This window comes from Aotus nancymaae, unplaced genomic scaffold (genome assembly GCF_030222135.1).
Source record: "Aotus nancymaae isolate 86718 unplaced genomic scaffold, 86718_ANA_hifiasm-v0.15.2.pri h1tg000051l, whole genome shotgun sequence".
NCBI lineage: Eukaryota > Metazoa > Chordata > Mammalia > Primates > Aotidae > Aotus > Aotus nancymaae.
In genome coordinates, this window is record NW_026988465.1 from 25,281,051 (window position 1) to 25,353,139 (window position 72,089).

Below are 72,089 nucleotides of genomic sequence, written 5' to 3' on the forward strand. Positions count from 1 at the left end.
GCCTGCATCCAATTACTGGTCCTTAAGAGGCATGAAGGCCAAACCCTAACTGTTCAACTTAGCATGACTTTGAAGGGCCATACTAGCTCTAGACATGCACAAGGAGTAGGCCTTTTGCATGCACCCCAATTTTTTTGTGCTCACACTGCACCCCAATTGTTCCCTCTGACAAATCCTGCTTCTCTTCTTTGCCACTCCCAAACCCTCCACATGGATCCTCCGTTAATGCCCTAGTAAAGTTCCTGAATGCAAATATCCATCTTAGAGTCTACTTTCTAGGGAATCCAACCAGTAACTGTTGGTACCAAATATGATCTGAGAAAGAAGATGCAAAGAAGAGATATTGAAGCTGAATTATTCACCATCTGGTTTATGATGAAGAGATGGCTGAAGCACACATGACCACTGGCACAAGGAGCAGTGTGGTTGTCAAACTTTCGGCAGACTTGAACTGGTATGGTAAACCGGAGGAAGGGTATGCACCAGTAGACATGAAGTATTAGGTGCTTGAGAAACATGAGGGGAACAGATATTATAATGTAATACAATTGGATAGCCGTTGCCAGAGGAAACTGATGCTCTGGAGAGAGACAGTTAAAGACTGAGGATGATATATTATTAAATTAAGGCTAAGCGTGAAAGTGTGCCTCCATAGGATGTATAAAGGACCTCTCCTATCTGCAACTTCAGAGCACAAAAATCTAAACTTCAGGCCCAAGACTTAATCACAGGAATAGTATGTAAAACTTTAAAGAAGTTAACTTCCAGCTGGGCACAGTGGTTCATGCCTTTAATCTCAGCACTTTGGGAGGCAGAGGCGGGAGCATCACTTGGGTCTAGGAGTTCAAGATCAGCCTGGGTAACATACGGAAACCCCATCTCTCCAAATTAAAAGACCTAGCCAGGCATAGTGGCACACACCTATGGTCGCAGCTGCTAGGAAGGTGAGGTAGGAGGCTCACTTGGGCCCGTAAGTCACGGCTGCTGCAGTGAGCTGAGATCTCAGCACTGCACCCCACCTCAGTAACAGAGAGAGACATTGTCATAAAAAAAAAAAGTTCCCAACCTAGATCGTTTTCTATGTCAAAGTCCTGGCCTTTATTGAAAAAGAATAGAACTATGAGATACTGGATGGAGACTTCTGTTTGATGTATTACAATATCCAAATCCCCAAATTTTCCAGGAACCTAAAAACTTTTAGAAGTGGCCCACCCCTTCTTATTGAGGGTTAACATATCCTTCTTGCTTGAAAACAATGCAGATGACTGTCCTACCAAATATTATGTGCCTCGGCTCCCACTCAGCATCTGCCTCATATCAAACTAGATTCTCAGAGTTCCTGAAGAAGGGGAGGGCAACCTGAAGTTAGATAAGGAGACTTCATTGATATGGGAGTGCTCTCCCTGAATACAGATGGCTCCCACTCGGAAAAAAAGAAAAATGTCTCTCACTGGATGTAGTAGAAACACCACAACTGTTTCAGCAGGTGGTAGAAATAGGGGATCAAGCTGGGCGTGGTGGCTCATGCCTGTAATCCCAGCATTTTGGGAGGCCGAGGTGAGTGGATTGTCTGAGGTCAGGAGTTTGAGACCAGCCTGGCCAACGTGGTGAAACGCCACTTCTACTAAAAATATGAAAGAGCCAGGCGTTGAGGCAGGCGCCTATAATCCCAGCTCCTTGGGAGGCTGAGGCAGGAGAATCACTTGAACCTGGGAGGCAGAGGTTGCAGTGAGCCAAGATTGTGCCATTGCACTCCAGCCTGGGCAACAACAGTGAAACTCGTCAAAAAAAAAAAAAAAAAAAAAAAAAAAAAATAGGGGATCAAAAGTTCATAAAAGTGGGCAGTTCAAGTGGTTCCCACGCAGTGCTGGGAAGTCCACTAGATAACTGTATATCACAGGAGGCCAAAGGACATTCAGTCTGAAAAAATAAAAAAGGAATGTGCTGTTGAGAGGGGCTGTTTGTTATGTAGTTCAATAACTTTAACAAAAATTTTAAAAATATTTAATCTGTCTTTGTTAAATCTTCATAGAAAAAGCCTGACATTTAATGCAACAAAGGTAAACAATGAATTTCTCGAGATATGAGACTTTAGCAAATTTTCAAATAATGATATTACTATTTTTCTGCATTTACTTAGCCTGCGTTGCATCTATATATCGCAAACAGTGATTTTTGTAAAGGAAATACTCGCTCTCTGAGTGTTTCCGAGTAGCAAAGTAGTTTAACATTATTAGATTTAAAATCAGCGAGTGTCTGGGTACGGGTAGAGGTTGGCATTTCATTTAAAGCAGCAAATAGTGCAGCCGAGCGCAGAGTGGGGAGACAGGAAGTGGAACGGCGGGGATGTGAAGCCCGCGGGATTCCGAAACGGTGGATGGAAAACGCGCGGGTTTTGTGCAGGCGGTGGACACTTCGCCCGGAATGCGGTGACTGACACGTCTATTCTACATGCAGCCGTCTCGGCCTCCTGCTTTTGGTGAACCGATATGACTTTCTTTCATTCAAATGCTTTTAAATGACTGTCTGATTTGACAGAAGCCGTGGGAAGATCTGAGCAGAAAATCGAGGTACCGGTGACGGCAACCGCGAGTCCCCGCGCATCTCTGAGACGGGAGGAAAAGGGCTCTGGGTCAGCTAATTCCGGGGTTCCCTTCATTTTTGCTTTCAGTCCTATTCGTGGAAGTCCCGTATTAGAAGGTGCCTAAAGTTCATATGATTAATACCTTTAAAAAAAAGTTTGAAAAGAGTTCATCTTTAATCTGTATGATGAGCATCTTATACCTTTCCAAATCCCCATCACCTCCACCGCTCCAGTGGCGCAATCGGTTAGCGCGCGGTACTTATAAGACGGTGCACCTGTGAGCGATGCCGAGGTTGTGAGTTCGAGCCTCACCTGGAGCAGTTTTACTATTCTCCGACCTGTAGGAATTCAAAAATGAGGAGAGTTTACTGAGTTTGAGATCCCTTTCAGCGACGTGTACGTACCGTTCTCGTTGACTGTACTGAGAAACCTCACGTGATTTGACTTAGAATTCCCAGCTTAAGGCAATGGATGACAGATGTAATCTTATGGTCCTTTTTGATGTCTGCCTTTGTCCAATACCTTAGCAACAGTCGCTAAAACAGCTCTTGACAGTATTCATTTCAATAAGAAACTGACCGGGTGTGGTGTGGCTCACGCCTGTAATCACAGTTCTTTGAGAGGCCGAGGCGAGCTGGTCTCTTGAGTCCAGGAGTTCAAGATGAGGCATGGGCAATGTGATGAAACCCTGTCTCTACAAAACATTACAATTTAGCTAGGCGTGGTGGTGTGCACCTGTAGTTCCTGGGTGACAGAGTGAGACCCTGTCTCAAAGAAACCCGACCTTCACAGTCTCAGGCCCAGATAGATCAGGACTATATGTAAAAATTAATGACAAGTACTCCTCTGTGACTTTTCAACTCTGTGAAATAAGGACGATCTTGGGTTTTTTAAATCATTATATTGTGGGAATTTTCTTGTCTGAATATGCTTTCCCTACCTCAGTTTCTTCACTCCTCTGGAATTCTTAATAAGCCCATGATGTCTATAGTTATAACAGAGACACAGGTATTGAGTATCAAAAAATAAACCAACGCATTACAGCCTCGGAGCGGAGCAGAAAGCCTACGTGTGGGCCACCAACCTCACCCTCTGAATCTTAAACATCTGAGACATCCGGAGACACAGCAGCACTCCCTCTTCACAGATTCATGACGCGCATGTGCAGATGCTCAGCACTACCCGCTCTTTTCCAGCTGCTGCTGCATTTTGAAGTGTTTACATTCTCCCCGATCTCATCTTGAGCTGCCCACCAGGTAAAGGTGGGTTCAAAACAAGACCTACAGACCAACTTTAATTAATACTTGGTTAAAAAAAAAAAGTGAGAGTGGATAATTTACTTAACCAAGATGTACAATGAACATATCAATAGGAGGGCTATTCACCATGTTGTTTGATAATAAATTTTAACAATTGATTAATGGCCACAAATTCCTGCCATCCCTGTATGCATATCCGTCTGCAGTGTTTGTGTATGTGTGTTTGTTTTGTTTTTTTTGAGACAGGGTTTCTATCTGTTCCCCAGACTGGAGTGCAGTGGTACAATTTTGGCTCACGGCAACCTCTGCCTCTTGGGTTCAAGCGATTCTCATGCCTCAGCTGCTAGAGTAGCTGGGATTACAAGTGTGCTCCACCATGCCTGGCTAATGTTTGTATTCTTTAATAGTAGAATCGGGGTTTTGCCATATTGCCCAGGCTGGTCTCGAACTCCTGAGCTCAAGCCGTCCGCCCGTTTCAGCCTCCCAAAGTGCTGCAATTACAGGTGTGAGCCACCACACCAGGTCTGTCTTGTGATTCTTGCAGCAGCTTTCATCAAGAGGCCGAGTCTGTTTCCCTCCCTGTTGTATGTAAGTTGACTTTATGATTTGCTTTGACCAACAGAATGCTATGAAATGGTGTAGAAATGGTGGTGTGGGAGTTCTAAGATTAGGCCTCAAGAAACCTTGTCACTTACCTCTTAGAATCTTGTTACCACCGTGTATGGAAACCTCATCAAGCATCTCGGTTGGAAGACCGCAGGGAGAGAGTCTCAGCCATCTCAGCCATGCTAGGCGGTTCAGCTGACACACCACACATGTTAGCGGGACTGTCTTGGACCACCCAGTCTCAGTCAAGCTGCCAGATGACCACAATCACATGAGCGACCCAAGATAAAACCAACAAAAGAATTGCCCAGCTAAACACAGCTCAAATCCTTGACCTGAAGAACTGTAAACAGAAGAAACAGTTGTTGCTTTAAGCCACTGCATTTGAGTGAGGCTTGTTCCATAGATATAAATGATGGGTTGAGCCATTAGCACAGTGCTGAGTACAAAGTAAGAGCCTAGCTGAGTACAAAGTAAGTGCTGAGTACAAGTTAGGAGTTTATTACTTTTGGGGATCTTCTCATTGCCCCAAGAAGTGGGTCCTCTCTGCTCTCGCCACAGCACAGAAACTCCAGAATCATTTGGAATCCTGGGCTTTTCAAATTTACCCTTGGAGTAAAAGCTTCTGACTCCTTGTGTCCTTGCACCAGGCTCAGAGTTCCTGCTCTGAAAAGAGTTTCCAGATCTCTAGAGTGAGCTGAGGTGTGAATGGATAGATATGTCTCTCAGTCCTTGCCTGGTTTTGCAAACTAAACTGCAGAGTCCGCAGTCCTTCCTACCTGCATTTTCCTAGTGCTGGCTGTCCCTTTGGTAGGTGTGCTGATTTGCCTTGTCACCTGTGACAAGGAGAAAAGGGTTTGGTATCCATATTGAGAAACCTTTGTATATTTAATTTTAAATAATTGAGGTAGTTTAGAGATGCCAGACAGTTACACTTGGTAGCTCATTTCATTTGCCTAATATTTTTTCAAGAAAATTCTATAACAGACAATTCTAACATGTTGCATACTTGTCATGGTGGTTAGAAGCTGGATGCACAGTCCTCTTTTCCAGGTACTCCTGAGTACCTTCCCACCAGACAGATACCAGGATCAGGCCAAACTTTTGGGTTTTTTTTTTTTGCTTTGGATTTTAAACTAAATCTGAACAGAAAGAAGCATCTGTGTGTTTTCTTTAGAAATGTTTCATTTAATAGAAAAAAGAGTCGAAAATGACAATTGAACAATGCCATAAATTATGACAGAAAGAATTTCTTGTCTAATTTCTTAGTCAAACTATCAATCAAAAGTGAGTATGTTATAAAGCCATTTATAGACAGAGTCCCGCTCTCAGAAAATCCTAGAGGCTTTTCTCCATCAAAATGATACAACACTGAAAAAAGGAAAATACAGGGATCCAAAACAGGAAGAAGGCAGAGTATATCCCAGGTCGGTGGAAGAAAAGCCCCAGAAAGACACCTGTGCGACATGCCTAGAGAACAACCCGTCCAGATAGAAGCAGGGGGACGAAGAAAAATATTAAAAATGATAGGTTCCTTGAGGTATTTCTCCATACTGAGAGTTGCTTAAATTCCAGGAAAATAAATTGAGAATGAATTGGTTACATGGTCATAAAAGATAAAGAAAAAGTAAAAGGCAGTTAATAACTCTGCAGAAAACTAAAAGTCACATAAGATAAGAAATATATTCATAGTACTACATGATACAGCTGTGAACAGTTTTTATAACCAATAAACTCGGAAATTTCAGGTATCTCCAGAGACTGACTTTCAACATGGAGTGAAAAGAGCCTGGAGACCTACTCTCAAGTGAAACTGGTGAAAATTCTTTTTTTTCAAATCAACCACTTAAAAGTCTCTGGCAAAGTGCCTGGCACCGTGGCTCATGCCTGTAATTTCAGCACTTTGGGAGGCCAAGGCAGGTGGATCACCTGAGGTCAGGAGTTCGAAACCAGCCTGGCTAACTTGGCAAAACCCCGTCTCTACTAAAAATACAAAAATTAGCTGGGTATGGTGGCAGGTGCCTGTAGTCCCAGTTTCTTGGGAAGCTGAGGCAAGAGAATCGCTTGAACCCGGGAAGTAGAGGTTGCAGTGAAGCAGTTGCACCACTGGACTCCAGCCTGGATAACAGAGCAAGACTCCATCTGAAAAAAAAAAAAAAAAAAAAGTCTCTGGCAAAGGTCCTCAGGGCTTACAGCAAATAAAGAAATATCTATTCAAGAAAATCTACTAAAATTAGTCTGCAGTATTTGAACTAGTGTTATGGTCTGATTGTGTCCCCTCAAAATGTGTATGTTAAAACTGAGTCACCAGTATGACAGTGTTAAGAGGTCTTTAGGCGATGACTAAATCCTGATGGCTAGGATTAGTGACCTTATAAAAGAGGAGTGAGGGAGCTCTTTACCCCTTCCACCCTTCTGCCATGTGAGGATGCAGCAAGAGGCCATATTTGAAGCAGAGAACAAGCTCTCACCAGTCACTAAATCTGCTGGCAACTTAATCTTAGATTTCCCAGTCATCTGAACTATAAGAAATAAATTTATGTTGTTTATAAATTTCCCAGTCTACAGTATTTTTGTTATAGCAGCCCAAACTGACTAAGACAGAGAGGATTGCTTCCTCCCTCTTTCCCTCCCAGTTCATTGAAATGAAAACTCCACCGCAGACCAGTGCAATGAAGAACACAGGGCTCCCTCACTCCCTGGCTCTCATTCTGAGGGCCGCTATCCTGGGAGGGCCAGGGCATCAGCATTTTTCATCTTCCCTCCAGCTACTGATTGTGGAGTTTCCAGTGATGGCATCTTAGAAGTGGCAGCATCCCGATCCTCTCTTATGGGATGGATGGAGGCTCTATCTTGGGTATGTTGCCACTGTAAATATTAGGACCCCAACCACCCTTCTCCCAGCTAGTAAGGCAATGGTTCCATGCTGGCAGTGCAGTTTCAAGCTAAGAAGACCTGAAGACCTCATTCCACCAACCTACTAAAGCAGAGGTATTACTCAGAGAAAAGCATGGATGTTCCCACCTTCAGCTTCAGAGCACTAGCTCAGAGATTTTGCCTCATGGGAGAAGGCCATAAAACATATAATTCCTAATCTCTTTGGGAAGAGACTTTTTTTTTTTTGAGATGGAGTCTTGCTCTGTTGCCCAGGCTACAGTGCAGTGGTGCGATCTCGGCTCATTGCAACCTCTGCCTCCCGGGTTCAATCGATTCTCCTGACACAGCCTCCCGAGTAGCTGGAATTACAGGCATGGGCCACCATGCCTAGCTATTTTTTTGTATTTTTAGTAGAGATGGGGTTTTTCCATATTGGTCAGGCTGGTCTTGAACCCCCGACCTCAGGTGATCTGCCCGCCTCAGCCTCCCAAAGTGCTGGGATTATAGGCGTGAGCCACTGTGCCTGACCTAGAGTGTGTTTTTAAATGCTTCTGTACATTCTTTCACACCACATTTTTTGGGGGTGTGTCTATGTTCATTATTGTACTGGTCATTTCATGATTACAATGTTGTGTGTAAAACTTACACAGAGTTTAAACTTGTGCAGTTTCTTGCACGGCAATTATGCCTCAGTAAAACTGTTTAGAGTACGTCGTCTGGAAAAATATCATTATGGCATTCTGCAAGTGTAGTTGTGAGTCTTTTCCCTCTCTTTTCTGTACTGTGGAAGAGATCACATCTCATTGGATTTATTTCTTCCTTTTTGTTTTGAGATGGAGTCCAGCTCTGTCGCCAGGCTGGAGTGCAGTGGCACGATCTCGGCTCACTGCAACCTCCACTTCCCGGGTTCAAATGATTCTCCTGCCTCAGCCTCCCAAGTTGCTGGGATTACAGGTGTGCGCCACCACGCCCGGCTAATTTTTTGTATTTTTAGGAGAGACGGGGTTTCATCATGTTGGCCAGGCCAGTCTCGATCTCCTAGCTCATAATCCCCGGATAAGTGATGGGACATGAGGTTCTCAGTAGGAAGATGTTTGACAACTAATTCAATTTATTTCATAGTTTGACTATTCATTATTGCTATTCTTTCTTGAATCTTAATGAGTCATGTTGTCCTAATAATTTTTCCATTTCATATAAATATTCAAATGTATTTGGCCAGATTCTTTCCCCTTTTGTTGTGTTTTGACGTTTACTGGTTTAATTTTTTTGTTCTATCTTTTATATCTTCCTGCTCAGACGATTGTTTTGACTTTTACTGGTTTATTACAAAGGGCCTTCGCCTTTTGAAGAGGCCGCTCCATCTTCTTCAAGATCTCTTCCTGGCTCGCCTCTTCTCCTGTTTCCAGGTCTTGTTAGCACCTTGGTTCCTGAGATATTTTGGACAGTCTAACTCGCCCCGCCACGTGAGGGACAACCCGGGAGCCGGCCTGGGCGGAGAAAGAAAGCGTCCGGCCGCCGACCACACCCACCTCAATCACGAGCGGGTTTTATGGCGAGTGTTCCTTCAGCGCCTCTAACATGCGGAAAGTTTTCCTTTCGAAAGGGGACGATATTTAAACTGACCTCAAAAAGAGAAGGCTCTCAAGATACACTTTTTTGTGTGCCTGCGAGTCAAACTTGTCACCGAGCGCCCAAAGGGGACCAGGTGAACAGAACTTCTTAACCTGCACTCACCTGAGTTCAGAGCCCACCCAGCCGGCAGGCAGAGGGTCCGCCTGGCCCAGGGCGCGCGGACCCGAGCGCCCATCCCGCCCCGAGCTCCGGGCACCTGCGTGCCAGCCTGGCCAAGCGCTTCTTCCGAACTACAAACAGCTGAAAGCTGGTGCGCGGGCCCCACCTGCATCACTCGCAACTCAGACGCCATCAGTGATGCCACTTTACATTTACACAAGAGAGAATTGTAGAGACTTGACGTTTGGTTCCCGAAAGTGATTGCATGTTATAATTTTGGGGTATAGAAGATGTGCAGTGTTGCTCGAGAGTTGGGAGTGGGAGAGTGAAAAAGGTACAACCAACCACGAAGGGATTCGAACCCTCAATCTTCTGATCCGAAGTCAGACGCCTTATCCATTAGGCCACGTGGTCCCACGACTCAATATTTGCAAAAAATGCAACAAATGTTGTAAGTCTTGGCTATTAGTCTGGATTATATATATACATTGCATGATTCTACTTATATGACATGATTTCTGTTACTACCCTCATTTCAAAGATAGTGTAAATAATACAAAAGCTAAATAACTTTCCAGTGTCACACAATAACAGCTTGATGCAAAGTGAGTATTTCAATTTTCTCCAAATTCCTACCCTTAACGACACCGAAAGTTACACCAAATGTTGAGCATGCGCCACGGTGCTTCTCTCAGCCGGTAACAAAAGCTGTAAAGAAAGGGAAAAAGGATCGAGTGTCCCTCTATAATCCCCACTGCACGTGGTCAGTTTGCAGTCCGCGTTGAGACCCTCTGGAAGTCAATGAAAATCAGCAGGTGAACGAGACAGACCCTCCGGCGACTTCTCAGCGTGGCCTCCAATTCAGCCGCAACAGCTGCAGTCATCGTCAAAACGTGGCCTCGCCCTCGCCTGGCCCCGCAGCTGAATCCCGTCTAGTGAGACGTTAGTTAAAAGCCCCCGTTTAGCGGGCACCGAGAGAAGAAATAACGTAGAAAACGCCTGTGATCCGCGCAGCCACCGGGTGGGGGCGCCGCGCGGCTCGGGGCGGGAGCTGCGCTTCAGGCCGGGTAAGTCGGCGTTCAGCCCCTTCGGAGCGGTCGTGTGTTTTCAGCTCCTCATTTCACCCAGCCACCCTTGACTCGCAGGATTCCGACCTCCCACTAGTAGCGTGTCGATAGGAAAAACACGGGGAGGAAAGGCGCGCGCGAGGCCTGGCCCGGAACGAACGCGGCCGCGTGGGCCCTCTCCCGTGGGTGCCGGGGCGGGGGTGGGGGCGAAAGCCACGGGGCTGAAATCCCAGGGATACGGGGGTCTCCTTCGCGCCGGAACGAACGCCGACTGTGTGGACCCTCTCCCGTGGGTGCCGGGGCGCGGGGAGGCCACGGGGCGGGAATCCCAGGTCTCTGGAGTGTCCTCCGGCGTGCGGGCTCTCCTCAGGCGTGCGGGCTCTCCTCAGGCGTGCGGGCTCTCCTCAGGCATGCGGGCTCTCCTCAGGCGTGCGGGCTCTCCTGGCATGCGGGGTCTCCTCCGGCGTGCGGGGTCTCCTGGCATGCGGGGTCTCCTCCGGCGTGCGGGGTCTCCTCCGGCGTGTCTCCTGGCGTGCGGGCTCTCCTCAGGCGTGCGGGGTCTCCTGGCATGCGGGGTCTCCTGGCATGCGGGGTCTCCTCCGGCGTGCGGGCTCTCCTCCGGCCCGTGGGGTCTCCTCCGGCGTGCGGGCTCTCCTCCGGCGTGCGGGCTCTCCTCAGGCGTGCGGGCTCTCCTCCGGACCGTGGGGTCTCCTCCGGCGTGCGGGGTTTCCTCCTGCCTGTGGGGTCTCCTCCCCCATTCCTGGGAACTCTTGGAAAGCCGGATTTGAGTCTCTGTGGAACCCGCCTCTTCACTCCGTTCTGGCTTTCGGCTCTCCCAAAGGCGGCTACACAGATTCTTCCTGTTCCAGAACGGCTGGAGAAACGCTATTCACTGAAAAGCTCTTCCGTTCAGCAACTGCCCCCCGAGGAGCCCGCGCTCTTTCTCGTGCCCTGAGGGAAGGCACCGCCCGGACTCTATCGCCCACCAGGTCACAGCGTCGGCCTGCAGGGGTCCGTCCTTAACCAGCCGGAAGGGGTTCAGTGAACACCTAGGAATCAAACTTATTCTGAGGCCTAAAAGATGAGAAAGAACTAGTTTTAAAAGAAAAAAGTGCAGGAAGAGGCCGAGCGTTGTGGCTCAAGTCTGTAATCCCAACACTTTGGGATGCCAAGGCGCGGGGGGTCGGGGGGTGGGGATTGCTTAAGGCCAGTAGTTTGAGACCATCTTGGGCAACATAGCGAAACCTCTCTTTCTTCTCTCTTTAAAAAAAAAGACAAATAGGTGATCCAGAAGATGGATCAGTATGTGCAATGGTATAAAGAATTTTGCCCAATTAATTTGAAAATTAAAACAGCAAATTCTGCGAAAATTATCTATTATGAAATTCGATTCAAGACGAAATAGCAAATAACTGTTACATAAGTTGAATACATAGTCAAAAATTGTCCTACAGAGAAAGTCCTAAACGCAGATATTTTCACCTGGAAGTTCTTCAAAACAATCCAAGGAGAATAATTTCAAATGGACACAAACTTTTTCCAAACATAGTGACAGAGGGAAGAATTTTCACCTCATTTTCACCTTCATCCTATTACCAAACCAGACAAAGAAAGTGAGAGAAAGAAAAATTACAGGTCAGTCTCATTCATGAACATAAAGGTAGAAATCCTTAAAAAAAAAAAAAAACTGAATCCACCAGTGTTTAAAAATTATAACCCAGATTTATACCAAAAGTAGGAGGTCAAGTTAACATGAGAAAAAGTGTTATGATTCACTACATTAAGAAATTAGAGGGAAAAAAATACATGTTCACCTCAAAATAGGCAGAAAAAGCATTTGATAAATTTCAAGAAATTAAAGGAAAAAAATATATGTTCACCTCAAAAGAGAAGAAGCATTTGATAAATTTCAGTGTCCACTCATGATGCAACTATTAACAATCTAGAAATAGAAGGAAATTTATTTTATATATTTTAAAAATAAAAATCTGCAAAACACAGTTCTTAAAGGTAAAAAGTTTAAAACACTTTACTTGAGATTGAGGATACAAACAGTATACTAGGAATTGCCACTTCTCTCCTTCCCAGACAAAAGGAAGGTAAAAAAGGTATAATGCTTAGAAAGAAAGAAACAGAACTATCTTTTCTTTTTGTTTTTTCTTTAACAGATTGTTTGTGTACAAAATTAACACATTTTAAACTATTATTAAGAATCTTAACACATTTTCCTGATAGCTGTAACAGTTTACGAAAGCAATGACATGCAATGCAGAAAAAACTAAAAGTCACAGGAAATGAGATATTTTGATATTTCAATGCCAAAAAATCACAAAAATATGGCATAATTTCGTTTATAGAAACTACAAACTAAGCATCCTAAAATAGCTATTGTTTATGGCTATGAATATAATTAGTAAAGCTAACAAATAAGAGCAAGAGAATGATTATTTCAAACATTATTATAGTGGTCATCTCAGCATGAGGATGAGAGAGGTATACTGTAGAGTGGAGTAAATGGAATTTCTAAAATAATGGCAGTGCTGTCTTTCTCAATTGGATTCATATTTTTAAAGTAAATTTTTAAATGGAAGCATAAGAAACATGCAGAAAAGTGCTCAAATACAAGTATATATAGATCACTGAATGTATATGAAGAGGATATATCTTTGAACTCCCACCCAGATCTTCTGTTTCAGTGTATTGCCACTGTTTCCATCAAATAAGATCCTAGAACTAAGTTTTGTCACTTGAGCTGTCAAGAAATAGAAAATTATCAGTACCTCCAGAAGCCACACTCATGCCCTCTCTTAAATCACATTCTCCATAAGGATAACCACTTTTGTTGACATCTAATATCATCTTTGAACTTTGCATATTTTCATACTCCATATAAATAGGATTATACAATAAATACCCTCTTGTGCCTGGCTTCTTTTGTGCAGGAATATGTGAAATTCATCCATGTTGTTGCATTTAACAATTGTTCTTTCTCATTGCTGTGTATATATTCCACTATATGAATATACCAATTTTTTTATGCACCTCTAGGAAAAGTCTTGGATTTTTTTTTTTTTTTTAAAGCAGATATATACACAACTTATACTGGGTATTAAAATAAAGAGAGTAAATCTATTTTTAATGTTTGCTGCAGCTTTCAAGACCCATTATTTTTTTTTATCCATCTGCCTCACACTTAAGCCAGCCTATAAGAAAGTGCATTTAATCTATGGATCACTTTTGGTAGTGTGGACATGTTAACATTATTAATTCTTCCAGTCCATGAACGTGAAATATTTTTTCATGTATATGTGTCTTTGCCAAGTTCCTCAGTTTCAATAGTTGGTTAAATTAATCCTAAGCACTTGCTCTTTTGGATGCTATTGCAAATGGTATTCTTAATTTCCTTTTTGGATAGTGTTCGTTGTTGGTGTGTAGAAATGCAACTGATTTTTGTATGTTGATTTTGTACTCAGCAACTTTACTGAATTGATTTATTCTAAAATTTTTTGGTGGAATCTTTAGGGTTTTCTATATATAAGATCATATATACAAAAATCAACTTAAGATGAATTAAAAACTTAAGTCTAAGACCTGAAACCGTTAAAATGGTACAAGACAGCATTGGAAAAACACTTCTAGACATTGCCTTAGGCAAAGAGTTCATGACCAAGAACCCAAAAGCAAATGCAACAAAAACAAAGATAAATAAACTAAAAAGCTTCTGCACAGCAAAAATAATAATCAGCAGAGTAAACCAACAACTCACAGAGTGGGAGAAAATCTTTACAAAGTATACATCTGACAAAGGACAAATATCCAGAATCTACAAGGAACTCATCAGCAAGAAAAAACATACTTCCATCAAAAAGTGGGCTAAGGAAATGTATAGGCTTAGTTTTCAAAAGAAGATATACAAATGGCCAAAACACATGAAAAAATGCTCGACATCACTAATGATCAGGGAAATGCAAATCAAAACCACAATGTGATACCACTTTACTGCTACAAGAATGGCCATAATCAAAAAATTAAAAAATAATATATCTTGGCATGGATGTGGTTTTAAAAAAAGGAATACTTTTATACTGCTGGTGGGAATGTAAACTAGTATCATGACTTTGGAAAACTGCAAATTCCTTAAAGAACTGAAAGTAGGTCTGTCATTTGATCCAATAATCCCACTACTGGGTGTCTACTCAGAGGAAAGCAAGTCATGATATGAAAAAGACACTTGCATATGCATGTTTATAGTCGCCCAATCTGCAATTGCAAAAATATGGAACCAGTCCAAATGCCCATCAATCAACAAGTGGATGAAGAAAACGTGCTATGTATTAAACATACACCATGGAATACTACTAAACGATAAAAAGGAATGAAATAATGGCATTCACAGCAACCTGGATGGAGTTGGAGACCATTTTTCTAAGTGAAGTAACTCAGGAATGGAAAACCAAACATTGTGTGTTCTCACTTACAAGTGGGAGCTGAGTGAAGAGGCAAAAGCATAAGAATGGACTTTGGGGATTTGGGGAGGTGTGGGAGTGGGTAAGGGATAAAAGTCAACACATTGGCTACAGTGTACACAGCTTGGGTGATGGATGTGCCAAAATCTCAGAAATCGTCATAAAGAACTTATCCATGTATCCAAAGACCACCTATTCCCCAATAACCTATTGAAATTAAAAAAAAAAATACTAAGATCATGTCATCTGCAGAGACAATTAACTTCTTTCTTTCAGATTTGGATACCTTTTATTTATTTTTTCTTGCCCAGTTGTGTTGGCTAAGACTTCCAGTACTATGCTGAATAGAAATGGTGAGAGTGGGCCTCCTCAGCTTGTTCCTGATGTTAGAAGAAAAGCGGGTTTTCACCGTTGAGTTTGTTAGCTTTGGCTAACAAATATGTATATTTATAGCCTGTGTTATGGTGAGGTGCATTTCTTCTATGTCTAATTTACTGAGAGTTTTTATCATGCAAGTTGTTGAATTTTGTGAAATACTTTTTCTACATTTATTGAAATGATCATATTATTTTATCTGTTATTCCATGAATGTGATATATCACATTCATTGATTTGTATATGTTGAACTACCTTTGCACTCCAGGGGTAAATTCCACTTGATCATGGTGCATGATCCTTTTAATGTACTGTTGGATTCAGTTTGCTAGTATTTTGTGGAGGATTTTGGCATCTATTTTCATCAGGGATATTGGCCTATAATTATCTTGTAATGTCCTTGTCTGGCTTTGGTATCAGGGCAATGCTGATCTCGTAGAAACAGTGTGGAAGTATTTCTTCCTCTTTGAGTTTTTGCAAGTGTTTGAGAAGGATTGGTACTAGTTCTTTAAATGTTTGGTAGGATTCAGCTGTGCAGCCATAAGGGATTTTCTGTGTTGGGAGGTTTTGATTGCTGCTTCAATCTCTTTACTTGTTATTGGTCTGTTTGAATTTTCTATTTTTTCATGATTCAGTCTTGGTAGGTTGTATAATCCTATGAATTATCCATTTCTTCTAAGTTATCCAATTTGTTGGCATATAATTATTGATAGTAGTGTATTACAATCCTTTGTATTCGTTAGTGGAAAAAAACACTCTCAAAGCGTGTTTTTTTCCTACACGCTTTCAACAGCCTTAACACCAGTGTCTTTTGTGACCAATGTGTGTGTGTGTGTAGAGGGGTGTTCCCCACTCACCAAACAAGCAAGCAATTTTGTAGCAGAAACCAACTCAGCGTCCTTCAACCCAGTTCAATTCTGACATTATCCACCTGGAAATAGTTTCGGATCCCACAGGTTGAGAGCTCAGTTTCAAAAAGCTGACCCCACTTCAGACACAAGCCACAAGTCTGGGCCTCCAGAACTTCTCACCAACCAGGTTCAAGTTAGGGTTCTCATGACCCCCTCTTTGAGTTTGATTAATTTGCTAGAGCAGCTCACAGAACTCAAGGAAACACTTATGTTTACTGGTTTATTATAAAGGATATATTAAAGGATAGAAACAAACAGCCAGACGAAGAGATACACAGGGTGTGATCTCAAAGAGTCCAGAGCACAAGAGCTTTACTTCCCATCAAGTTATGATGTGCTATCTTCTCATGATGTGGAAGAGTCCTTGTTTATATTCCTCTAAGCCTCATGAGTTCAACTGTCCAGAAGTTCTCTGAACCCAGTCCTTTTGGTTTTTTATGGAAGCTTCAGTATATAGACATGACTGATTACCATTTTGGCCATTGGTGCTGGGTTTAACCTTCAGCCTCTTTTCTCTTTTGAGAGGTCAGAGGATGGGGCTGAAAGTGCCAACACTAATCATGCCTTAGTCTTTCAGGTGGCTATCTTCTATGCTGTCTTTTAACTTTTATACTAGATTGATTTATATGTCATCATTACAGCATTAATTTGATTTTGACTACATATTTACCTTTATCAGTGAGTTTTATACTTTCATATGTTTTTATGCTGTTATTCAACATCCTTTCATTTCAATTTGAAGAACTCTAATAGCATTTCTTGCAAGGCAGGCCTAGTGGTGATGAACTTTCTCAGATTTTGTTTATCTGGGAATGTCTTTGTATGTTCTTCATTTCTGAAGAATAGCTTTGCAGAGTATAGTATTCTTCAACAGCAGTTTTTTCTTCTTCAACATTTTAATATCTATTACTCATTCCCTTCTGACCTGGAAGTTGTATTCCTAGTAATCTGTTGATAGCTGCATGGAGGTTCCCTTGTATATTATAAATCTCCTTTCTCTTGCTGTTTTCAAGAGTCTCTCTTTCTCTTTGACTTTTGACAATATGCTCATATGTGTCTCAGAATACTATTCTTTGAGTTGAACTTGTTTTAGATCCTTTGAGCTTCATAAATGTGAATGTCCATATCTCTCCCAAGATTTGAGAAGCTTGTTATTGTTTTGTTTTTTTGAGACAGGCTCTGACTCTGTGGCCCAGGCTGGAGTACAGTGCTCTGATCTTGGGTCACTGAAGCCTCAGACCTCTGGAGCTCAGGCAGTCCTCTCACCTCAGTGTCCCAAGTAGCTGGGACTACAGTGCACTGCCATGTCTGGAAAATTTTGTTTTTTTCTCGAGACAGTGTCTCCCCAGGCTGGTCTCAGACTCCTGAGCTCAAGCACTCCTTTTGCCTTGGCCTCCCAAAGTGTTGAATTACAGGCATGAGCCACCATGCCTGGCCCGTTATTTTATTAGAGAAAGTTTCTGCCCATTTCTTTCTTCTTCTCCTTCTTAGACTCCCATAATTTGTATATTCATGCACTTGGTGTCCCCTAAGTCTCATGTTTTCTTCATTCTTTTTCATTCTTCTCTTCTTTTTGTTTCCTGCTATGGTTTTAACATATCTCCCAAAGTTTATGAAAAAATAAAAAAAGAAGTAGAAGTATGTTTATTATTGCAAGAGTGAGTTCATTATGATGAGAGTGAATTTGTTATAAAAGTGAGTTTGACTCTCTGTTATTTATGTGCATACTCTTTTGCTCTTCTGCCTTCTGCAATGAGATAATGCAACAAAAAGGGCCATACCAGATGTGGCACCCTCAGTCTTGGATTTGCCAGTTGCTAGAATTGTAAGAAATAAATTTATTTTCTTTATACAATACCCAGTCTGTGATATTCTTTTATAGCAACACAAAATGGACCAAGACATTCCTCTAATTGGCAAATTTCAAATAATCTGTCTTCAAGTTCACAGATTCTTTCTTCTGCATGATTGAGTTTGCTGTTGAAATCCTTGATTTAATTTTTCTGTTCTGTCACTGTATTCTTCAGCTGCAGAATTTCTGTTAGGTTCCTTTTCATGGTTTCTAGTTATTAAAATTCTCGTTTTGTTCATGCATTGTTTTTCGCATTTTTATTTAGCAGTCTATATACATTCTCTTAAAGCTTATTGAGCTTATTTCAGATGATTATTTTGAATTCTTTGTCAGGCAATGTGTAGATCTTTATTTCTTAGAGTTCAGTTACTAAAGCATTAATAGTTTTCTTCAGTGAGATGATGTTTGACTAATTCATGATCTGTGTAGCGTTGCATTGGTGTCTGAGCATTCGAATAAAGAAAAACTTCTTCAGGTCTTATAGACTGGTTTTAGCAGGTACAGACATTCTCCTGTTGAGTTGTCTAGAACAGAAGATACATTCCTCTCAAGTACACATGAAACATTCCTCATAAATACCACATTTCAGGCCATAAAACACACCTCAAAAAAATTAAAAGGATAAAAATGATGTGATGTATTTTCTCCGACCATAATGTAATGGAATTAGAAATCAGTGGCAGGAAAAACATGTGCAAAACACAAAAATATGTGAAAATTAAGCAACACTCTTATATAACCCATGGGTCAAATAAAAAATAGCAAGGGAAACCTGAAAATGCTCTGAGATGAATAAAAATGAAGACATAACATACTAAAACTTATAGTATGCAGATAAAGCAATGATTAGAAGAAAATTTATAGCTGTAAATGCCTGTATCAAAAAGGAAGAAGTCAAATCAAGTGAACTAACTTTCTACCTGTAGCTTTATATGTTTTGAAGTCAGGTAGAGTGAGTCCTTCTACTTTTATCTTCTTAAGCAATGAGCAGAATATTTTAGGAGCGTGTACATATATATATATATATATATATATATGTACACGCTCCTAAAAAATATATATATATATGTAATCTCCACATAATATTTAATGTATAAATTAAAAATCTCAGAAAGGAAAACCAAGGAACTGCTGAACATGATTACCTCTAAAAGAGTGACCCTAGAGAGACAAGCTGTGGATTTAGGGAAGAATAAGCAGTTGTCACTTATGTAATACACACACACACACACACACACACACACACACACACAATATTCTTTTGAGTGGTATATTCCATTTAATATGACAAGAGATGAAACCATGAGCAGCTAACATTATCTCTGTTTTATCAATTATGCAATGATGATATTAAAATAACTGGTTTATAAGTCATCTTCCAGCTCTAGCAATAAATGAATTGATGATAAACAAAGTTATAAAGATGGATCTGGGTTCAGGAGAAAAGAGATGAGGTTTCAAACTGAAATGTTTTAAAGAACTTTGGTATGGGAACATTTGTTTCTCTTGTATAAACTAGCTTTGTCATCTTTGTTAAGCTGTCACAATTTGAGGAAATGGTAGTGGGCAGAAAGAAAACGTTCTGACACAAGGAGCTAACACAAAGAGAAGGAAGAGGAGGAACAGGTCGGTAACAGTGCTGCGTGTGGTGGGGCTGCGGGACACCCAGGGTGATCATCCCCAGCGAGTTTGTGAAACTCCTGGCAGACGACTTTCCAACAAGCCTTACACAAGCTGTAGCAGGTGGCTCCCCAGAGAGCTTATTCCAAAGCTAATGAGTGATTGCCTGCATGCCAGCTCCAGCCTATGGCACCTCAGAGAACTTTACAGCCAATGGCAGTGGGAAGTGCTTTTCCCACTTTGTTCTGTCTGGGATGCTCTGCCTCATGCCTAGAGGCAGTGGCTGCTCCAGAGAGTTCTCTACTCTTACTAGACTGTGCCCTGCTACTAGTTAATAATTCTTTAAGTCGAACATTCCTTGTCCCAATTGCCATGCGGTTTCTGTCTTCTGACTAGATCTTAACTGATAAAATTAAGTAGTGGATAGCAGAGAAGAAAGCTGAGAGAGAAGGAGAAATGAAAGGGAGAGCAAAAGAAATAGGGTAGAAAGTTGAAGTGAGCAGTATGGGTCTATACAGCTTGGTGGAAAATGTTCTGACTTTGGATCAGAGTCAAGTCTCTAGAAGGAGTTTTTCAGCCTCTTTCTAAGAATAGAGCCACAGTGTGTGAATCTGAGTTATCTTAGTTCAGCTCCCTAACTCTACAAAGGGTAGGACCATTTTCTCTTTTATTTGATGCCCATGGAGATGAAGTCCTCTTCTTGTGTGTAATAGGTGATCAGTAATTTTGGAGTGAAATGAAAGAAAGTGGCTTATGAAAGAGAATTGTCTTGCTGAAGTCAGTTGATATGCCACCCCCTTTTCAGATGAAACACAGAGGAGCTAGCAAAAACCACTTCTGAATCACCTGGCCTGCCCTGTGAGGATAATGTGCTGTTCTTTCCTCCACCTGAGCAAGCATGACCCTAGTTCTCCCACACTCTGGGGGTTAACAAACAGGACTGTCAAAAAGGTCCTCACCACAGCCTTCAGCCAATGTCTCGGGAACCGAGGCTTACCTGAGACATAGAAGGTGAGCTGACGTGGTTGCTTAGATGTTTCTTCTGGTTTGTGCTGGTCCTGGCACTCTTATTGCTATGAGATTACTAAAAAGTTTCCTGGAACATATTTTATAACATAATTAGCTGATACACTGATTTGATCTCTACCAATTATATGTATAGTAGCAAATTATTACATGTATCCTGAAAGCAGATGCATCTATTATGTGTAAATTTTAAACATTCAGAGTAAAAAAAAGTAAAGGGGAAATAATGTATTACAATCTCTTCCTCTCTTACGTATGAAAGGGTATTATACTGAGTCCAAAGGAAAATAATTTTCTTTCTATTTTTTTTGAGACGTGTCTCCCAGGCAGGAGTGCAGTGGAGATCCTTCCATCTCAGGCTCCTGAGTAGGTGGAACCACAGACACTCATCACCACACTGGGCTAATTTCTTTTTTAAGACAGTGTCTTGCTCCATCACCCAGGCTGGAGTGCAGTGGCACGATCTCAGCTCACTGCAACCTCCACCTCCCAGGTTCAAGTGATTCTTCTGCCTCAGCCTCCCAAGTACTTGGGATTAACCACCCATGCCTGGCTCTGGCTAATTTTTGTATTTTTAGTAGAGATGGGGTTTCACCATGTTGGTCAGGCTCATCTTGAACTCCTGACCTCAAGCAATCCACCTGCCTTGGCCTCCCAAAGTGCTGGGATTACATACGCTGGGCTAATTTTTAAATTTTTTGTTGAGACAGAGTCTCACTATATTGCGTAGGCTGCTCTTGAACTCCTGCGCTCAAGTGATCCTCCTGCTTCCGCCTCCCAAAGTGCTGGAATTACAGGCACCACACCTGGCCAGGGAAATTATTTTCTTTCTTACTGCTTTTAACTGTAATGTTTTGAATAGGTAATATGACATAGTTTATAATTATTTTAGTGTAGAACAATAGTAAAATGTCTTCATCTCACCCCCACCACAGTGCCCGTGCCAGTCCCGGGTTCTTGAGCCCTCAGATAGCTAGTATCAGGTTCAGGTGTTTCCTTATAGGCCAATTTTTGGCATATATATTCAAATGTGTGTATTATCTTCCCCACGTTTACATAAATAATAGAGTGCTATTTACACTTGTCTGTACCTTGCTTTTTCATTTAACGTATTCATTCAGTAGTACATGTTACTGAGCACCAACTACGTGCTGGGCATTTTCTAGACATGAAAGATACAATAGTAGGGTGAAGTGAATGATATATTTCCTGCCTTCATGGAACTGATTCTAGTGGAGAAGACACAGCAAGTCAGATAAAAATGAAATATGCTAAATAGCAATACATTCTAAGGAGAAAAGGCAGAAAAGAGGGACAAGACATGTTGAGAGGTTTGCAATTTTACCTAGTGTGGTTGAGGAAAAGCCTCTTTTAGATGATTTTTGAATAAAAACTGAAAAAAATAGAGGAGCCAGCCATGAAGATATCTAAGAAAAGAGCATTCTAGGCAGAAGGAAGAAAAGTGAGGATGCTCTGAAGCAGGAATGAGCCTGGAGTGTCCAGGGAACCCAAAGGGACAATGGGGTTGGAATGGAGTGAAGGAGGGTAGGATAGAAGATGAAATCAGAGAAATAAAGGAAGGGGCCCAGATCCTACAGGGGGTTTAGAATTTTCTTTACAAAGACTCTTCTTGACTCAGATCTTTGTGTAATACTCTAGAGTCACAGATGCCAGTAGAAATGGTAGCAGCATTGTGGTTCCTATTTTTATTAATAGTTTAGGGCAGGACATGGAAGATTTGGGGGGAAATGCTAAAGTCTGATTGGACAACAGATACCCAAATGAGGTATAGGTATGAGTGAATATTATCAATGGCCTATCTTAGAAGACAATTTAAAAATACTAGTGGCCAGAGGCGGTGGCTCATGCGTGTAATGCCAGCACTTTGGGAGGCTGAGGTGGGTGGATCATGAGGTCAGGAGTTTGAGACCAGCCTGGCCAATATAGTGAAAGCCCATCTCTACTAAAAATACAAAAAATTAGCCAGGCGTGGTGCTAGGCCCCTGTAATCCCAGCTACTTGGGAAGCTGAGGCAGGAGAATCGATTGAACCTGGGAAGCAGAGATTGCAGTGAGCCGAGATTGCGCCACTGCACTCCAGCCAGGGAGACAGTGTGAGACTGTCTCAAAAATGAAATAAAATAAAATAAAAATACTACTAAACAGTAGTTGTTCTGAGAAGTGCAGCAGCTGGTCAAAGCCATGCGAACACACTGAGCTCAGAGATGCTCAAATAAATCTAAATCCATTTTTGAAATAGGATTTGGGGCTCTTTCCCAACACTATAGTTTGTCACTGGAGAAACAAGTCCTGAATAGCAACACAACTCGATTTATCAAAATCGAGTTCTAGGAAATTTCTCTTCAGGCAGTTCTCAAACTAATTAATTCTTACCATCATACACCAGGGGAAAATGTCTGAAAAGGAATTATGGCATTGTAATTAGTGAGTGGAGCCTTGGTTACAGGCATGAGCCACTGCACCCAGCCTCTGTTTACCTTTTTCCATCTCCCTGTGTTTAAAAATGTTCAATTTTGTGTCTTTTAAGCTTGTAGTTTAGAAAACACGAGCATCAGTTTTATAAATTGATAAACTGAGCTGGTGCAGGCACTGTGGAAATTCAGTCAGCATAATCTATTGTTGATACGTGTCTGCGATGAGGAGGAGAAGGAAGGATGATACATGGGACTGCAGTTAAGCAAGAGGAATGAAAACGAGCTTGTTTGGCAGCTGCCCCTGTACACCCAGGTGCGTCCGCATCTGAGACCTTGCTTGGCAACTTTGCATAAAGCCACTGGGTACCTCAGGGGCTGCCGGGCAGCGGCCTTGTCACTACTTCTGGCTCTGAACTGCCCTCCCCACCTCGGGATCCTCAAGTCTTGCTACTCAATGCATGGTTTGCAGAAAAGAAATGTTGACACCCTTTGAGAACTTGTTAGAAATGCACAATCTTGAATTCCATCCAGACCAAAAGAATCAGAATGTGCATTTCAGCAACCCTCAGGTGATTCATACACTCCTTAGAGTTGAGAATCATTGCCCTAAAACAGTGGTGCTCAAACTTTCGTATGTGCTATGATCTGAATGTTGGCTTTCCCGCAAAGGTCATATATTGAAATCTCATGCCCAGTGTGGCAGCATTATGAGATGTGGCTTCTGGGAAGTGATTAGGTCATGATGGCTCCACCCTCATGAATGGGATTTGTGCCCTTATAAAAGAGGCCTGAGGGAGCTTGTTTGCTTCTTCCATCATGTGAGGACACAGAGGAAGTGCCATTTATGAGGAACAGGCACTCACCAATCATCAATCTGCTGGCCCTTTGATCTTAGACTTCCCGGCCTCCAGAATATGAGCAATAAATTCCTGTTGCTCATGAATTACTCAAAGATACTTTGTTATACCAGCCAGAACACACAAGGCAGTGTGCTGAAGAATTACCTGAAGGGCTTTTAAAAGTAGATGTTGGGCTGGGCGTGGTGGTGCACGCCTGTAATCCCAGCACTTTGCGAGGCGAGGCGGGTGGATCACCTGAGGTCAGGAGTTCAAAAACAACCTGGCCAACATGGTGCAGCCCTGTCTCTACTAAAACTACAACAATTAGCCAGGCATGGTGGTGGGAACCTGTAATCCCAGCTACTAGGGCAACTGAGGCAGGAGAATTGCTTGAACCTGGGAGATGGAGGTTCCGGTGAGCTGAGATTGCACCATGCACTCCAGACTGGGTGATAGAGTGAGACCCTGTCTCAAAAGAACCACAACCACAACAAAACGAGATGTTGCAGTTTCTGATTGATTAGGTCCTGGAGTGGGGCCCAAGAATTTGTATCTATAACAAATTTCCAAGTGTGCTGATCTGGGATCGCCCTTTGAGATTCATGTTCCTATTGCAAACTGTTTTGGGACCCTCTTCACCCCATTCCCTGGTCTCTACCCATTTCCACACAGATAACTGAGCTCTAACACTGGATAGGAAGTTGGCAGCAAAGACAAGGATTTCTGAGAACGGGCATTCATTCCACAGAATTATTTAAATTTTTTTAAAGCACAAGGTATCACTGGATTAAAAGTTTGTTGAGTGCTTACTGAATGGTATTGGTACTAACGTGATAGATGGTATAGAGGAAAGGATGAGAGGCTGCTCTTGCTGACAGTATATCATTATGTGCGTATGAAAAAGTTATTCCTGATTTTCAGTATTGGAATATTAGGAGATAGTTGTTTTTGGCTCTCTCCTTCCCTTTGCATATAAGGAGGCAAGGTACATGGGGCTCACAGGAATGAGAACAGTCTATTTAGGAAGAGGAACAGACGTTTCATAAGACATAAAAGTGGGATTAATTACCACAGCAACTTATGCAGAGCATGTGGTCTCTAAAGTGATCCTCAGTGGATTCCAAGTATCCTTCCCTCCTTATTCTTCTTTCCTTTTTTGTTTTTAAAGGCCGTCTTAGACCCAGACTTCCTTTCTCAAAAGAAGGTCCTTTTTCATCATCTAGGTAAATCTGTCCATTTGTGGTTTTAACTGTATTCCTACTTGCCTCCTTGAAGTCTAAATCCACCAGTAATCCCCATTTCTGTCTCCAGTCTCTTCCTGTCATTCTATCTCTCTCACCTTCCAGAGACATATTTTTATACGTTGCATTGAAAATACCTTCTTAATCAGCTTCCTTCAAGAGGCTGAGACTTTCTTGAATTGAGGACTATATCATAGTCATCTTTTAATTCTGATTTCCTGGTAAAGTCATATAGTAAGCCCTCCATAAATATTTATTAAGGAAATGAACGAAGCTAAAATCTGTATACACTAGCTCTTCCCTCTTTCTTCTTCTTTTTTTTTTTTTTAAAGATGGGGTTTCACCATGTTGGTCAGGCTGGTCTTGAACTCCCAACCTCAAGTGATCCGCCCACCTTGGCCTCCAAAGTGCTTGGATTGCAGGCATGAGCCACCACGCCTGGCCTCTTTCTTACTTCTTAATGATTCAACTCATCATAATGTTTTCATTACTACTACTCCAGTGAAACCACTTTGAATTGAATAGAGTAATCAATGACCTCTGTTTTTACCAAATTAATAAACTGTATTCATTAAGACTTTTGGTGTCAAATGGCAGAAATCCTAAACTAGCTTAGGCAAAAAGGAGAACTTACTAGCTCCTATTAATAGAATCCAAGGAGAATTCAAATAACTGAACTTTGGGAAGGACAAGAATATAGTTCATTCTTGGTGACAGTTGAAACCTGGAACTCTAGTGATATCAAGGGCTTTCTATTATATCTGCTTCCTTCCACTAATCAGCTTTACTCTGCCTCTCTTATTATCTTTATTCTATACTCTCTACAGAATAGCTGTCTTAACATGAAAAACTCTCAAGCTTTATATCTTGGCTTAAGCCAAGAGACAGAACGTGTCCTGATCCTTTTATTTGCTCTCACATCCACAATCCTTGAAAGTCCATCATAAGCCTAGCTTATATCGGCTGTGCAACATAGAACAATCAGTTCTGGTCAGGTCAGTGCATTTGCGTAAGATCTTGGTAGTTGCCAAAGTATCTAAGAGGATGTGGGTAGGTGGGGTAGGTAGGAGAAAACAAGGGCTCCCAGAAGAAGGGCAGGAGAATTGCTGAGCAGGCTGTCCAGTTCATTTTGCGTCCATCTTACCAAGACTTTATCTTACTAAAGATTTTATATGATTGACAATTACTCACAGGTATATCTCTCATTTCTTGGCTACTATTAAATTACTGCTTCCCCGCTGTCTTCTGACTTCTTACCATTACTGTTAAATTACTGCTTCCCAGCTGTCTTCTGATTTCTTACCATTTTCTTCTTCATAGCTTTTTTTGAGTCCTCTTTTTCTGTCTGACCCTTATATGTGGTGTTACCAAGTGTTTGGTCCTAGAAATAATTCTCCTATCACTTCATACATTGTCTCTTAGATTATTTTATTCCGTTTCATGCTAGCCAAAAACTTTCAGTCTAGCTCCAAACTCATGATGTAGCCTCTGGTTGGAGACCTGAATTTCCCAGCAAATGCTCCAAACTCAAGTCAGAAAAAAGTTACCTTCTTCTGCTTATCAGTTCCTCCCTTGTGCTCTGATTCCAAATCAGTGAAATAGCAACTGTAACTTCCCTGAGATAAAATACAGGCCACAATAAGGCCCAGGCAAATTCTTATGCTGGTATGATGGAAGTACCCATGTTAAAAAAAGAAAAAAAGCAGATATTTTGAAGCTTTTAAAAGAGACCACTTATACATATAATTAGAGATTTTATTTGTGAAGCTAATTTTCATCTCTGTTGTTTCAGCTTATTCTCCTTGAACACAAAGAAAATTTTCTCCTTTAAAAAAGGAAAAATCTGTATTTGTGTCAAGGGTTTAGACAGTATACTTTTCCTAACCCACAAGATAATTTCTGGTTTTGTATATCAGTAAAATTAATTATACCATGATCAGTAAGTTCATAGTCAGAGGGTTAATTAACCAGGATTAGCATGGAAATTCTTGAAAAAAGCATAATTTATAACTGTAATGAAAAATTCCAAAATTCTTTAACATGTATCCTTTACAAATACAGTTTCTTGTGTTAAAACATTTTACTAACAAATACTGAAGGCAATTATTATTAAAATATTTAAATTTTATAGAAAAACTTCTTGTTTATCTCAGCAAATAAGTTAGCCAGAAAGTAAATTTCGTGAGGACTGTATATATAAAACTTAAGTATGATTTTAACCTTACTGGTAAATGCACTATACTTTTGTGGCAATTAGGATATAAATAATTTCCAAACTTCTCCCCTTTCTTTATAACAAAGAGTAATGACCATTTTTTTCAAAAGCACTTGGGTCAACAATCATCTTTCCCTTTCAAGATTTTTAAACTTGTTGTAATTATAGTTTTAAAAATAAGTTTTATTGTAATCAAAGTTGAATTTGAGGTTTTTTTTCTTCTCACTCTGTCACCCAGGCTGGAGTGCAGTGGTGTGATCTTAGCTCACTACAGCCTCCGCCTCCTGGGTTCAAGCAATTCTCTTGCCTCAGCCTCCTGAGTAGCTGGGACTACAGGTGCACACCACCCTGCCCCACTGATTTTTGTATTTTTAGTATAGACAGGATTTCACCATGTTGGCTAGGATGGTCTTGATCTCCTGGCCTCGTGATCTGCCCACGTTGGACTCCTAAAGTGCTGGGATTACAGAGCCATTGCACCCAGCCGAATTAGAGTATTTTAAGCCTATAAATGGATATTGATTAGACCCATCCATCACTTAATGATTTTACAAATTCTATCTCAGTCTTGATTTGTACTGTTGACATTTTTGGGAAATAACTTTTCAGATATTCTTAATACACATAGAATATAATTTGCAAATTAAGATTGTACTATGCAAACTGTTTTATAATCTCCTTTTCCCAGTCAACACAGTATGTTGACCAGCTTCTCATGGAAGAAAATGCATCTAAATTTTTATTATTAGGATTGCTTAGTATCTAAGTATATGAAAGAAACACTACTTGAGTAAGCAGTTCCTCTAAGTTGGCCTGTGTAAATGGTTTCCTTCTAATCTCATAATTAGATTGTATGTATATCATATAACTCTAACAGTTCTAGTTGGTCAACTGTTTTAAAATTTTTCTATCCTTATTTCCAAATCATCCCCCTGAAAGGCTGTAAAAATTTACTGTTTTCAGCAAGTATCCAGAAAGTGTTTGCCCTCACATTTATCAATGTTGACACTCAGGATTGCCAAACAAATAGCTATTTTCTGCTCTTCTTGATAACAAAATTCCTACTGCATGGTAAAGTACCCTGGCGTGGGGGGTGAATCAGGATTTTTCTAAGGTGTTTTTCATGGCAATCTTATTCCCCTTAAGTAAAGATTTGTAAAGTTAAATATGTGAGTCAATTATGGCTACTTGGTTGAAGGGGCAATCTGCTAGAGATTTTTCTTTGTTTGTTTTTTTTTTTTTTTTTTTTTTTTGAGACGGAGTTTCGCTCTTGTTACCCAGGCTGGAGTGCAATGGCGCGATCTCGGCTCACCGCAACCTCCGCCTCCTGGGTTCAAGCAATTCTCCTGCCTCAGCCTCCCGAGTAGCTGGGATTACAGGCACACGCCACCATGCCCAGCTAATTTTTTGTATTTTAGTAGAGACGGGGTTTCACCATGTTGACCAGGATGGTCTCGATCTCTTGACCTCGTGATCCACCCGCCTCGGCCTCCCAAAGTGCTGGGATTACAGGCTTGAGCCACTGTGCCCGGCCGTTTGTTTGTTTTTTAAGACGGGGTTTCACCATGTTGGTCAGGCTGGTTTTGAACTCCTGACCTCAGGTGATCCACCCGCCTTGGCCTCCAAAGTGCTTGGATTACAGGCGTGAGCCACCACGCCCGGCGAGATTTTTCAAAAAGACTTTTCCTTATTGATGGAAGAGAGTTCCAAGAAAAAGCTCTTCTGCCTCATGGCACTCCCATTCTTAATTGCGTTTTGTGAGTAGCTGACACTGCGGGTGACAAAGCCCTCTTGTGACTTCCAATGATGAACCTGAGGGCAAAGGTCAACAGATGGAGGAAAGGGGAGAAAGCAGGACAAAAACACCCTGTCCCTGATGACAAACATTTCTGGCCTATTGAAATAATCCTGGGACCACTTTATCTTGTGACATTGTCGGGGGCCGGTGAGAGCGGCACGTCTGCCGGGGTCTCTTGGCCTGCAAGAGGGTCCCAATACCTGGAAGAGAGAGTGCGCGGAAGAAAAGAAAAGACAGGACAGCTGGAGTTTGGAGGGCTGGCCCTAAAACCAGCAACTTTATTGTACACTGAGTTAGTATATATATCTTTTCCTACCTCGTTTTACAGGAACATTCTTTGCCCCACCTCATTTACATAAGCATTCTTAGTCCCATCTCAATTATCAGAACAGATGCCATTATCTTAATAAAGGGAAGAGAGAGCCATCCAGCTACAAGCTTAGGCAGCACGGAAAACACACAATGGGTACAATCAAGTCACACAATGGGTACAATCAAGTCATGGAGGTGGGTCTCATTATCAGGGTGAGGAAACCTATAGTTAAAATGTTAATGATCTATGCAAGTCAGAGAGGCGATAGACTCATTAACTTTGCAAATAGCAGTCACAGGAACAAGCATGGGACCCATCAATAGAGGGTAAACAAAGTCATAAAACTAGCCCAGAGCAGGTACTTCAAGAAACAATGCCTAGTAAAACCACACAGCCTTCACCCAGCCTTTTAGGTCAGTGGACCAGAAATAGGCTTCTGCAAACTCAAACTTCTATTAAATCTCTCTTTCACTGGTCTCGACTGCTTCCAGTGGGTGAGAAACATGTCCGGGCTCAAGCTCCATTATGGCGGGGACACCGAGTGGTCTCAACGCTGGAGCGATCCCCACATGACATAAAATATGTGTTTATGGTTTAAACTACTTTCATCAGTTCTAGAATATTCCTATCCTTTATCTTGACAATTACTTCTCCCTGTTCTCTCCTTAGGAGCAGATATTGAAACTCTTTGGTTTCTCCTTCATAACCTCACTTCTTTCATTATTTTTTAATATTTCTATTCTGCTTTCAGCATAATTTTGTCAGATTTATATTTAATTCCTTTATATTTTACACTACAAAAACATATAAAATAATATTTATAACATATTTACAAGCCGTTTACAAAAAATAATAAGTTGATCATCCTTGTTCCCCCCACCCATGTTAAGAAAAAATGTGGCCTTAGTTGCTCTGCCAAAATCACAGACTTCTCACTCCTTCTCTCACCCAACAGAGATAATCCCTGTCCAAAATTCTGTCTTTGTATTTTGTGGGTTTTCTCTTGTTTTATAGTTTTGACATGTAACATCTCTAATTTATGCTGTTTAGTGTCTTCTCATAAATAAAACTTTTTATAAAGTTTTAAAAATATAAATGGTACAGTATTTGTGTATTCTTCTGCAATTTGGCTTTTCCAATATTGTATTGTAAAATTTAATCCATGTTGATGCATGTAACTGTAGGTCATCTATTTTTAAAGTTAACGTTATTGAGGTATAATTTACATAGAATAAATGCACTTATTTTAACTATATACTTTGAAGATTTTTTACATATATGCATTTACATATATATACACACACACACACTCACTACTGTAATCAAGATACAATCCATTTCATTACCTGCCAAAATTCTCTGTATTCATTTTTATGACTGTCTTCTAGTTGTTCAATATAGTATACATGATAGTTGCTGAATAAACATATTACAACTGTCCTGTGAATGCACATTTGGGTTGGTACCAGTATAGGTTTTATAAGCACTGATGTTCTAAACACTCGAAGACGTGGCTCCTCATGATGTATGTGAATAAGAGTGGATTTGTGAGATTGTAGGGCATGCACATCTTCAGCTTTACTAGATAATGTCGTATTGTTTCCTAAAATGCTTGTACCAACATGTACGTAAACTTCATAAGAGCTTGTGTTTGCTTCACATTCTTGTCAACACTTGCTACTTTAATTTGGGTCAGTCTCGTGAGTATAATTGTATCTTAAATATGTATTTCTGTGATTACAAATAATTCTGAATATCTTTTTTTTTTTTTTTTTGAGACAGAGTCTCACCCTGTCACCCAGGCTGACCACAACCTCCGCCTCCCAGGTTCAAGCAATTCTCCTAACTCAGCCTCCCGAGTAGCTGGGACTACAGGTGTACACCACCATACCCGGCTAATTTTTGTATTTTTAGTAGAGATGGGGTTTTGCCATGTTGCCAGGCTTGTCTCAAACTCCTGACCTCAGGTGATCCACCCTCTCCAGCCTCCCAAAGTGCTGGGATTACAGGCGTGAGCCACCGCCCCCAGCCTGGTTTCAAATATCTTTTTATATATCTGTTGGCCATTCAGATTTTGTTCTGTTTTGAAGTGCCTATTTTGCTAATTTTTCTATTTAGTTGCTTGGTTTTTTCTCATTGTTTTATTGTAATTTTTATATTCTGAATAATAATCCTTTGACAAGCATATATGCTGTAGATAGACACTCCAATTTGGCTTAATGGTTTCACATTTGATGGTGTTTTATGGTAGGCAGAAGTTAAAATTGTTTTAATACAGCTAGGTTTCTTTTTTATAGTTTGTGTTTTTGCATCATAGAAAACTATTTTCTTCTTCAGGTTCAAAAATGCATTATACCATTTTTTCTTCAAAAAGTTTTATAGCTTTGCCTTTCATATTTAAGTCTAAAATATTTAGAATTTAGGGATCCAATTTCATTTTCTTCCAAACGGACCATCAGTTTTTTCTCTTCCTCACTAAGGAGCAAAGTTCTGTTATATACCAAGTTTCCTTATATCCATGAGCTTATTTCTGGATTCCCTCTTCTGTTCTAATGGTTTGTCAATGGCTGTCTTAATATCATGTCTTCAGCACGATAGCTTTATAAGTTTTGTTATCTAATAATGCAAATTTTCTCCTGTTTTTGTTTTTAAATGTCTCTAAGCAAGTATTGAACTTTGTTTTATATTAGACACAGTTGTAGCATTGTATGAATCCTCTATTGGTGTATTTATTTTATTTCAAAAATATATTTAATTAAAAAATGTTGAGGGTAGACAGGATCTTGTTCTGTAGCCCAGGCTGGAGAATAGTGACACAATCATACCTCACTGCAGTCTCAAACTCCTGGGCTTGCGCTCCTGACTCAGCCTCCCAAAGTGCTGGGATTACAAGTGTGAGCCACTGTACTTGGCCTCTACTCGTATTTTCAATACAATTGCTAACTGGCACCTTTATAATACGTAGCCTTTCAAATACATCCACTTTCTTTAATCCCTACTCCCATTTCCTCAGTTCACACCATTATCATTAATCTATTCCATTACAAAATTCTTCCTGGCATCCTGGTGTCCTGCAGCATTCCAATCTATTATTTACATTGTAGCCAGAAAAGCTTTGCTAAAATGTAACTCGTATCTTTTATTGACTTCCCAGTGCCTCCAGGATTGTGGCTAAACTCCTCACCTTGGTTCATCTTTATGAACCAGCTTTTGTTCTGGCCGTCTTTTTCCAACCTACATCATCTTGCATTCCTCTGTGCTCCTGTCACTCTGGGTTCATTTTTGGTTCCTTAGATCAACGAAAGGTTTTTCACATAGGAAAATGGCAACTTGAAAAATTTGCTCTCCCAAAAATGCAAAAGAGATTTCAGCCACAAATTCATTTGCATTTAAATCCTAAGATAAAGCACCATATTCTTTCAGTATAAACTCTTAAAAGTCATGCAATCCATAACTTCAGGCTTTTCCCTTTTCATATTTTTAATAAGCCCAAGATTTGATTATCAAAACAACTATAACTCTTTCAATTGTAATAACAAATTGATCGTAAATTCAATTTAACACATCAGAATATGAAGCACACAGTATGTTCTTTAGATCAGTAAATAAATATCTTATTCTTTTGCATAATAATTTCTAATTGTACAATGTTTGGAACTTTCACAATCTTTCTATCTTGGTAAACACAGGCAAAGACATTCTGGAAGTTATTCAGGAGAGATTCACTCCAGAAAGTACACGGTCATATCAGAGAAGCGGACACTTTCTAACAGGGATCCTTCAGAACCTGACTTAAGATTCTTTTGTCTCTGAAATATCTAAGCAGCCCACCAAACCAGAACAGCTAAACTAAGGAGAAGTCATCTTCCACCCAGGTGGCTGGGGCAATATAGAGGAATCTGGGTATAAAGTTGCACAGGCCATCAGGCCCCTCAGCTGCAATTTCCTCTTGTATCCTGCTTCCCCTAACCAGGGCTAAAGACTTCACACACACACACAGCATAAATTGGTCACACACACACGCACAGGAAGCGTAAATTGGTAATTTGCCCTCAGCCCCAGAATTTAAGCTTTCTCATTCTTTCATGGGGAGCATGTGAGAATTCTCCAAGATTTTTGTGGGGGCCTTACCCACAAATGTATGGATAGATCACCTAACTTATTTCACCTCCTTCAGTTGTCAATAGTTATAAATGCCCACAGGCTTTGTTGGAGAGTTCTCCAGGCTGGAGGATGGTTTTCCTGAATGCGACACTAGCTGAGAGGTCAGATTTAATTACATTCCTTGGTGTCATCTGATCCACAGGAAACCTGCCTATCTTTGCCACCCCAAATTGTGAGGATACAGACTGAACTACTGCAAATCTAATCACCTCTCTTCCCAACCCCACTGTCCCTTTTATTTTCCTGATGAAGTAGGCAGAAAGCAGATGAACAAGTCTGCTGCCTAAATTAACACCCGATCTGGAAATAAAATACAAGTCTCTCCTTCCTGAAGGCATCATCAATCACTACCAGTGATTCTCTTGGCAGAAAGCACGATGTTGAGAGCTAGTTCTACCGCTTCTTTTTTTTTTTTTTTGAGACGGAGTTTCGCTCTTGATACCCAGGCTGATTAAGTTCTACCGCTTCTTAATCATCCTTCAAGTTATGTTTGGGTGCTGAGCATGGGGGCAGTGAGTGGTGGCGTCTTGATTCTTGTCGTTGTCAGATTTCTTTACAAAGTGAAGTACTTAGCGTCTCTTGACCCATCTTTGACTCCTCCCTAGTTGCTGTTCTTTGAGTAATAGGAAAAGACCAGCACAACCTCCTGTTACACATAAATACAATTTTTTACAACCAGCACATATATACATGATAGATGGAAATAAACAGTTCTGCATACAGTAGTCCTAAGTATACACAAGTAAATATACCTCTGCAGCATATTCATATACCACGTGTATAGACATGTGAACTTGCTGCAAAACAAGCAGAAAATAGGAAGCGAAAAATCAAGTTAGCTACAGAATCACTAATCATCAAATTCGTGTTAAGAATAAGCAGTAAGATTTCATCTCAATAAAAAATCTCAATAAAGTTGTGCTCTAAAAAAATGTACAGTGAGACAATGAAACAGGGAGGGAAGGAAGGAAAGACATATACTCCTATGTCTTAAAAAAAGGTAAATCAATTTAGCCTCCTGGCACTGAATCATTTGCAGAAAAAATAAAAACAGGCAGGCACCTACTTCAAGTATATGAGAAGGCTTCATACCAATCTCAGCCATCCAATACTTGATTTAATATTTCTTAGAGAGAAAGTAAGGGAATTTAGTTCTTTTAAAATGTACTTTTAATTCCCTCTTTATTTCTTCCAGACTACATCGTTTTTATAGAAATAAATATAAAATCACCACATTGCCTTTTAAAATTAAAAGTGGGAAACAAAATACTTTATTCAATCAATAAAACATATGGTAAAACATTTTAAAATCTCTTAGTTCCAAAATACGGTCAGATAGGAAAGAGGGCATATAATTTGTCTGTTGGAGAAATCATACCACTATCTTCTAAATCTATCTACCATTACAAGGTTTTGAAAAGCTATAAGATTTTATTAAAAGAAACACACAATAAAACATAATCCAACTAAGATTTCAGGACTAAATATGAAACTTTCCTCTACTTTCAGAGGTTTAGAGGATACTTGAAACTTTCTTTACCAGAAGGTTAAATTCTTAGCAACATTTTGAATCACTAAATATTCTTCCTTTCCTTAACTTTGTTATATTTATTTGAAAAGAAGCACTTACTCTAAGTCGTTACCCTGTCTAGGAAAAGATGTTTTCTTCAAGGATTCTGTCATGTTTTTATGCTAAAGAACCTGTCTTATGTGAATAGTCTGCTTTTGATCATTCTAAACGAGTTCACAGACACAAGAACAGATATTTGTGACATGTTTCTGAATTGCCTCCAAACAAAATAGAGGCTGTTAAATCTAATTGAGGTGCCAATAATTCCTGACTTTCTCCTAGAGCACCTTAAAGGCAATCAACTCTAGTAAAATCTAGAAACCTCCTAACATGAACCTGTCAGTATGGTCCGATGCCCCCTCCTTATGAAATCAGAATTTATTAATATGAATTCAAGGCCAAAATACCATTACAAAATAAGCGTTTACTCCTATTCCACTCATACCTTGTCTAAACATGCACCTACAAAACAAACTTAACATCAGTTTCCAACCTAACCACTCTGGATCAGCTTAACAAACTTAATATCCTACTGACCTGTCCTCTGCACTTGAATTCTAAGCCTACCTCATGAATTCACTTCCCTTCACCGACCTACTCTATTTCAAAGAAAACATCCCCCATCCTGAAGTTGTCCTACAATCTTAACATGCTAATGAAATACAGTAAGACACAGATTTTAAGACCAAATGTTTTAATATTAGAATCAACATATTTAAAATTATATTTTAATCAATATGACAAATATAACAGGAAAAAACTGTACACATTCTTAATTGAAAACGTACATATAGGCAATTTATATAGAAAACTGCTATTTCACTCATAACTTTTCATACTTACAAAATTATAACTAAACAAAGTTTAAAGTGAAATAGCAAATTCCTCACACTGAATGCCTATATGCATATATTGAACAAACACCTTACATATAAATATTTAAAGTTTTCAATGTGATAAGTGAGCCTGCTTCTTGCTTGTTAATTTGTCTAATCTAGGTTGGATTGATGACAATGCTACTCTCAGGGGATAATGTATATTTAAACTGTTTCTATGTTTTGTTTTAATAACACTTAAAGCAGAGAATCCGGTCTCACAGAGGTATGTTGAGGGGAAAAGAAGAAGCAATTTTAAAGCAATCTCAGCAAGCTCAGGATACTCATTTTTAACTTTGATCCAAAATGAAGGAAGTGATGCTGTATTTTCAAAACTGATTTTCAATCCTTCATCAGTAGCCAGCTTCAACAACTTATCCTGTAGAGTTACAGTTAAATTTAAATTATCTTTTGATGAAAGAAATGGATTTTGGATCCACAAATTTCCTATGCGTGGATCTTCTTTTGTTGGAAAATAAAATTCAAAACATTCTAACAAATTTGTAAGATGTTCACTGATAACTTTTCGTAGATGTGCAATATCAAGATCATTACCTACTTCATTGATAATTGTTGTTAAATTATGGAACATGTCATAACAGTCTGTAGAAATTCTGTTTTTCCAAGCTTCTAACTTTTGTTTTTGTCCTTCGACTTTATCTGCCATTGAAAAGTAAGTTGCATTCTTCCCTTGCATAGAAGCATTAAGATCATTAAAAATACTGAAGATATCAGACAAATAAGCAAGTCTGGCTGTCCAATTCACATCTTTAAAAAGTTGGGACCAAACAGGTTTCTTGCCTTGCAGAAACACTAGGAGTTCATTTCGTATTTCAAACATTCTCGACACAACTTTTCCCCGTGATAACCACCGTATCTCAGCATGCAATAACAGCTGCTTATGATCAGCTTCCATATTATCACATAATAAAGAGAATAATCTCGAATTCAATGCATTAGATTTTATATAATTCACAATTTTTACTACGTCGTTAAGCACACTATTTAGTTCAGCTGATATTTTTTTCATAGCAAGACTTTCTCGATGAATGAAGCAATGTGTTGTTTTACATTCTGGCGCAAGTTCCTTAATCTGGGTTACCACTTCAGAATGTTTTCCTGTCATTGAAGCTGCACCATCAGAACATACTCCTACACAAAATTTAAATTCCAAACCACATTTGTTAACAATATAATTCTTTACAGCTTCATATAGTTCTGAGCTAGTTGTGTTTGTCGGCAAAGAGGCTGAAAAAAAGAACTCTTCCTTTATATCATCATCATGTTCAAACCTCACATAGACTAAAAGAATTATCATGTTAGCAATATCTCTGCATTCATCAAGCTGCAATGAAAAATACTTTGCTAGTTTTATTTGTTCGATGAGTTGATCTTCCATATCATTAGCCAGTTCCTGAATACGTCGAGCTATGGTGTCATTGGAAAGTGGTACCTGAGCTACCTTCTTTGCTGCAGATTCACCCAACATTTCCAAGCACACTTCTTTGATGCAGTCTTTCACTAGTGTCTCAGCAATGGTGTATGGTGTTTTAGACTTAGCAACCGGAAGTGCTACTTTATATGAAGCCCGCAAAGCACTAATGTTTATATGAGAAACGTTGAACACCTGCTTCGGTTGACTTTTCAATTCACTACTCTTTCTTTCAAAGAATTCTTTTGGTTGTGAACTTATTTCTTTATGTTTTGAATATAAATGTCGCTTAAGCTTTGATGGTTTCATTGCTTCGTTAGCCAGGACATCTCCACAAATAATACACTGTGGTTTTAGTACTTCACCGTCAATTACAGCCACAAAACCAAACTCAATATATGAAGGATCATATTTACGAGTGAAACTAGCATGAACTCTTTTGGTTTTCCCTTCTTCAGGATGACCTCTGTTGTTACCATTTCTTTTATTACTACCACTGTGTTCAGAAAAGGCATGTCTTTTCTTGACAAAAAAGTCCAGTGAAGCTTGTTTCGCCATCTGAAAATTAGGATTAAAAGTAAATAAATAATATAAATTTTGCTTTTCTGCTTTAGCTAACAATGTTAAACCACAAATTTAAAACTAGACGATTAAAATAAAAAATTATTTTAAAATTAATTTATAAAAACAAAGAAATGCCTATATTTTCTCAGAATTTTATGTATCTTTGGGTTATGGTTGATAAACTAAGCATAAAGTATTACATGTTGTAATGGGGACCTATTGTGTTTGACTAGTGTGTAACCCCCAACACATGTGACTCACCTTGAGAGTTTAACAGCAGCTAAATTGGTCTATATTCTATTCAGTAAGATGAGTTCATTAATCATGTGCTTGGATGTTGCAGTAATGTCAATTGTTATAAATGTTTCTAAATACTTATGCTCAATTTTTGTACTTAATATGGACTGGAGTTTTTATACAAGCACTGGTCTGCCAATCACAGCTTGAGTACCACTAGTCTAAGTCATGCGTAACCTCCATATTTCAAAACATTAACCCTACCTCATAAAGCCTACTGATTTTAAATATTTTTGGTTCTATTTCATGTTCTCCATTTAAATTCCCAAACTGAAGTATTTCCCAACACAAACCCCTATCTTCCAAGCAAATTTATGATTCCCTACCCCCACAAATACTTCACTTGATTTGAAATGTCCTTTCTTAGCTTACCCTCCACCCAAACTCACATGATTGAAACAGAGAAACAATAAGTTCATCTGTTATCAAATTCATTCTTCTGTAGAAACATACCATCATACACACTATTTACTCCCTCAGTCTTAGCTTTCTCATTCCCCCAAGAAATGCCTGACATCAGAAGGGAGTAAAAGAGATACTGTTCATCACCCCCAGAATAATATAAAAGGCAGCATTCATGGTTACAACTTTACAACTTCCAACCTGGAAAAAAAGAGGGGAGGAAGCAGTAAAAGTAATTAGGCCTTCTTTGGGGGAAATAAACCCAGGTAATGAAAATGTGCCTTCATATACCTTGTCAAACAATGCTTATTCACAGTAAAGTGTAATGGGACTCTTCCCTGCTTTCATCTATGGCAGATACTCAATCTTACCCAATCTCCTACTTTGTCTGGTGAAAATGGTGTCCCTGATGGCTTTAGCATTTTGGAAGGTTGAACAGGCAAACTTCTTTGAATCTTATCATGTTTCCTTTTCATTGTGCTGGTTTCATAGCAAAGGCTACAAGTTATTTGCCGACCACAGCCTTCAGTCCCATGTTGAGAGGGCACTCCACAAATTGCATGGATATTTCCATCACATGATATACAACTATTAGCACCTGTGCATTCTTTTTCACAAACTACACAGGATAAAAATCTTAGTCTGCTCTCAGGAGGGTTTTTTTCAGCCACCTTGGGGGTGACAGGAAGATTCTCTTCAATATCACTACTATCTGTTCCACTCTCAATGTTTTCTTCATACTGGGCTCTTAAAGTATTTTCTAACCCTTTGTCAGCCTGATCTAATTCATTTTCTGTATGCAGGCTGGCAACAAGTTCTTCAGTTAACTGAGAATGGGACAAGCCCAGTTTAGCTTCAGAGCTAAATGCACTTTCACATGGAGTCTGTTGCATGCTTCTGTGATAGGGTTGATTTTGGGTCATCTGAATGAACCACAAAAATTCAGCCCAATGTGATGAGTTGTTAGTTTGCATCCAGGAGAAAATCCTCTTTCGGATAGCCTCATTAGTTTGTTCTGCAGAACTCTGACTTGGGCAGGTCTGAGACTTCCCATGGACAATTTTCAATTCTGGCCAAATATTACTGAGTTCACTGACAACCTGGCTTGAAAATTCCCTCCCATTGTCAGATTGTAGGACACTGGGTGCTCCAATAATTGTAAATATATCTAAAAGAGCGTGTGCAACTTCCATTGGTCTTTTAGACTTTAGTGACCGCAAAAAACTTAACTTTGTACGAAGATCTTGATAATGCATAATAAATTTATATTCCCCATCAGGATTCAACTGCATGTCTATAAGATCTACTTGGCATCTTGAACTAACTTCCTTAATTGGTTTTGATGCTAGAACTTTCTTGAGTTTTGAATTTTTCTGTTGGCATGGTTTACAGAGGGTCAGGTATAACATTATAACTTCTTTTGTGATATTCTTGTATTTTGCTTGTAACTCTTTCTCCATGCGAGTACGTCCACCATGTCCAATGCTGAGATGGGTATCATGCAGAATGTCAAATAAGTCCTCGCTGTGTAAGTAATAGCGTATTTTATCTGTTTCCCCATTTATAGCCTCAATTAGCTTCTCATTTCCTTGTACAAGGATAACATCAAATCTAGCCAAGCGACGGTAGTCAACCGATTCCTTTTTTGCCTTAGCTTTAGCTTCTTTCACTTCCTTTATCAGCTGACAGTATTTTGCTTTAGAAAATATCTTAGTATTATTACTTTTGTTTTCCAGTAACACTGCTAAGCTTCTGAAGAACTTTTCTCTCATGTTTTCTAGTTCAATTTCTGCTTCATTAGTATCTAAGCTACTGAGGTTATCATCACCCATGCTTTGAGACATCATGGAAAGCCACAAAAATGACCCTGAAACAAAGGAAAAAATCAATTAGAATATTTGTGAATATATTTAAAATACATATACTGCCAAAGGAGCCAGTAGTGCTTGAGGCATAAATAGGGGATATGGACACACAGAAGGGGGATACCATTTTTGTTGAGACAGAGTCTCACTCTGTCGCCCAGGCTAGAGTGCAGTGGCATAATCTCAACTCATTGTAACCTCTGCCTCCCAGGTTCAAGCAATTCTCCTGTCTCAGCCTCCAGAATAGCTGGGACTAAAGGCGTGCACCAAGACACTTGACTAATGTTTGTATTTTTAGTAGAGATGGGTTTTCACTATGTTGGCCAGACTGGTCTTTAACTCCTGGCCTCAAGCAATCTGCCCGCTCTCCTTGGCCTCCCAAAGTGCTGGGATTACAGGTGTGAGTCACTGCACCAGGCCAGGGGATACCATTTTGATTAAAGAATCCAACCTAGGTGGAACAAACAGCGTAAATGAAGGACTCCAGCCAGTAACAAAAAGTTTCACACAATAAAGAGCAAAAAGTCAGGATGTGACTTTCCAGAGCAGTTTTGAGGACTGAAGCATGTTTTATGTAAAACAGGATGCAAATTAACATTTGTTTGTTTGTTTACTATGCAAAGACTTTTTTTTTGGAGGAACCTCAGCAAGACAATAATAGAGTTTTTTTAAATCTCCACACTACATGTTTTCTCTTTTATTCAGTCAGGTTAGCTATTACATCAACATTTGAGGAGTAAGTTCCAACCTAATATATTCATATCCGCTCCCTTTCAGGGCTATTAACTACAAACCCAATACAAATATCTTCATTACTAATTTTAATAAGAAAGTGGATAAGTCTACATTAGTAAAAAATTTCTGACTTAATAAAGCTTATTAAAAATTTCTAGAACATTCATAATAACAGAAACACCAAGAATACTTCAAATTTGGCCATTAAGGAAAAAAACTATTTTGGAAAAAATAAAAAAGAATAATTTGGAATTAGCATAATATCTCTAGATAGTTTTATAGTTGCTTGGAAAAATACTTGCACTCAAGTCGACGTCATTTATACTATCAATTTGAATACCAAATCGTCAGACAGGGCAGGGACTTCTCTTACGGGCCTGTCAGCCACCCCCCAACCACCAAGCATGGTAATAACAGGAAATCCTGAGTTCCTTCAAGGGAATCCAGGCATCTAACTATCTCTAAGAAGTAAATGAGCAACTTGATAAACAAGAAGATAAATACCTTAAAACAACAGCCAAAATAGTCATGAGATGTTCCCTGTATCAACTAAAGATAACATCTTAACATATATCCCCAAGCTGTTTTTCGGAAACCTGTACCTCCATCAAATGGACCCACTGGTCTGAAGACCTCAGATAAGGGAGAACTAAGGACTGAACTACCACAGCTGTTCTTTGTTCTAAAGTTCTTCCTGGGGGGCCTGGAAGAAGTTACACCCACAAGCCAGAGCTAACCTTCTTTTCCGCTGATCCCAAATTTTTAGACAAAGCTTTGCCTCCTTAACCAATTGCACATTAGAAGGTCTTTGAATCTACCTATGACCTGTAAAGTCCCTTCTTTGAGATGTCTGTCCTACCTTTTTAAACAAATGTACAGTGTCCACGAATTGATTTATGACTCAGTCTCCTGAGTAGCTGGGACTACAGGCATGCGCCACCATGCCAGCTAATTTTTGTATTTTTAATAGAGACAGGGTTTCATCATGTTGGCCAGGATGGTCCCCATCTCTTGACCTAGTGATTCACCCACCTTGGTCCTCCCTCTTTTAAAAAACCCTTAATTGCAAACCATCAGGGACACTGGGTCTTAATTGTGAGGGGCCCAGTTCTCCTTGCTTGACACTGCAAAAATGCCCTCCTTTCTCCTGCTGATGTGAATGTTTGGCTTTCCTGTGCCAGGCAAGCGAACCCCAGTTTGGTTCTACAGCAGTAATGAACTAGTAAATTTAAATCAGCTAACTTCAAAGTTAGAAAGTACCCGTCGGTAAATCAGGTAACACCATGACAAATCTGGTGTTCAAGTATTTTTGACATTATTACCTGACTGTTTTAATTCGACTCCCTTAATAACATTATACTGGTTGACTTTTCGTTCAACTATTAATACATTCAGTAGAAGTGAAATGAGGTTTGATAACTTTCAGTATTAGATCCTTCCTTCTCCCAAGTCCCACCCTCGTTCTTAGAACTAAATTATTCTAACCATTATCTTGAAGTGGGTATGGCTCTGGAGATTCACATTCCATTCTGTCTTCCGTAGACTGAAGCTGGGTGCCTAAAGACGCCTTTGCAGAATCCAGAGCAGTCATTTCTTCCATAGGAACTTCCTGCCCATATGTGCCCTGTGAGACCTGGGGACAAATAGGTACATTTGGTAAACAGTAGAAATAATTCTAGTTTGTCATAGCTAAACTTGTATTCTTCCACTAAAATAGAATGTAAGAAGAAAAAAACATCAGTCTTTACTGAATTCTTAAGAGAAATACACGATAACATGAGAAATACATGATAACATAAGAAATGAAAAATGCTGGTTCTAATAAAACCATAGCTTGGAAGTGGGTGAGGGAGAAAAAAAAAAGCCATAGCCATACAACAGAAACTGACGTCTCTATAATCTCTATAGGACAGGAGTTAAAACACATCCCTTTGGTTTCTGTTTCTGGGAATAACAATGAAAACACGTTAAAGAAATGTCTCCTAAACTGTGATGACTGAAAAAAATTATAAATGAGTGTCAATGTGGTTAATTAAAAGTAAATATTGGGCCAGGCACAGTGGCTCACCGGTAATCCCAGCACTTCAGGAGGCCAAGACCAGTGGATCACTTGAAGTCAGGTGTTCGAGACCAGCCTGGCCAACATGGTGAAACCCCATCTTTACTAAAAATACAAAAATTATCGGGGCATTATGGTGGGCGCCTGTTAATCCCAGCTACTAGGAAGCTGTGGCAGGAGAATCGCTTGAACCTGGGAGATGGAGGTTGCAGTGAGCTGAGAACACACCACTGAACTCAAGCCTGGGCAACAGAGAGAGAGTCTGTCTCAAAAAATAATAATAAATAAAAATAAATATTGGGGTAAGGGAGGAGGGAATGCATATTATCTAATAGAGACTAATGAGCTGTTTAACCCAGGAAATAATCTGACAGTTGTTTGAGATCACTTGTAGAAAACATTAGCCCAATGTGTTCTGGATGGGGGAAAAAAAAGTGAACCAAGTTGCATAACTGTGTTGGGTGGAAAGAAATGGTCCTCTCCTCACACTAATCATCTAGCATATGGTTATAGTTAGATTCCTCCAGTTATCCCCAAAATAGATTTTGTGGTTTTTGAAAAATCCATGATCCATTCAATGTTTCTATATTGTTTTTAGTTATATCTCCTTTGCCTTTCTTAATCTAGCGTCTTGCCTTTTCTGAATCCAACCCCCTTTGCAAGAGCAACACAGCTTGGTTTGATTTTGCAGAGCTCTTCTGAAGGCTCAAAGGCTTTGGAATCATGAATTAAATCAGGGAGAATTTTATATCACACCGCATGCAAACAGGCTTTTGTGAAATCATTCCAGGCCTCTGCGATAATATCAATCATAAGTTTAATGTAAAATTGCTTACCGAGTTCAAAAAGTGTTTGGGCACTGTCACCCCCTGTATAGGCTATCAACATGTTGTATGTTTGCCTTAAATAATAAGCTTTAAAGATTGCAATCACACCCTGATCAAGGGACTGCAGTAAAGAAGTTGTATTGGGAGGTAAAAAGAGAACTGTGATATCTGACGTAAGCTCAGTGACTACTGGAGGGTGGCTTGGTGTGTCACTAAGAAGTGTAAGAATTTTAGAAGACAATTTTTACTCTTCCAATTTTTTTTTGATCTACAAAAAAATGTCATCCAGTCTCTCTCGCTAGACCTATAGTAGACACCATGGCTAGTCTTTATAATTCATTGTAAAGCTTATAGATTGGCAAAATGATAAATCACAAGCTTTAGCTTTAAACCTCCATGGAATTTGTACCCAGCATCACCATCAGTTGATCCTTTGTAGCCTTAAACCCCACAGTGTGTTTCTAGAGTACTTCCAGTCCCACTTACTCCATTCTGGATCCACATACCCAAATTCTCCACAGATGCCCCTGAGGGCATCTGCTTCCAACAGAGACTGGTTTCATAAAAACTGAAAATCTGAGCCAGGGAAAAGCCTTCTTCATCAATCTAATTTCTAAATGCTGGGGGGAACATCTTTGCAGCTTCATCTGCGCTTACATCCTCATCTGCACAGACAGTTTAACACTGTGGAAAGTACAGCAGTTCTTGAAGCCACTAAACCAGCACTAAATGCAGGCACTTCTGTGGGATTATCAGCTTTTTTTCTTAACGTCTTCATACATTGCAAAAGCATTCTCTTTAACTTTGAGAAAGACTGCACTGGATTGCTTCCTTGTTTGGTATTCAGTCCACACACTTAACAAATGCTCCATTTCCTCCATTTCCCTATGCCTTGTTCCAATAGATTTCGTAACACTGGCAGTTTTTCCAGCTTGATAATTTTCTTTTATTTTTCCCATCATTGTCTCTAATTGTATATATGTTTACTCCTTTATGCCGGTTGTACAACCAATCTCACAGGTTCTTTTATTTAAAAACACTGTATAGTTTGAAGCTTGTCTTCAACTGTTAGAGCTTTTTCTTTGCTTATACTCACTAGCAGAAACTGTATCACAAGCACACTTCTGTGGCACTTGCAAAACCCTCTGTTCCTTTTCTGGAACAAAAAAAGTTTAGCAAAAAATGCACGAAGATGGGAGGGAATCATGTAAATAAGCGCTTCTAGGACAGGCAGAGGAAGGATGTGGGGCAAATGGGCATTATGTACAGTGTTGTATGTGTTCAGGACTTGCTGTGCTCAGCTAAATCAGATACTTGGATTCAGCTACTCCCACTTGGTGGCCCCAAACATCAACTGGCTGGGAAAACTCACACATGAGCCTACACAATTTCGGCATTATCCCGATTCATTTCCAGCATACTGACCTCTTAATGAAAGATTCTGCATTCCAGAAACATGTGTCTTTAACAGATCAGACTGTATACATAAAGTGTTCATATTCTGACAGAATTCAGATAAATGTATAAATAGTATCACTAAAAAAAAGTCTCTCAATATCCATAATATTCTAAAATTACTGTCAAAGAAGGCAAATATACTCCTTTAGAAATAACTCCAGTGTAATGGCAAAACGCTTTTAAAATTCTTCTAAAAATAATTTTAAGCTCAAAACATTTTACATACCAACTTTAGATACTGAAAAGAACCAAGGAAATCATGCAATTAGTCTTTTCATTGTACAGATGAAGACACTAATGTCCCAGAGAATGTGTAATATGCCCAAGGTTACACAGCAAATTAGTGAGAGTCTAGATAGCTACAAAAGACAATTTTTTTTTAATCTACTACTGTATATTTCTTTAATCTCATAGTCACTAAATATGTTTTCTATTGGTAAAAAAAATAGATCATTGTTTTGTTTGGTTAAATCATTTACTTATTTGAATCATACACAAAGACTGTTATGTCATATGCATGAATCTATTCATGTACACCAGTGATCAAATAAGAAATAATGCCCCAAACCAGGGTTTGCAACCAGCAGTGTTGCAATTACTCCCACTTACTCCATTCTGGATCCATGCACCCAAATTCTCCCCAGAAGATGGCACCTCCAATTTCTCACCTGCTGTCTAGGTTCATCAAGCTCCCTCTCCAAATCTTCCAGCAAAGTCACCACCTCTTCTCCACTCTCAGGATTATGCTCCCGCACCCAAGACTGGAGCTCCTCGGGCAGGATGGTCAGGAACTGCTCCAGCACCAACAATTCCAGGATCTGCTCCTTGCTATGTATCTCTGGGCTCAGCCACTGACGGCACAGTTCCCGCAGCCGACTCAGAGCCTCCCTGGGCCCAGGTGTCTCCTGATAGCAGAACTGCCTGAAGCGCTGACGAGACAGTTCCCTGGTATGAGACAAATTCCTAGGCAGGCCTGATTCTTGATCCCAAGTATGGTCTTCTTCTTTAACCTTTACTCTGATAATCTCCCCTTGTTCTTCTGGAGCCTGGCCAGCCAAGGCTGGGAAGACCGTGGAGACTGCTTCCATCCCGCGCTTTGGACAGCTCAGGGAATGGCTCTCTCCACTTGGAGTGTAGGCAAATGCGTGATTTTACTTGAGTTCCTTTTTTGTTCTTGGTCAGGAAAGTTTTTAATATAAGAAAACACTCAACACAGAACATCTGCCGACGCAGTTTAAAAGAACTTGTTTATGTGACAACACAAATACTCGGGCAATTCCATTGAAAGTGAAGCCATACTCTGAAAAGACCAGAAAGTAGTGAGCACAGAACGACCCAGTAAAGCCTCAGGGTCACAAATGGAGCGGCAAGATACCTGCGAGACTGAAAACTGCGGTTATCAAGGATACGCTGGCCCTCAATGGAGCCTCGGTATATGATATATGAGCCCAGGCAAGGAAACGAAGCTCGGAGCAGTCTGGGCGAGGGCGGAGAGGGAGAGGGGCTCACAAGCTGCCCGAGGAGGAGGCCGGTTGTCACCCCGCACACGCACCCGACCCTCGGCCGCAGCTCCCGCCTCTGAGGAGCTCAGACCCGCTGGAACCCGGACTAGTGGGTCCAAAAACACACTGCACGGCTCAGCCGGTGGTTTCGCAGACACACCCGCAGCTGCGCCCGCAGGTTCCGGCCGGGCCTGGTGAGCCACGCTCACTTCCGGTCCGCTCTAGGATTCCAGGTGGTGCGGTCTTCTCGCTGGTCGCGGTCACACCTACGGAACCAGTCGACTTGGGGAGGCAAGTGCTCCGGAAACTGCGGGGAATTAACTGCGGGGTTACCCAGTTACCTGGCATCCCGGTGAAGAGAGTCTCACAGTGCGAGCGGTGCTGGGGTGGCTGCTGGTCTGTGTTCCCGTGACCACGATAAACCACCGCGGGACGCCCCGCAGCGCCGGGAAACAAAACGGGGAAGAGCAGCGCCCAGAAACCCCGCGCCAGCCAATCTGCAGGCGCCTCCCCGCCCGTCCTGGTTAACTTCGGGCTGCTTTCTCCTTTCCCTTTCACCCTAAATCAGACTTAGAAAGAAATGTAAGAATTAGTCCATTGTTTCCTTTTTACGTATTGGAAAACCAAGACCCACGGAGAATGAGCTTGGGTTGTTCAGTGCCGGCCCGGTGCTCCGTGACTGAACAACTATGGGAAACTGGTCCCAGACAACTAACAAAACCTGGACGGCTGATCAGAGCCTAGCGAGTCACTGCAGTGGGGAAACCAGAACCTTCCCTTCCAGCATTCACTGGATCCATCCCTATGCCTAGGAGCGCGGAGATGCCCGAGGAACACTTGTGGAGTTGCCGCCTGGCTCCCCTTCTCCATTCTCGGTTTCCTTCTGCTTTGGTCCTCATGTTGATTTCTCATATTTTGGCATTTCTGAGTAGAGAGGCTTTGAATAATCAGAACATTTCTTTCAGAAATCTCTAAATTAAAAAAAAAAAATTCTTACAGTTGGGTTCTGTGAATGTTCTTGAGTAAATCGCTAAACCTAATGAAATTGTGTATAAAATTTTTGTCTGTGTGCCTGTGTCATCAAACCCTGAAAGGATAATTTTCCCAGCCACTATTAACATGCTGCACTTAGCTTTTGTGTTTCCCCCCCAACTGTCCTTTGCAGTCAGTGATCTCTCAGGCAGTGATCTCTGCCGTGCTGAGCACAGTAGGCAGTTAACACGGAGTAACCATGACTTCTAGGTCCTCTACTGACGAGCATTACTCTTTTTTTTTTTTTTTTTTTGTAGATTTGCATTTTTAAAATTACTGCAACAGTGATAGACACTTATAAAAAAGTCAAATATTTTAAAAGTCAACATGGCAAAAAGTGAAAAGTTTCTTCATCCTCAGTTCTATTCCTCAGAATTATGTTCTATTCCTCTAAATTATGAAGTTTCAGACCTCACAAAATCGATCTGCCCCGTTGACTTCCGGAAGCGATTTATGCTCCTAACAAAAGCGCAACAAGGTGCACAAATCTCCCTGAATTTTATTTTGCCCATTACTCCTCCAGCAACAAAGCGTCAGCTTTCTTGTCAGCACAGTCTCACTGAAGTCTGACCTAACTCTTCCGGATTGGAGCAACTAGAAAGTTTATCATCAAGGAGGTATTTAACCACGACTGTAGATACATATTCTGCTCTTATGGTTGGTCCCATGGTGTAATGGTTAGCACTCTGGACTTTGAATCCAGCAATCCGAGTTCGAATCTCGGTGGGACCTTTCAAAGGAGAACGTTTTACAGTTACTGGGTTGGCTTCTGAATGTGGGAGAAACTCGTTCCTCTGCTTCCTGTCGAATTCCCTTTGAAAACACCTTTGTGGCCGCGTACACAGTATTGTAGACGACTCTCCTGTCCAAACATAAGTACCAAACTGTTTCGCTTAGAAGTGATTCAGCTTTCAAAGCGTATCAGATTCACGGATTTGAAGACGAAGAGAAAGACGCTGCTCCTACCGACTCAAGAAAAGCTCCAGCAGCAACGTGGAGACCCAATTCCTGTAACAGAGACAAACGCTTCCTCAAAGTTCCCTAGGTTCGAAGCCCTCCTCGCCGCCACAACCGAATCTTGCGCGTGCAGTTGGCCAAGCCTTGGTCTCGGGCGTGTTATTTCGCTGTGGACCTCGCGCGCCCGGGGTCACTTCTCGCCCCTTTTCCCATCCCATCCCCCAGCTCGTCGAGACAGTTCACCCTCGTCTGCTTTCTCAATTCCCTGGTCCTTCTTAGTCTCCCCACTCACCCCATCTGCAGCGTCTGGAAATCCCCCAAAGCCTGCAGCCCCGGACGGCTCGGGTCCTGGCATCCACGGCGTCTGGCTCTTCAGCCGGAGAGAAAACTCGTCTCCGACCGCACCCGGGCCTCGCTGCGCCGGGAGCTGGCATTCCCAGTTCAGGACCACGCACGGGGAAAGGGCCCTACAACTCGTGTGGGAGATGGGGTAGAACGACCTCTAACCCTAATCCTTCAGCCCCTAGTACCAGGGTGAAAGGGGGGGAATTTCTTGACCGGGTCTTCCCAGACACTGCCAAACATTCCGTCCCAAGCACCCGGGAAACAGTCCCTTGGAGCTGAGGGTCAAAAACAGGAAATGTACCCGCTATCTCGCCTGCCCTGAACTCTGTGTGTAGACCAGGATCGAATTGGAGGCAGAGCTGTTGAAACCAGGAAGGTCCGGGAAGTTCCTGACAGACGCTTGTTTGCCTGTTAGCATGAGGTGGGAAATGTGGGCAAGGTGAGGGAAAGGTGTGCCTTAGAGGACAGAAGGACAGGAACTAAATTAGAAACAAGTATTTGTTTTGTACAAATTAATTTCTTGTATAATGTAAGAGGCAACTTTCAAATCCGATGATTTATTTTCAGATTTCTTTCACATTTTGATTTTTTTCATACAGACCAAAAAACCAAGTCGAATCTTACTTTCACCAAGTCCGTTAAACCATAAAGAATTCATTAGCCCATGTTGTGAATTACCACACAGAGACTCTGTAGCTAAGTTTGCAAAACTTTATGAAAACATTATTTTGACTCCCACGATGTGTGCCTGATGGTACTTCATATGGTCTGTAATGCTGCTAATTGCAGAAGGAAATAACATTTTCTTCTTGCGGTGTTGCCTTAGCTAGTGTGGCCCCACCTTCTTTCCACTTTGTCGATATGAGTGTGATAAGATCTCACCCAAAGTCTTCTCCCTTTTCCAATGGCTTCTACCAGCCTCTTCTACCTGTGTGGGATGCTTATAACCCCAGCCATTCTTCCGATCACCACTATAGCCAGCCTGTGCATAATCATTATGATTGCATCCATCTTCAAGCATTCACTTATCCTAGCTCAAACCAGTAACTCAGACTTTACCCTAAGCCTCTAAATTATGGTAATGGACAAGACCTGATTGGAGATGGTGCCTGCACAACATGACCCAGAAGTGAACAGAAGGCCAGGGAGCAGCTGCTGTGAGGAGGCAGAAGAAGCCCCTGGTACTGGGAGAGGCTGGGAGCATATGTAGATGCTCCCCCTGATGCCTTACAGGTTCTGTGGGTCTCCAATTCCTTTAGAAAGCTGAGGAAATCCTTGTATTTACAAAAACTCCACCCTTGAGCAGACTTCAGTTAGGTTTCTCTGAGCCCTCCTCTCAACTAGTCCCATCCCCAGCTTGTCCAATCCAGTTTCAGCAGAATCCAGTTGAGCCTAGTTTTAGTAAGAATTCTCCTAAGCCAATTCAGTAACAATTCCTCACCTCAAAATCCTATCAAATTTCTCTTTTTCCTCCCTTGATATCTAATCAAGTTCCTCTAGTATTTTCTATCAAATGGTTGTCTTACCCTGACTGCTGGCTATGGATCCCCAGCTGTCCCTAATGTATTTGGATTTGAGTTGACTTAATCTCTCTCCCCTATTGCAATTGGCTGGAATAAAGTCTTCCTTGCCTATTTAACTCCATCTGGTACCATTTTTCTTTGGTAGTTTTAACAAAGAAGGTATAGCCATATCCTGGGAAAACTTCTTTTCCAAAGATGAGATCCCACTAAGGATTCAGAATATGATCAGCTGCAGAGAGATGTGTTCAGAATAGAGGACCAAGCAAATTAATGGTAGCTGACTTCCTGAGGAAATAAAAACAGACTTTTTTTTTATTTTTTGACAAGGATTGCATTGAATCTGTAGATAGTTTTGAGTAGTGTGGACATTTTAACAATATTAATTCTTCCATGAACATGGAATACTGAGGGGAGGCTGAGGGGGGTGGATCACGAGATCAAGAGATAGAGACCATCCTGTCCACAGCATGGTGAAACCCCTTCTCTACTAAAAATACAGAAATTAGCTGCATGTGGTGGCATGTGCCTGTGATCCCAGCTACTGAGGACGCTGAGGCAGGAGAATCGCTTGAACCTGCAAGGCAGAGGTTACAGTGAGCTGAGATTAGGCCACTGCACTCCAACCTGGTGACAGGGCAAGACTCCATTAAAAAAAAAAAAAAAAATCCATATCAAAAAATGTGATACACCACATTAACAAAAATGCAGGATAAAAACTATGTGATTATCTCCATAGATGCAGAAAAAGTATTTGACAAAATTCAACAGTCTGTCATCATAAAAACTCTGAAAAGATTAGGTTTAGAGGAAATGTACTCCAACACAATAAAGGTCATATATAAGCCTACAGTTAACATCATACTCAACAGTGAAAAGTTGTCGGGGGCCGGTGAGAACGGCACGTCTGCCGGGGTCTCTCGACCTGCAAGAGGGTCCCAATACCTGGAAGAGAGAGTGCGCGGAAGAAAAGAAAAGACAGGACAGCTGGAGTCTGGAGGGCTGGCCCTAAAACCAGCAACTTTATTGTACACAGAATTAGTATATAAATCTTTTTCTACCTCATTTTACAGGAACATTCTTTGCCCCACTTCATTTACATAAGCATTCTTAGTCCCATCTCAATTATCAGAACAGATGCCATTATCTTAATAAAGGGAAGAGAGAGCCATCCGGCTACAAGCTTAGGCAGCGGGAAAACACACAATGGGTACAATCAAGTCACACAATGGGTACAATCAAGTCATGGAGGTGGGTCTCATTATCAGGGTGAGGAAACCTATAGTTAAAATGTTAATGATCTATGCAAGTCATCAGAGAGGCGATAGACCCATTAACTTTGCAAATAGCAGTCACAGGAACAAGCACAGGACCCATCAATAGAGGGTAAACAAAGTCATAAAACTAGCCCAGAGCAGGTACTTCAAGAAACAATGCCTAGTAAAACCACACAGCCTTCACCCAGCCTTTTAGGTCAGTGGACCAGAAATAGGCTTCTGCAAACTCAAACTTCTATTAAATCTCTCTTTCACTGGTCTCAACTGCTTCCAGGGGGTGGGAAACGTGTCCGGGCTCAAGCTCCATTATGGCGGGGACACCGAGTGGTCTCAACGCTGGAGCGATCCCCACAAAAAGTTAAATGACTTTCCTCTAAAATTAGGGGCTCAAGCCTGTAATCCCAGCACTTTGGGAGGCCGAGGCGGGTGGATCACGAGGTCAAGAGATCGAGACCATCCTGGTCAACATGGTGAAACCCCATCTCTACTAAAAATACAAAAAATTAGCTGGGCACGGTGGCGCGTGCCTGTAATCCCAGCTACTCAGGAGGGTGAGGCAGGAGAATTGCCTGAACCCAGGAGGCGGAGGTTGCGGTGAGCCGAGATCGCGCCATTGCACTCCAGCCTGGGTAACAAGAGTGAAACTCCGACTCAAAAAAAAAAAAAAAAAAAAAAAAAAAAAATTAGGGGCATAACAAGAATGCCAAGGATGCACATTCTCAACATTTCTTTTCTTTTCTTTTCTTTTTTTTTTTTTTTTTTTTGAGACGGAGTTTCACTCTTGTTACCCAGGCTGGAGTGCAATGGCGCGATCTCGGCTCACCGCAACCTCCGCCTCCTGGGTTCAGGCAATTCTCCTGCCTCACCCTCCTGAGTAGCTGGGATTACAGGCACGCGCCACCGTGCCCAGCTAATTTTTTGTATTTTTAGTAGAGATGGGGTTTCACCATGTTGACCAGGATGGTCTCGATCTCTTGACCTCGTGATCCACCCGCCTCGGCCTCCCAAAGTGCTGGGATTACAGGCGTGAGCCACCGTGCCTGGCTCAACAATTCTTTTTAACATGGTACTGCGAGTCCTAACCAGAGCAATTAGATAAGAGAAAAATATAAAAGTCATCCTAATAGGAAAGGAATTGAAATGAACTCTACTTGCTGATGGCATGATCAGCAAATAGAAAACCTGAAAGATACTACAGAAAAGTTAGAAGTTAGAACTGATAAATTCAGTAAAGTTGCAGGATACAAAATCAACATTAAATAATCAATAGCATTTCAATATAATGACAAAGTGTCTGAAAAGGAAATTTTTTAAAAATCCCATTTACAATAGCAACAAAAATAAAACACTTAGGTGTAAATTTAACAAAAGAGATGAAGGACCTGTACGCTGAAAACTATAAAACTCTGATAAAATGACTAAACCACATATAAATGAAAAGTATTCCATGTTCATGGAAGAATTAATATTGTTAAAATGTCCACACTACTCAAAACTATCTACAGATTCAATGCAATCCTTGTCAAAACTGCAATGTCATATTTGACACGAATAGAAAAAACAATTTTTAAATGTGTATGGAACCACAAAAGACCTCAAATAGCCAAAACAATCTTGAACAAAATGAACAAAGCTGGAAGCCTTACACTCACTACTGATATCCATTATAAAGTGATGGTAATAAGGCATGGTACTGGCATAAAAACAGACACTGACCTTTGAAAGAGAATAGAAAGCCCAGAAATAAACCCATGTATTTATTGTCAATTGATTTTTGACAAAGGTGACAAGAACACAAAATGGAAAAAGGACAGTCTGTTTAATAAACGGTGGTAGGGGCCAGGTGTGGTGGCTCACGCCTGTAATCCCAGCACTTCGAGAGGCCAAGGCGGGTGGATCTCCTGAGGTCAGGAATTCAAGACCGGCCTGGCAAACATGGAGAAACCCTGTCTCTAGTAAAAAATACAAAATTAACTGGGCATGGTGGCGGATGCCTGTAGTTCCATCTACTCAGGAGGCTGAGGTAGGAGAAACACTTGAACCCAGGAGGCAGAGGTTGCGGTGAGCTGAGATCGCACCATTGCACTCCAGCCTGGGCAACAAGAGTGAAACTCCATCTAAAAAAGACATAGTGCTAGGAAAACTGGTTATATACATGAAGAAGAATAAAATTAGCTTTTATCTTATACCATACATAAAAATCAACTCAAAATGGATTAAAATACAAGACTGGAAACTATAAACCTATGTACTAGAAATACACATAAGGGAAAAGCTTCATGCCATTTGTCCGAGCAATTATTATTATTTTTTAACGACTCCGAAGCACAAGCAGCAAAAGCTAAAGCAGACAGATGGGCTGCGCCAGACTAAGAAGTTTCTGCTCTCCAAAGGAAACCACAAAGTGAAGAGACACACTGCAAATGGAAAAACATTTGCAAACCTTATATGTAATAAAAGGTTAATATCCAAAATATATTAGGAATTCCAACAACTAAATAGCAAGAAAACAACCTGATTACAAAAGAGACAAGGGACCTGAACAGACATTTCTCAAAAGAAGATATACAAACAGCGATACATATGGAAAAAATGCTTAACATCACTAAACATTGAAGAAATGAAAATTAAAGCCACAATATCACTTCACACCCATTAGGATAACTTTGTTTTGTTTTGAGATGGAGCCTGGCTCCACTGCCCAGGCTGGAGTGAAGTGGCGATATCATGGCTCACTGCAGCCTCAGCCTCCTGGGCTCAAGTGATCCTCTTACCTTGGCTTTTCAATTAGCTGAGACCACAGCTATGCACCACCACCATGCCCAGCTAGTTTTTCTTTATTTTGTAGAGATGGGCGGTCTCCCTATGTTACCCAGGCTGCTCTCAAACACTTGGGTTTGAACTCCTGGGCCCAAGCAATCCTTCCACCTCGGCCTCCCAACATGTGGGATTACAGGCATGAGCCATCACACACGTAACACTTGTTATCATCTTTCATCTTATCGAAAAGATGAAAGATGATAAGAGTTGACAAAACCATGGAGAAAAAGGCAACTTTCCTACTTCGTTGGTGAAAACATAAAGTAATACAACCATTATGGAAAATAGTATATAGATTCCTCAAAAACTAAAAATTACCTTATGATCCAGCAATCCCACTTCTAGGAATATATCCAAAGGAACCAAAATCAGTATGTCAAATAAATATCTGCACTCTTATGTTCATTGCAGTATTATTCATAATAGCCAAGATACAGAATCAAGCTAAGTGTCCGTCATCAGATGGAGACATAAAGTAGCTGTGCTAGGTAGGACGCAGTGGCTCACGCCTGTAATCCCAGCACTGTGGGAGACCAAGGCGGGCAGATCACCTGAGGTCAGGAGTTTGAGACCAGCCTGGTCAATGCGGTGAAACCCCATTTCTACTAAAAATGCAAAAATCATTCGGGCATGATGGCACATGCTTGCATTCCCAGCTACTTGGGAGGCTGAGGCAGGAGAATCACTTGAACCCAGGAGACGGAGGTTGCAGTGGCTGAGATAGCACCGTTGCACTCCAGCCTGGGCAAGAAGAGCAAAACTCAGTCTCAAAAAAAAAAAAAAATGTGTTATATATACAATGAAATACTATTCAAACTTTAAAAAGAAAGAAATTCTGTTATTTGTCACAATGTAGATGAACCTGGAGAACATTTTGCTAAGAGAAATAGCCAGACGCAAAAAGACAAATACTTCATGATCTCACTTATACATAGAATCTAAAAAAAAAATATTGAACTCATCAAAACAGAAGAAGAATGGTTACCAGATGTTAGAGTATGGGATGGGAGCTGGGAAAGGAATAAAGTTGTTGGTCAAAGTGGTACAAAGTTTCAGATAGACAAGAAGAATGTTTTGAGATAATTTTAAAAGTGAAATTAAATTTAAAAAAATTTGTCCAAGTTTTGAGATGTATACCTGGGAAGATGGAAGATGGAAACTGGACAGGAGCAGTAATCCCATGCCTGTAATCCCAGCACTGTGGCAGGCTGAGGAGAGGGGAATCAAGCCTGGGAGTTCGAGACCAGCCTGGGCAACATGGTGAAACCCCATCTCTACAAAAACAAACACACAAACAAAAAGAGCAGTCCCAGTTACTCCAGAAGCCGAGGTGGGAGGGTCTTGTGAATCTGGGAGGTGGAGGTTGCAGTGAGCCAAGATCACGCCACTGCACTCCAGCCTGGGTGATAAGCGTAAAACTGAGTCTCAAAAAAAAAAAAAAAAAAAAAGGCTGGCGTGGTGGCGTGCGTCTGTAGTCCCAGCTACTTGGGAGGCTGATGCAGGAGAATTGCTTGAACCTGGAGGCAGAGGTTGCCATGAGCTGAGATCAAGCCATTGCCCTCCAGCCTGGGTCAGAAGAGTGGAAACTCTGTCAAGAAAAAAGAAAGAAAGAGAGAGAGAGAGAGAAAGAAAGAAATGGAAGGAAGGGAGGGAAAGAGAGAGAGAGAAAGAAAATTCTAGATGAATGGATGTAATACGTAGATACTTCAGCCAGGTACAAGCCTTAAGACCAAAATAGGAAACGTCTGGATACATTATTAAATCACAGATCCAGGAACAAACACACACACACACACACACACACACACACACACACACACACCCCACACACCCCACTGAGGTCAATGCACTGGATCATGACCGAGGCCCAGAATTCTTCATTCATAACAAACACTTTGGCTCATTCTGATGAAACAGCCCAGAGTAAGGTGAGTAGAACAAGAATTTTAATTATTACTGGCTAAGAGTGTACATTGATAAAATCCTTTTAGAGGGCCATTTGGCAATATCTATAAATATTTCAAATGTGCATATCCTAAGAAGACACAGCAAACTCACTTCTAAAAATTTATATTGCAGTATTACAGATATACACATTCAAAATTTTATTTATGTACATATGAAGTTATTTGTTGCAGCATAGTTTATAATAGCAAAACAGATGGAAAACCCAAATTGCCTAATAGGAGGCTGGTTAAACAATATATGGTAACCTATGCATTGGGATATAATGCACCCTTAAAAAAGAATAAGCTTTCACGTTTTGTGATGACAGGCAAAGCTCTCCAGGATATATTGGGACATATTGGATAGGGAAATGGGGCAGCATAAGGAGCAATGTGTATAGTATGTTGTCATTTGTGATATTTCTTTTTGAGATAAAAATAGAAGGCCGGTCATGGTGGCTCATGCCTGTAATTCTAAAACTTTGGGAGGCCGAGGTGGGTGGATTACCTGAGGTCGGAAGTTCGAGACCAGCCTGACCAATGTGGACAAACTCCATCTCTACTAAAAATACAAAATTAGCCAGGTGTGGTGGCACATGCCTGTAATCCCTGCTACTCGGTAGGCTAAGGCAGGAAAATCTCTTGAACCCGGGAGACAAAGGTTGCTGTGAGCGGAGATTGTGCCATTAGAAGCAGAGTTTGTGGTAAGCCGAGATTGCACCATTGCACTCCAGCCTGGGAAACAAGAGCAAATCTCCATCTCAAAAAAAAAAAAAAAAGAAATATGTATTTTCTGTAACATACATTCAAATGTGCTTAGTATAATCCTGGAAAGAATTAACAACAGTGGCTATCTGTAAAGAATGTAATTAGATGGTTGGGGAATAAGGTTGGGTGCAAAATTTTATATAGCTTTATACTTCTGGAATCATGTGAATACAGTGCCTATTTAAAAACTCAAAAAAATGAAAAATATGTATATTTTCTCCGGAGGCCCATGATGGCAATCACAAGTAGAAACTACTCAATACGGACATTCTTCTCTGTCTTGGTTTTGGAGGCATCTTTAGATCTAACTGGGAATGTTGTGTAGAGTATACTTTTCAGTCACGTCACATCTCTAAGCAGACACAAATCCTCCTCAAAGCTAAGCAGAAAATGATGGCTAAGTTTTTTGTTGGAGGAGGGCCCTTTAAAGTTGGCAAACAGTAAAAATTTCAGTAAGGTTAGAATCAGGCTGAAGATACCTGCAAAACATAGTTTCAATAATTTGTTGTACATATTTATGTGGACCATTTTTATCATTTACTTTAAGTTTATTGGCAATACTTTTTCTAAAGCCCTCAATTACTTCAGTTGCTTCCTCAAAAGAGCTGGAAACTCTACGGAGAACATAAATACTTCTTGCCCTTAAGAAGGTTAGCATCTGGAGGGAAAATGAAACACTACCCAAATGTCTCAGCTGGCTAAGTTAACTTACAAATATGATCAGTGTTGCTGAGGAGGAATGGTCCCCAAGATTCGAGGGACTCTTGTACTCAGAACTGAAAATTAGCAGAGGCCAGTTAAGATACATTTAGTAATTTACCCAATTTCTTGTCAACACTAACTAGGCAGCATTCAGACCCATCCTTTTAGAGGGTTAAATAAAACCTCAGGGAACGACGAGGATGGGATTCGAACCCACGCGTGCAGAGCACAATGGATTAGCAGTCCATCGCCTTAACCACTCGGCCACCTCGTCACATGGTAAATGTGGCAAAGTCATTTTCTTCGTCCGCACAGTTAGTCCTGTAATAATGTGATTTCTAATCACCCTATTTCTGGCTTAATCCTGATGCAATCATAACCACACTCAGAATCGGGCACTTTTAGGTACATTTCGCAGCAACCACAAAAGTGATCAATGGCATCTAGAGTGGCTCAATTACTTGGCACATATCAGACGAACAGATGGAAACAGCTCGCCTAGGCGTTTAACGCGGATCCTCGCTGAACCCCGGAATGAATGCACACAGGATTTCAACCCTGGATTGCTGCCCCGGCTCCAGCCCGCCACTCCGCCTTCTCGCTTTGGAGGGACCGGATTATTCCTTCCGATGGGAACAGCTGCAGGGATTCCAGTTTTCTGGGAGGTGCCAGAAACTAGCAAATAACAAGCAACAGCAAAGCTGCTCTGTGATTCCCTGAAACGTTTTTGCTTCCGCAATATGCCGGGCGGGAAGGAGACGCTTCCCTGTCCCTCCCGTTCTTTCTCTGGGGTTTGGAGTCACTGCATGGCTGCGACGTGCAGCAATGGGTCACAATGCGGTTGGAAACAGGTAGGAAGACGGAAGCTCCCTGATGTGAGCGTTTTCTTTCTGGACTACCTCAGAGAGTTACGCGTGAGAGGATGCAGCGTGGCTGCACGAACACCTAAAGGGTCAGGTGGGGAGACGCCCCCAGCGCAGGCGCCAGCTCGCCGGGGTCGGGTCTGCCGTGCTCACCGTGTGACCCGGGCGGCCACTTCGCCAACTCCACCATGTCCTGCCGCCCGCAGAAGTTTCATCCATCCGGGAAGAAGCGGACTTGGACAATTTCAAATAAATCCAGCGCCGAGGAACCGATCTACTCACCAGGGCGTCTCTGCTTTTCTGTATTCAGTGGGAAATAGTGGAGAAATTATTTCTTGCCCAAATGCTGTTTTTTTGTTTTCTCCCCCTTCCTTTGAAATCTTTACTTCTGTTCAGGCTGAAGGGCCTCTCTTCTCTCCCCACCATGTTCCTTTACCAAATTTCACATTTCCGTCTTCAGCATACAACTAGCCAGCATGGGAAACTGACCTATGACCCCTGGGTTAGAGGACTAAAGATGTATTCATTTAATAATTCAAACAATGGCAGTTATTTATTTAAATGCGGCCAGTTCTTATGATTTCCCCTAAGCCCTGAGTTAAGTCTACTTTTGCTGTTCAAATCCTTTATCCTTCATTTCTTTTGTTCCTCTTTCAGGGTTTCAAGGAATCCTAATTTTATACCAGTGACTTCAAGACCATTTCACAATACAAACTTTGAGGGGAAAAGTTCCCTTGTTAGACTAACAAAGATTTTATTTAGACTATTTTCCCTTCAGTTAGAGGGCAAGCACCATATTCTTTATTCATCATATTACATCTAGTGCATTAGCCTGTAGTAGGCACACCATCCCTATTGTTAAATGAATGAAAAAATATCTAGATTTAAAGAATACAAAAAATCAAAGGACCAAGGGGGACCATTTTCAATTAAGTTTCTTGAGCTAATGTGTTACCCCCATAGGGTTGTTGTTAGGGTTAAGTGAACATGTAAAGTCATTTTGGAACGCCTGGAACTTTAATAATCACTATTTAAGGATGGGTATGGTGGCTCACACCTATAGTCCCAGCACTTTGGGAAGCCAAGGTGGGCAGATCACTTGAGGTCAGGAGTCTGGCCAACATGGTGAAACCCCATCTCTACTTTTATACAAAAATTAGCAGGGCGTGGTGGAGTACACCTAGTCCCAGCTACTCTGGAGCCTGAGGTGGGAGAATCACTTGAACCCAGGAGGTGGAGGTTTCCGTGAGCTGAGATCATACCACTGCACTCCAGCCTGGGCGACAGAGTGAGACTATCTCAGAAGGAAAAAAAAATCACTAAGTGTAATGAATTACCATTATTATTTGTAAGAAAAGATAACCCTGCCGGGCGCTGTGGCTCACGCCTGTAATGCCAGCACTTTGGGAGGCCGAGGCAGATGGATCACCTGAGGCCAGGAGTTCGAGACCAGCCTGGCCAACATGGAGAAACCCCCATCTCTACCAAAAATACAAAAATTAGCCCAGCGTGGTGGCACACGCCTGTAATCCCAGCTACTCAGGAGGCTGAGGAAGGAGAATTGCTTGAACCCAGGAGGCGGAGGTGGAGAGATCTTGCCACTGCACTCCAACCCGCGTGACGGGAGCAAGACTCCATCTCAAGAAAAAAAAGAAAGAAACAAGAAAATAAAAGATAACCCAGCAGGAAAAAAACAAAACCAAAAAAGCCAAAGGACCTATCCAGGCAATCCACAGTAGTAGACAATCATATGGCTAAAAAATAAGCTCCACTTTCTTTATATTTGAAGATATGCTAATTAAAATAATAATATTTTATTCTCAGAACCTGACATGGTGACTCATGCCTGTAATCCCAGCACTTTGGGAAGCTGAGGTGGGCAGATCACCTGAGGTCAGGAGTTCAAGATCAGCCTGGCCAAAATGGCGAAACCCAGTCTCTACTAAAAATACAAAAATTAGCTGGGCGTGGTGATGGGTGCCTGTAATCCCAGCTACTCTGGAGGTTGAGGCTGGAGAATCACTTGAACCCAGGAGACAGAAGTTGAAGTGAGCTGAGATAGTGCCATTGCACTCCAGCCTGGGTGACAAAAGTGAAACTCTGTTTCAAAAAATAATAATCGTCATCATAATATATAATTCTCCGTCTTCATTATATTGAGGAACATTTCTAAGACTGATAATAACAAGTGGGGATACAAGCGTTGAAAAGCACATGTTTTGAAAGACTGTTGAGGGAATGTCAATTGGTAAAAGTGTATTAGAAAATAATTGTACAAGTTCTATTAAAATTTAAAGTTTTATATTTTTATTTTCTTCCTTAAACCCAACCACTAAGTGATAGAAAAAAGCAAGTTGTAGCATAGTATGTATAGTTTTGTTATTATTATTTTAAATATGTATGTAAGTAGTAACAGACAGTATCAGTGAGGTCCATTTAGCCTTAACCTCAATTTTAGAAAGTAAAAATTTAGGCTTTTCCAAATGCCTCCAAGGGGCATCATGAATACAATTATTGTATAATGTATAATTGTATTAATTTGATGTTAAGGGAGTTCACCTTTAAATATAAGTATTTCTAATACATTCCAGTTTTTATAATTTTCCTTTGGCATTTTGTTATTCTTGGTACAACAGAAGCCTCATAAAATGGAAATGGCATGAATCGTTTTCAACTTCTGAAAATCCCTTGACATTCTCAGTCACAATAAGGAAAAAAGCAAAAAGGAAATAAAAAGAAAAAGAAAAGCTCTGATTACTATTGACATTAAAAATATCTCTGAGAAGCCCGGGCATGGTGCCTCATGCCTGTAGCCCCAGCACTTTGGGAGGCCAAGGTGGGTGGATCACTTGAACTCAGGAGTTTAAGACCAGCCTGGCCAACATGGGGAAATGCCATCTCTACTAAAAATATTTTAAAAATTAACTGGGCATGGTGGTGCGCACATGTAATCCCAGTTACCCAGCAGACTGAGGCAGGAGAATTCCTTGAACCCCAGAGGTGGAGGTTGAAGTGAGCCGAGATCACACCACTGCACTCCAACCTGGGCGACAGAGTGAGACAAAAAAAAAAAAAAAAAAAAAAAATTGTGAGAATATATACCAATTGTCATCGTCAAAAGTTGGTATCTCTAGGGCTGAAATTTCTGCGCTTTCCATAACTGAAATCCTGCACTTTCCATAACACTTACATGAGGTTTGACTTTTCCCTTTGCTCTCAAACATCTATTAATTATGTAAATCAAAAAGATAGAAATAGGGCTTTCATTTTCTGGTCTGATATATGAAGAACTTGGAAGTCACTATTCCATCCCTCACAACAAGAGAAAAGCTAAACATATTGAAAACCAACAATTCTTCTTAGATCCATTAGAGAATTGAGGATCACAGGGTAAACTGCTGCCCCCAAAATTGGAGGGACAGACAGATAAAGGGAATATTGTTAAATACTCTCTATTGCTGCTATTTTGGGATTTACCCATTTATAGGCACCAAAAATAAATTAAATACAATTTTTAAAACTTTTTTTTTTTTTTTTTTTGAGATAGAGTCTCACTCTGTTGCCAGGTGCCAGGCTGGAGTACAGTGGCACAATCTCGGCTCACCGCAACCTCCGCCTCCTGGGTTCAAGCACTTCTCCTGCCTCAGCCTCCTGAGTAGCTGGGATTACAGGCACACGCCACCATGCCCAGGTAATTTTTTGTATTTTTAGTAGAGATGGGGTTTCACCATGTTGGCCAGGATGGTCTCCATCTCTTGACCTCGTGATCCGCCCGCCTCGGCCTCTCAATGTGCTGGGATTACAGGTGTGAGCCACTGCACCCAGCCAAAACTTTCCCATTCTTAAAGTTTAGTTTGATGGGTGCACATGTCTAGATTGGCAATTATTTTGTTTCAATACTTGCAAAACATGTTTCACTGTTTCCTGAATTTTGTCGTGAAGATGCTTGTTAACATTCTAATTGTTCTTTCTTTGCAGAAGATCTATGCGTTTTCTCTGGCTGATTTAAGACCTCCTTTTATGTTTGGTGTAACACAATTTCACTTATGAGTTGTGTAGTTATAGTTGCTTCTCTTTAACTGGTTTGTGACATAATTGCTTTCTGACTCTATAAGTGAAAATTTTCTCACCAGTTTGGGAATTTTCCCAGGTATATTATATCTAAATATTGCTTCACCTACATTTCTTTTCTTTTATTCCTGAACTCTAATCATATCTACTTCAGAATTTTCATATACTCTTCTATTTCTATTAAGTTTTTTAAAATCAGTTTTCTGTGGCTGTGTAATAAAATGCTCCAAACTCAGTGGCGTAAAACAGCATAGAACTCAGCTGAAATGTATCATCTCATCTCCGTGTAAAGTCAGCGGGATTTACAAATTCAGTGTGAGTTGGCAGATCAGCTGGACTCACTGCTCCTGAATGCCCTTAATGCCTAGATGTCTGATGATTGGCAAGGACTATTTTGTGGAGTCCATCAGCTTTTCTTCATGTGAGCTCCCCAGCAGGACTGCCCAGCTTTCTTAGACAGTGATAGTGTTCCAAGATGGTGGGAACTGAAGCTGCAAGCCTTCTTGAGACCTGCACTTAGAAGCAGCACAGCATCATTGCCACGGTGGTCCAGTGGCCAAAGCAGGTCACAAAGGCAGCCCACATTCCATGATTACGGGAACAAGATTAGACTCCACCTTCTGATCGGAGGAGATGTAAATAATTTGCAGTCGTGTTTATCTATCTAAGCTTGATTCATATGTTCCATGTTCTCAACTATTTTTGCTGTATCCTGGGGTAATGTTTTGGCTTTATCTCTCAGCTTAGTAATTCCTTCTTCAGCTGTAGCTAACATGCTAGTTTTACCCTCATCTATTAAGAATTTTTAATTTTAACTATTAGGTCTTTATTTCTTGAATCTAAATTTTTACATAATTTTACTCTTTTGCATATTTCTGTTTGCAATCATATCTTCAATGAGAGATGTCATACATAGTTATTATACATTTTGTATCTTAAAATTTAACATCTGCAGTTCTTCATGTCTCAATATGACATTTTTTTGTATCTGTTGAGTCTCAAGCACAGTAGTTTACCTTCTTAGGTTTGCAGTAATCTTTATTATTAACCTTATCTTAACATTAGGGAGTTCTGCAGGCCTAACTTGGGGATGTTTTCTGTCAGAGAGGATACATTTCTTCTTCTGCCAGGAGGACAAATTTGACCCTGAACCACTTAGGTCTCACTACAGTTTTGGCCCATACGAGAGTGAGGCTCAGCTCCTTCACCTCTCTGCTGTTCTGACGTTAAATATTCATCTCACAGTCGTATTTCTATCGGTGTCTGACTTCAGGTTAAACCCGCTCCTCTGCTGGTCGAGGTCTGCTTCCAGCAGTTCCAGCTCCCAGGAACTTTAGGCGGGGCTCCCAGACCTACGGCTTTGACTACTCATCACCCTGACCTGGGCTCCAGGTGTTTCTGAATCACTTTAGAGCCCAGAAAATATTTATTTATTTTTGTTTTGAATGACCTCTAAAGAATTCCTTATCCTTTATGAGACCAGAAATGTCACAAAAAGTGTGCTATCTAGAGACTAATTATTGGGTAGATTTTTTAAAAACAAGAACCAAAAAGCACAGACCAACGGCTGAAAATATATAAACACACAAGATTATCTATTTAGTATTCCAGTGGAGAACGCATATCCTGAGGCTAGTCATGAGAAAGTATCAGTCAAACCCGAAACGAAAGACATTCTATTTTTAAAAATGAAATGAACAGTATTCTTTTTTATTTTATTAACAGCTTGACTGCAACATCAAGTTGTTAATAAAATGACATATCAATGTCATAAAAAATAAAAGGTATGCAAATATTCTACATTAAAGAAGACTAAAAAAGATATGACAACTAAATGCAATGCCTGACCCTAGATGAGGTCCTGTATAACAGGAAAATATCAGGTCAATTGGTCAACTTGGAATGCAGACTGTAGATAAAATACAGCTGTTGTATCAATGTTAAATTTACAGAAGTTCCTAATGATGTATGCAACTTACAGGAGAGATAAGGAGCAAACGATAAGGCAAATGGGGTACAGTATTAATAAAACCTAAATCTGGCTGGGCTCAGTGGCTCACGCCTTCAATCCCAGCACTTTGGGAGGCCAAGGCGGGGGGATCATGAGGTCAAGAGTTCAGGACAAGCCTGGCCAACATGGTGAAACCCCATCTCTACTAAAAATACAAAAATACAAAAAAAAAAAAAAAAAAAAAAAATTAGCTGGGCGCGATGGTGCACGCCTGTAATTCTAGCAACTCAGGAGGCTGAGGCAGGAGAATTGCTTGAACCCAGGAGGTGGAGGTTGCAGTGAGCTGAAACTGTGCCACGGCACTCCAGCCTGGGCAACAGAATGAGACTCCATCTCAGATAAAATAATAATAATAATACCTAAATCTGAGTAAAGGATATTTGGGTATTTTTTGTATTATTTTTATTTTTTCAACTTTTTAGTAAGTTATAAATTGTTTGAGAAAGAGATATTGCAACGGAGGTGCCTGAGAAGTCAGCAGCTGTGAATCCGGGTTGGCTGGCCAGCTCTTTAAAATATGGGAAGTGTCCCCCACCTCCCAGCACCATTCGAAAAACCGGTACTTTTTTATTGCTCCATGGTCTCCTACAGATTGGTAGCCAAGAAACAGATGCCAGCTCTGCCTTACCTAATGCACCTTTTATTCGAATAACACTACTACCCCACCCCAGCGCCACCAGCTCGGCTTAGCAGGGGACCCTTGCCAGAGGTCATTACTCTAGATGGGCGGATCTGGGCGCCTACGCGATACCTCTCACCCGGGACCCTGTTTCCAGTTTGTCCTTGGGATTGATCCATGACATCCTGAGCTCGCAAGTACGTTCCCGGCCATCACCACTAAATGTTCAGTGGACGTTCTGGGCTTTGAAAACGGAGGTGATCTGAGAGTCTTTGTTCCAAGAAACGCGGTGCTGGGCGGGGCCTGGACCTCGGCAGGCGAGGATCCCCTTTGATGCCCCCCGCCCCCCTTCGAAGCTCCCCACCCCCGAACCCGCAGGTATCAGCTGGTGCCCGGCTGCGATTCCGGCTTTGGCCTCCTGGGGCCTTGTGGTTGAAAAAGGCAGGAAATGAAGCTGGAAAGAGCGAGAGACAGCAGATTGTCTGCTTTCAGGCTCCTTCCTTTGTGAACTCACTGTGTTGCCTTCTTTAGACGCTGCTTGAGCAGGACCCAACTCAGCTGTTTCACAGACTGCGGAGTTTGCATTCATGATTTCACTGCAATTTACTGAATCTTTAAGAAATGCTGATTATAAATCATGAAAGAAATGCAAAGTAACTTATTTGCGGTTGGGGGTGTAGCTCAGTGGTAGAGCGCGTGCTTAGCATGTACGAGGTCCCGGGTTCAATCCCCGGCACCTCCACCAGTTTTGGGAGGCTGCACTTTCTCCTCTCAATTGGCCTCCACTTTCATTTCTCCTTCCCGTTAAATAAACCTGGTCTCATTCATCAGTTTTCTGCCTGTCTGTGCCGCATTTGCACAACTCAACATCTGTATTGCTAGCATTGCCACACCAGGAAGATTCTTTGTAATAAGCATTTTTGCTTTTTTGCTTTGTAACAAGCATTTTTGCAAATTAATCAGCCTGGTTTCTTTGGATTTCATGCCATGGTGTTATTGAAAAACGGGGAAAAAATGAGACCCTTTGTTTCGTTCACTTTTTGTTTTCTTTTCTTTTTTGAATTCCAAAGAGTTCTTGGCACAAACAGCAGCATGAAGGTGTAATAGCAGAAACATATCTTATCCATGGCTTTCTTCTGAGCTTCCAACCTCCCTATACCTTACCTTTTCTTGAATCACCAGATAAGGAACCACTGGGCCCCGTAAGTATTGTGGGGTGATAGGTACATGAAGGACAATAAAATGCCGTCTCTCATAGCTTGGGGTGCCTCCCAAGTTTAAGCCGAATGAGACCGATGGGATTGGCGGGTTAAATGAAAAACTACTGCCCCTTTGCTGAAATAGCTTAGTGGGACTGTGAGAGACCAGGCACTGAAATATCTCTTGTTCAAGAAAATTTCAGTAAAAATAAATGACATGTTGAGCTCATTTGACAAACACACTTAATTAGATGACGACCTTCACTGCCCCTAACACCAACAAGTATCCCACAACACCTACATATGTTAATCAATCCAAACCAAAGGTGATTTGCCTAGGCCAGAGCTAGTGTGAAATATTGATCAAACAGATAATAGAGGAAAGAAGCCAGTTTTCCCTTTTTAGCTTATTGATTTCTAGAAATTATATTTGATTCTAATAAATAATTCTGTATAATATATAATGTTAATAGATGTTTATGAGGTTCAACATGGTGGCCCTTGCCTGCAATCCCAGCACTTTGAAAAGCTGAAGTGGAAGAATTGCTTGAGCCTAGGAGTTCCAGACCAGCCTGGGCAACATAGAGAGACCTCATCTCTACAATTTTTTAAAATTAGTAGGGCATGATGGTGCACACCTGTATTCCCAGCTACTTTGGAGGCTGAGGCTGGAGGATCATTTGAACCCAGGAGGCTGAGGCTCATCACAGTGAGCTGTGATTGTGCAACTGCACTCCAGCCTGGGCAAACAGAGCAAAACAACTGCCCATAAAAAAGTGGTGGGGGCAGTGCTTATGGTATGTATTCCCTATTTAAGTCTTTTTAAGGTATTTTGTGATCAAATACATTTAAATTGTTTTTCATGACAAGACAAGGATATTCATTATCTTCACTACCACTTAACATTATAATGGAGGTATTAGCCAAAACATTTAAACATGAAAAAGTAATTAAAGGATTAACTATGGATAGAAAGGGATAAAGCTATCTATCTTGGTAGGATTATACATCTGGAAGCCACCCCTCAATATAAAAAAACTTATAGAGAATTTGGTAAAGAAGCTGGTTGCAAAGTTAACATAAACGTACATACTCACACACGCACACAAAATAGCTTTTCCATATTCAACCTTTGAAGGTTTTTGAATATCAATTTTATTTTGAAAGATGACAAATGAAAAAAAAGAATTAAGTATTTATCCTACCTCTCCTGTATGGAATGTATCTCAGGATAAACATATAGTTGATGAGGGAAGGATTTTTCTTCATAGGAAAAAACAGCTAATAAATGCAGGAGAGATGATAAAATTAGAGTCAACATTTTGCAACTGGCATTGCTACACCGAATCCAGCTCACAACTGGCAATGGCTGCCATAACCATGAGGTGAAACTGGATGAAGGACTCTAGAATGGTTGGAGCAGGCTGACACCACCTAAAACCAAAGCTAAATTTTATATCATCAAATGTGAGACAACTACATATCATGTGACTCACAATAAAGCAAAATAGAACATGCCTAGGACCACAATAAAATACTTGTGTTGAAAATTAAATTTCTATTATCAAAAGGATAAAAATGATTTATTTAGGGTAAATATTGGAGACATAGGAATGTGTTTAATAATTATGATGATGCAATCAGCCAAATCCAAAATGTGGAAAATTCTCCTGGACAAACTGACCTTCTAGAAATTAATGGCATGTAAGCCGGGTATGTTGGCGCATGAGTGTAATCTCAGCACTTTGGGAGGCCGAGGCGAGTGGATCACTTGAGTTTGGGCGTTCGAGACCAGCCTAGCAACATAGCAAAACCCCATCTCTACTAAGAATACAAAAATTAGCCAGGCATAGTGGCAGGCGCCTGTAATCCCAACTACTCAGGAGTCTGAGGCAGAAGAATTGCTTAAAGAGAGTAGGGCTTCTTTTTCCCCAGGTTTTTAAAATAACCTTTATTTTTGTAAAGGTAATATGTACATTATAGGAAATTGACAAATACAGGAAACCAAGAACAAAGTCATCCACGATCACAAGTAGTTTATACTTTACACAAGTGTGTCCTTCTAGGTCCTGTGTGTGTAGTCACAACACCCAGTTATATGGGATTGAGATTGTACAGTATATATCATGCTTTTTTACACATCATAAATATTTACCAATTCAAAATTGCAAAGTTATATGAGTATTTTCATAATCAAGAATATACAGCACCAACTCAGTCTGTTAGAAAACAAAAGGTAAACCTGCTTTTTGGGGACAAAAATTTCATAGAAGACCAAAATGGCAACATGCTTCTAGATAAAAGCATTAGCAGAGTTCCAATTAAAATACTGCATTCCCTTAGTGCTCAATTTAAAACAAAACACAAAGCAACTGAATACACTAAGTATAGTGTTTCTAAGAGAACTCATTAACAGATCTGCACCATTAAAATATTAGCAAGAAGGTATGTTTGCTTTGGATTACTTAATGTATTCCTACAGTACAGCCAAAAGAGATGCACATAGATCAATGGCCACCGTCAAAATGGAAACAGGGACGCATCTCCATTCGTCTCTCCCTTTTTACTTCCTTCTGCCCCTCTGCTGCCGACCCGATGAACAAGTCCTGACACACACTGCCCAGTGGTGGGTTCACGATTCCATGTCCAAGATACAGCTTTTCTAAAGATGTTTACTAAAAGGTAAAGTGCTCACCTAGACCTATGGTTACCATCTAAAACCGTGTTCTAGAAATGGAGATCCAGCAAAGAGCCTTTCCCTTCACCTTTCCTCTTCGCCCTCTTCCACTGTGCAGGTGACTATGTCCAGCTCCAAGAGGTGGATTAACAAAGGTCACTCCCAGAAGACAGGTCTTCCTAAAAACTAACAAAAGGATATAAAGAGCTTGTTTTACTACGTCTACTTGTAACACACTTTGAGCAAGAGGATTTACCTTTTAATGTACAACGATATTAACTAAAATGTACATAATAGAACAATGGTTAGACCATCTGAACTAATCTAACTCACCTGCACAGAACTCTTCCCCAACTTGTCACTACCCAATGAACAGTCAGTATACTCACCAGAATATCAGATTTAACAATTCCATTCCCAAATGCAACCACTCCTAGGCAATTTTGTTTTTAGATGGATTCTTGCTCTGTTGCCAGACTGGAGTTTAGTGGCACGATCTCTGCTCACTGCCACCTCCACCTCCCAGGTTGAAGCGATTCTCCTGCCTCAGCCTCCCAAATAGCTGGGATTCCAGGCAAGTGCCACCGTACCCAGCTTTTTTTTTTTTTTTTTTTTTTTTTGGTATTTTTAGTAGGGACAGGGTTTCACCCCGTTGGCCAGGATGGTCTCCATCTCTTGATCTCGTGATCCGCCCGCCTCAGCCTTCCAAAGTGCTGGGATTACAGGTGTGAGCTACTGCACCTCGCCCGCAATTTTTTTTTTTTTTTTAACGTGTGAAAGGTGTTACTTTAGTCTCTACTTTTAGCCTATGTTGTGTGCTTTTATACATCTAGAAAGACGTTTTAAATAGGACTTGTTTTCCACTGTATATACAGTAGCATTGAATAAATGGTGCGCATACATAACACCGCCAATAATTTGAAAGTGTCTTCTAACTAAGAACATTATCACCTAGAATCCTTCCCCTCTGACCTCTAAATTAACCCTGCAGACAGGTATGAGCATCCAGAAGAGTTATAAGCATCCAGTTAGAGATTTTAAAACTTTCACTTTTGTGCTTTTAAGAACAGTCTACGAATTTTAACAAAGTGTACTCAACATATCAGTTTACTAACTCTACTTTTGTCATACGCCAGCAACCTCCTTAACATCTGGGAAGACTAGATATTGTAAATTAGGACTCGTGTGTCCATTCAGATATGGTATATACACAGCACGGGAGAAGACAATGCAGCCAACGGTGAAGCGTGCCTCACCAAAAACACACTGGCATAAAGCCCTTTGCAGTTTCTTCTCCTTCCCCCCAAACCAGCACAAATATAATAACATATACTGTTCAGGGAAGTGGTTTGATCAATTTCCAAAGGACAATATTTCATATGAATCAAAAGGATATCTACGACGTATTTTGGGCACTTTATCTAGAAATCCTAGACATTTCAATTAAGAACTTCACTTTGTCCACTATACACACAGGAGTGCTGAATAAACCACACATGATAACAATGGTTATATCTGAAAGTGTCTTCTAAATCAAAACATTCTAGTCTAGAATCCTTAATTTCTCCCACTCCTCTCCACCACAAACCCAGTGGATATAGGCACTTGATTCACTTAGAGTTGATGTTAATCATTTCACTTCCAAAAGTTGTTTTCACAAGACAGCCTTTTAATGAATCTTAACACAAAGTGTACAAAACGTGTTAGTTTACTAACACTACTTTTGTCATATACTGGCAACCTGTTTAATATCTAGAGACTAGACGTTATAAAATTAAGTAGACATTATAAAATTTAATACCTAGAGACTAGTATACACAGTCGACAACTCACTTGTCCAGTATATACACAATATGCACAGCATAGCAAAGTTAAACGAAATGCCCATAACATATAAGTCAATGGAGAAGCTGGAATTTTCTAGTACACAATAGCAGAACACCTTTTGCAGTTTCTTTCCTCCCACCTCCCTCTACCCAATGAACAAGTAGGGAGCACATTGTACAGAGAGGTGGTTTAACAATTCCACTTCAAAACACGGTATTTCCCATCAGTCTTAAAAAGCTGTTTAGAAAGTATTATTCAACTACTTCTACTTTTAAATACATCAAGCCCTTCTCAATAGCTGAAAAGACTAGGTATTTCATATAACTTGCCACCATGTACACAGCACTGTTAAATAAAATTGCATACATGTACAATGGTTATAGTCTGAGGTATCTTCCAAATAGGATCATTCTGGTCTTGAACCATTCCCTCCTTGCTTCCTTCTCTCTGCCTTCAGTTCGGTGGCCATACAGGCACATGTAATGCTT

At 40.8% G+C, this 72,089-nt stretch overlaps 1 protein-coding gene and 5 non-coding genes across 6 annotated transcripts; 3 read left to right on the plus strand and 3 right to left on the minus strand.

Moving 5' to 3' along the window:
* The first annotated feature begins 2,810 nt into the window (after positions 1-2,810).
* Positions 2,811-2,904, plus strand: TRNAI-UAU (transfer RNA isoleucine (anticodon UAU)). Its single transcript has 2 exons — positions 2,811-2,848; positions 2,869-2,904. It is a non-coding gene; the product is annotated as a tRNA-Ile (tRNA).
* A 6,497-nt stretch (positions 2,905-9,401) lies between these two features.
* Positions 9,402-9,474, minus strand: TRNAR-UCG (transfer RNA arginine (anticodon UCG)). Its single transcript has one exon. It is a non-coding gene; the product is annotated as a tRNA-Arg (tRNA).
* Positions 9,475-32,891: 23,417 nt separating this feature from the next.
* Positions 32,892-47,085, minus strand: SCAND3 (SCAN domain containing 3). The gene is made up of 4 exons (XM_012465811.2): positions 46,134-47,085; positions 42,607-42,754; positions 38,893-40,388; positions 32,892-37,816 (listed from the first exon to the last, which is right to left on the minus strand). Exons 1-4 carry the CDS (start codon positions 46,551-46,553, stop codon positions 35,900-35,902), a joined length of 3,981 nt encoding a protein of 1,326 aa, XP_012321234.2. The 5' UTR covers positions 46,554-47,085; the 3' UTR covers positions 32,892-35,899.
* Positions 47,086-48,659: 1,574 nt separating this feature from the next.
* TRNAQ-UUG (transfer RNA glutamine (anticodon UUG)) lies at positions 48,660-48,731 on the plus strand. The gene has a single exon. It is a non-coding gene; the product is annotated as a tRNA-Gln (tRNA).
* A 9,795-nt stretch (positions 48,732-58,526) lies between these two features.
* TRNAS-GCU (transfer RNA serine (anticodon GCU)) lies at positions 58,527-58,608 on the minus strand. Its single transcript has one exon. It is a non-coding gene; the product is annotated as a tRNA-Ser (tRNA).
* A 7,960-nt stretch (positions 58,609-66,568) lies between these two features.
* TRNAA-AGC (transfer RNA alanine (anticodon AGC)) lies at positions 66,569-66,640 on the plus strand. Its single transcript has one exon. It is a non-coding gene; the product is annotated as a tRNA-Ala (tRNA).
* The last annotated feature ends 5,449 nt before the right edge of the window (positions 66,641-72,089 follow it).

Coding starts and splice junctions, on each gene's coding strand:
- SCAND3 (XM_012465811.2), bottom strand. CDS start 46,553: ATGGAAGCAGTCTCCACGGTCTTCCCAGCCTTGGCTGGCCAGGCTCCA. Junction 42,755..46,133: donor TTGATGAACCTAGACAGCAG/GTGAGAAATTGG, acceptor ATTTGTCCCCAG/GTCTCACAGGGCACATATGG. Junction 40,389..42,606: donor ATACCCACTTCAAGATAATG/GTTAGAATAATT, acceptor CCTTTGTTTCAG/GGTCATTTTTGTGGCTTTCC.